Source organism: Cyrtonyx montezumae, unplaced genomic scaffold, assembly GCF_038088225.1.
Source record: "Cyrtonyx montezumae isolate F1298 unplaced genomic scaffold, pur_monq_1.0 scaffold_10, whole genome shotgun sequence".
Lineage (NCBI taxonomy): Eukaryota > Metazoa > Chordata > Aves > Galliformes > Odontophoridae > Cyrtonyx > Cyrtonyx montezumae.
Window position 1 is genome coordinate 36,396,041 of NW_027071826.1, and position 72,089 is coordinate 36,468,129.

The 72,089-nt window shown below is 45.4% G+C and overlaps 1 protein-coding gene across 4 annotated transcripts; it reads right to left on the reverse strand.

Annotated features, from left to right (window-relative positions):
* Window positions 1-7,135: 7,135 nt before the first annotated feature.
* Window positions 7,136-49,948, reverse strand: PRDM11 (PR/SET domain 11). 4 transcript variants are annotated; one of them, XM_065754949.1, is made up of 8 exons: window positions 49,718-49,948; window positions 35,873-35,991; window positions 35,217-35,320; window positions 34,319-34,581; window positions 33,273-33,340; window positions 15,331-15,518; window positions 11,600-12,250; window positions 7,136-10,760 (listed from the first exon to the last, which is right to left on the reverse strand). In XM_065754949.1, the coding sequence occupies exons 2-8, from the start codon at window positions 35,986-35,988 to the stop codon at window positions 8,596-8,598; spliced, it is 3,555 nt and encodes a 1,184-aa protein (XP_065611021.1). In that variant the 5' UTR covers window positions 35,989-35,991; window positions 49,718-49,948; the 3' UTR covers window positions 7,136-8,595. The 4 variants fall into 4 exon arrangements, with proteins under 4 accessions (XP_065611021.1, XP_065611022.1, XP_065611023.1 ...); XM_065754950.1 differs by lacking the exon at window positions 11,600-12,250; XM_065754952.1 differs by lacking the exons at window positions 7,136-10,760; window positions 11,600-12,250; window positions 15,331-15,518 and adding exons at window positions 23,797-24,527; window positions 26,271-26,683.
* Between the last annotated feature and the right edge of the window lie 22,141 nt (window positions 49,949-72,089).

Below are 72,089 nucleotides of genomic sequence, written 5' to 3' on the forward strand. Positions count from 1 at the left end.
AAGAGATTTTGGGGGCAGGAGTGGGAGATATTTACCTCATTGACAGTTTGGGGGCACTCTGTCACCCATCACAGTCAGTGTTAAAGCACAATGAGAAACCACAAAGCGAATCTGGGGGCCGCAAGCTGCTGCCAGCCCCACAAAGAGGGCTGCACCCCCTGTGCCTCCCATGTCCTCCACACTACTTGCCCACCCCACACCATCCCCCCAGAAACTGCAATGGCTGACTGCAGTGCAGGCAAAAAAATTGTTTTTCCCCTTGGATCAAAACAACTTCAAACGAGGGACTTCAGAGAGCTGAAAAACCTAGTTAGTGCAGATGCTGTTCTGCAGGAGCCTTTGATTGCTGGGTATTTTTAGAGCCCCTATAAACGAGCTCTGGCTGTTTGTGTGGCAGCAGTTCTGCACGCAGCAATGTTTCCCTGTGCCTGCTGCCCTGTGCTGCCATGGGGCCAGCCCCACAGCACAGACCCTTTTCCCCAAAAGACCTCCCGTTTCCAGGAAGGAACTGCACCTTTGTTTATTTGCCAAATTAATTTCTGAGAGCCAGCTGCTAACCACAACCATCCCCATAGAGCATGTCCAGGATACTAGCAGAGCTAGGGAAGAGTGTGCTAGGTGTTAATGCTATGACAACCGTCACAGAGGAATTTTTCAATTTCCCTTTCGCTCATATTGACATGAGAATCAGTGGTCCTAAAAACAAAGGGCAAACTTAAGTCCTAGATCAGATACATTTGTACAAGCTTCCTTTCCTCACAGTGACTCAGGTCACACACTTTGCATAAAGGACTCTTGACTCTTCAGACTCTTGGTCTGAAGCTATCACCAAGGAGATAGTCACTGCTGAGAGCAGTGGTCAAGTGTCCACAGCACAAAACCACTTCTAAGAAGTTAATTACAAATCAGTAGTGAATTTTGACTGCTATTCCTACTCTTCACACACCGTTGATCTGCTGAAAGTGAAGCACTGACCTGCTTTGTGTGCTGCCGATTGATGAGCAAAGCCAAAACCCCAGGGATGAGTTTTCCATCACTGACTACCAAGTGCCCAGAAAACCCTGCACCTGCTGAGCTGGAGCTAAGCCCTGGCTGCTGCCAGGTTTTGTTGGGTTTACTTACTGCTCAGAAACAGAGTTTAATCACTGCAGCAAAAGCTGATAGAAAATGGCACGTTATTTGTAATACTTGGATTGCTCCATCACTTCAAGGTAGTCACTAAAAAACCTTTTCTAAATGAACACTAATTTTTTGCTATTTTCATTTCTGTGCCTGGAAATCGCCTTTTGCTTCCTGTCCCCATGGCTGTTGTTTTTGGCTAAAACTGTGGGGCATTCAGTCCTGAAACCAATGCACAACTGTTCTCTCAAAAGCATTTATACTCCTGAGTGCACGCTTTCCCCCAAGGTCCACCTCTCTCCTCAGCTCATGAGCTCACTAAGCCCAAACCTCCTCCAAGGCTAGAATTTGTATTCACTTTCATTTGGGAACAACAAATTTCCCAGCACCAATGTGCTGTAAGCTGAGCAAACATGAGTGGGCACAGCACATCGCCAGTTTAAATCCTCAAAGCAGAAACAAACTCTTATACCATACATATCTGATGGAGACCTCACTGTGGTCTTCCAATACTTGAAGGGAGCTTAGAAGCAGGAGGGGAACGGACACTTGACACAGCTGATAGTGACAGGACAAGGGGGAATGGCTTTAAACTAAAATAGGGAAGATTTAGGTTAGATGTCAGGAAGAAATTCTTTACTCAGAGGGTGGTGAAGCACTGGAACAAGCTGTCCAGAGAAGCTGTGGATGCCCCATCCTTGGAGGCATTTAAGGCTGGGTTGGATAGGGCCCTGGGCAGCCTGAGCTGGTGGGTGGCAATCAGCCCAGAGCAAGGTGTTGAGACTAGATGATGTTTAAGGTCCCTTCCAACCCAAGTCTTCAACAATTCTTTGATTGCATCAGAAGTTTGCCATCAGGCTAAATAACCTGCCTATATCATGTAACACTGGTTATCCACTGGCATCCACTTCCAGAATCAACTGGAAAACTGAAGATCCATACAGACCTTTAAGTTAATCTCCAATCACACTATAAACAATTAGCAACCCAACTTGATAAATTTAAATGCTTTTTTTTTTATTAACAATCATTTTACATTACAAGGATAATATGACAAAAGGAAGTTTCTCGTGTACATACTATGATATATCAACATAGCTCTATTCGTATCCAGTGTCCTAGGTCCTTTCACACAGGTACTATAAAGCATAGTCTGTAAAGTAATAACATTTTAATGTTCTCCAAAAGAGTGATATTAACATATTAATACATACGTAGTAATAGACTTCTAGATATTTTTCTCTCATTGTGTGTGTGTGTGTGTGTGTGTGTATGGTGAATGAGTGAGAGACAGCTTGAAACAGTTCAGCAGGGCTGTGCTTGGGTGGGGGTACAGAGAGGTCTGGGACAAAACTTACTGCTTTCTGGAAGCAAGAAGCAAAAACACATCTCGCCAACAGTCGGAGAGTGAGGATCCCACACCAGCAGAAAGCTCTGCAGCCCTCCCATAGCATCTAGGGCATTACAGCATAGGAGATGCGTTCCCCCACCCGGCACAGCGAGCTTATTTGACGTGAGGTGCAGTGCATCAGAGTCTGTGGCCTAGCAGCAGTGTGCCTGCTTGCCAGGCCTGCACGAGTATCAGTGGCATCCGGAGGAGGGGGCTGGGGTGAGGAGACCCCCCATGAGGTTGGTGAGGAGTGGGGCCGGGAGCTGCCCGCGGCCGAGGCGGGACACGGCTGAGGTGGATTACCAGTTGTGTGGAGGCAAGAAGCCTGGGGGTGTGGAGTTTGGGGGAGTTTGCACAGTGCGAAACCAGTGTAACCGACGGTCAGGATAACGCCCACCCTCCTCCCAGCAGAAGGTGAAAATGACAACGGAGAGAGCAGTGAGGGGCTGCCAGGCCCAGACAGAGCCTGCCAGCCCAGCATGCCTGTCCCCAGCAGCCCGCCGTGCAGCTGGGCCTCTGAGGAGAGGGGCACAGACACAGCATGGCCGACCTGCCACAGCCACTTCTCATTGGCTGCTGGGCTCAGCACAGTGCCCTGCCAGCTCTGATCCTGAGACCGTCCCTCATGCATAACGCATTGGCTTTCCTTGCCCTATTCCAGCTCCATCGCTGCGTTTCTGACCAATAGCCGCATGTGAAACATGGCACAAACATATGGTTGTTCCGTGCTGTGCTAGCGATGGCAGACGGGAAAAGCAGAGCCACGTTTTTGCAACATGGGTATGCTCAGCTGCCAACCACATCCGTGCAGAGACAGAAAAGTGCATATGACGGTGGGATATGTGTCTGTCCAGGTGTGAGCACGCTGGACCTTACAAAGGCTTACTCAGAAGACAAGGATACTCGAGCGTGTTCCCACACTGAGACATTCCCATTAGACAAACCTTACTTGGTTAACATGCCAACAAGGAGCCCCCTGCCCTAACCACAGCAAAGCCTCTCTCTGCAGAGTGCTATATCTTTAAATGTAGGCCTCAGTGTATGGCTAAAACCATTCCAAAGTCCAACATCTTCAGTGTCACGTGCCTTGTGACAGAACACAGGGCCAGCCTTACACAAGGGTGGTTGATTCTATCATCTCTATATTATATCTTTATATCTATTGAAAACATAGAAATATATAAATATATAGGATTTTATTTATAGATATATAAGCATGTGATTTTATCTTCTGTATGGTGTGTATATGTACTGGGATGTGCGTATATACAATATATAGATGGTATGCATATGCACTGTATACATACACTAGCTTACATGCACACACATCATACATGTCTCCAAGGGAGACAGGAATTGCATAGGCATTACTGCATTGAATACAATGGCTGGGGGAGCAACGTACCATTTCTCTGCTTTTAAGAGCTCTTTTGACAGGGCCAAGAGGGGAATCTGCAAAAGCAGAGCGTGTTGCTGCTTATTTGCAAGCCGGCTGTTTCAGTTGTTTTACCTATTGGTCAAACAAACAGCAATACGGATAAGATAAGAAGGAAAGGGGACACCGAAGACCCTGCAGGCCACCTGGTTGAGTTTGTGCTATGAGAAAGAGATAGATGGAGCCTGAATCATGTCTGAGGATTCCTATCAGCAAAAGCTCAACCAGCACGTGGGACACAGCTAGGGTCAGCGCAAGCCCCAGCGCAGAAGACATGTGGGCACCCTGCCCTCCACCGCTCGTCCCGCGGCTTCCGCGTGCTGCTGCTGGTATGGGAAGAGCTTTGGTCTCTTGTTCCATGAGGATTATCCCTGTTGAGTTCAGTCTTGTGGTCGGAGGGCACTGGCTTCTCCAGCCACCGGTGAGCCCTGCAGAGGGACACGTCTGCATGTGCTTCATGGGTTCTGCTTTGCAGCAGGTGATAAGAGTCAAGGAGCCTGAGCAAGAAGTGGGTAGGGGAAACTGGCAACCCAATAGCCCAAAGGCTAGAAATAAAAGCTTTGGGGTCTGGAGAAGTGCGTATTATTCACAGTTAGATGCCCTTGCTAGGAAGGGGGGGGGAGGAGAAGATAAAGAGCTCATCTGAGAAAAAACAAAACCCTCTCTGCTGCTGCAACTGCTCATGACACTGTGAGCAACACATACAAAACAGCTTCCCCTTGGTTCAGAGCAGCAGGAAGGCACTGATTAAAGCTGATGTACCGTAACCTCCCATTTGGGTCGGCCTCTCTCTGCCCTCCCAGTACTCTCCCTGCCTCACAGCCTGGAGCTGGATGCACACAGGGCACCAAAAGGCACCTGCTCTCAGGCAAGGCTGGCCAGGCAGGGCACTGAAAAGCCGAGGGCGCTTTGCATTGTTATTCCTCTCCCCCTCCCGCAGCCTTACTCGTGCCGGCAGTCACGTTTCCATCCACAGGACTATCCATGTGAGTAATAGCTACAGATCTGAGATAGGCGGATAAACCTGGAGGGAAAGCTTGCAAAGCACCTGTGCTTGTCTAGTACAAAGGCTGCATCTATTTTCTGATGGGGGATGATGGGGAGTTGTTTGCATTATTGCTGCTGCACTGAGCACTCATTTCCCCCCATAACCAATGCAAGGGATCTCTGACCTTTCCTGCTCACAGTTATCTCCAATGTCCAGTCATGGGGAAATGCTCTTCCCACGGACACCGCTGCTCACAAATGCATGCAGAGTTATTGCAAAAGAAACAAATGCTTTCCCTTTTCCAGCTGGCTGCCTGGAGCAAAAGCCACCCACTGCTACTGGGAATAAGCACCTGGGTGAAAGATGTCACTGATGAGAATGGGGTTTGCAAAGCAGCCAACAGGAAGGAGTGACAAATGAGAGGAATCATTTCTCAACAAGCCTCCAGTGGCTTCTACCTTGCTGATCAAGGCAGGGCACCTTTTGATCCCCAGCGGCAAAACAACAGAGGTGCTCAGAGTGGAGGCTGCACACAGGCAGTTTAGGTGGCTCAGAACAAGTACTGGGACATTGCCCCTGCTTACAGAGGTGCCTGGAGACTGTTGCCAAATGTCCCTTCCCTCACATAGGCCAGGCCATTTGATTGCCTCCATGAAAAAAAGCCACATGCCAAGGAGCTTTCAGTGCTGCAAACAGAAAGGCAGGTCATTTCTTTTTCTCCCCCACAAAGAGGTACAGAGTTGAGCAAAAACAAAAAGTAAATTAAAAAAACAGAGGAGGGAAACTGCCCTGCCAGCCTCCATAGCACCCAGTGCAGCTCACAGAAAGTCTCTTTTTGTTATCTGTGCTCCTGCTGTCCCAGTTTCTGAGGCATGTGTGCACACCTGAGCAGAAGTACTCTTCCCCCATCTGCCTGTCTCTAAACATCTAAGTTTACCTTGCTCATCTCCAGGCCAGGGACTTATGGAGCAACAATTCTTCCACAGGGACTCACTTTTTGCTTTTTACATCTTCTTAAATCATAACTAATGGGAGGACCTGCCAGCTCCCTGGAAGAAAACAGTCTGGCAAAAAAAAAAACCCAAACAATTAAGGCAATACCATCAGGAAAGCCATAGACATCTTGTACAGAGATCCCTGTGATGTGGCCACACAAAGAGCTGCCTTGCTTACTGTGCCAGAGCATTTCCACTTAACTCTTGCTCCTTTAGATAAATGGGTCAATTTGATCACATAATTTATCAGGAAAGACAGGGAAAAAATGTAAATAAAACACTTTATGCAAATAAAACCATTTTTTTGCTTGCTAGGCGTTCCATACTGATGCCCAGGCACAATGCCCTGGCCTAGCTTGTGACATGCCTGAGGGCTGCAGGAGACAATCCAGGGGCCCTGGCACATTAGCTCTGACTGTCCCAATGAGCCAGAAGTGGGCAGCACATGTCATCTGAGGTACCGCAGGGGGGAAAGGGAGTAAGTGCTATGGATTGCAGCCCACCAGCCTAGCAGGGGCTGTTCTGCCAGGGCAGGGGACGGAAGGGTTCATCCTACGAGCACTCCAAGCAGGCTCCACCTCTCCTCCTCACCACAGGGATAGAGGGGAAGCATTTCCAAAGCTCTGACAAACAGCAGCTGAGTCGTGTCCTTGAGTGTGAGAGCTGATATGGTGGGCAGTGGCTTTGCTGCATACCAGTGTCCACTGTGCAGGTCTACTGAGGGCAAACAGGTTAGTGGGAGGTGAGTGAGATCTAGGTAGAGGTGCGTGTTTTCCCGGGGAAGACAGTGTGTGAACCCTGGCAGTGAAAGTGACTCTGAAAGAGATCGGTTCCAAACATGCTACATCTCCATTGAAAACAAACAAAAAAGTTTAAAAAATAAAATAATATTATATATATATATATATATTTATATAAATGAAAAGCTATCAACTAGCAGCAATGGTTCTAGAGATATCTTAGCACCAAGACCAAGGGCAGGGGGGTAACAGGAGAAAGGACAGGTTCAGTGTTGCTGATACCACCATCATGTTTCCAAACAACACAGCTTGGCACAAAGCTCATCCCTCTGGGAAGTGAGAACTTGTCAGCTCAAGAGACCTTCTGGACAACAACTTCTCACTCCCATGATGGTCTGGTCAGGTTGGTGCTGTCCATGCCACATCAGCGGGGCAAGGCACTAGCATCTGTGGAGTTTTTGCACCGTTTTAGTTTCTTAATTTTTTTTTTTTTTTTTTTTTTGCTTTTCTAACCTGAAATGATATTGTGTGAACGAGTGGAGCTCATTTACTTTAAAAGAATAAAATGACAAAGAACCCCAAGCCCACACAGAACAATCTCCTTTGTGATAGAAGGTGCAAGTCCCCTGTTAACATTTTGGCTGGACTCCGCATCCCTTCAGAAAAGGAAGAAATATTTCACAGGAAGAAGCAGAGCATCCCTTCTTCCTGCTGTCATCAGTCTGCTGTGCTGTGGAACATGTTACCTTGGTCACAAGAGAATACATGAACCTTAACAGGACATCATCACATGTTTATAATCCAAGATAATCTTGCATTGATAGCCCCTGCCACCAAACTGCAGCAGGTTTTTCTTTCAGTTATTCCAAACAAAACAAAACAAAAACCCCACAACAATCTAGGATTATAAAGACAGTATAAATAATGTAAATTAGAATATAATTTTTTAAGCCTTTGAATCTCTGCCCAGAGATGGCTCTTGACTCATTGGCTGTCTAGCTTCCACAGCAGCCCTGGTTTTGAATGAATAGTTGTGTATATATATATATATATATATATATGTATATATATATATATTTCCTACAATATAAAAATATAAATGCAAAAATTTCCCCCTGCCTTCTCTACTTTGCTATTTTATAGTGTGCACATGACATCATGTTATAATATACATATGATAGACTGATACTACGGTTATCGTAAAAGGAGCTGAAAGCCAAGTATTACTCTACAGCCCAAAAGTAGGGAGAACTCAGAAAGGGGTATCACAGTTTAGTGGAGGCATGTGTTTCTGAATCAGAAAAAAACAAAATCCTGGCCCCAGCCTTTCCTTCCTCCCGGAAACCACTGTGAGTGCAGACAGCTCCCACTCCAACAGAGAGAACCAGGTGGAGCTGGAAGATCCAGGGACAACATAAACACACAGGATGCTCTGTCGAAAATCAGAAATCTGACGGTCGTCAACGAAAGGTTCAAATGGCTCAATAAGTGAACTGAACAACGAAAAGAGAGGCAGAGATTGAAACTGAAAACAACAACACAGAAACTGACCCAACAAACTGACAACACACAAATAAAGGAAACCGCCGGGAGGAGGAGGCTGACCAAGACCAGTCATCTAGCTTATAGATCGTTAGGTTCGAACATGTAGAGTATGGCCCCAGCACATGCTTCTAAAGATTGAAATGTTGCCACCTACACTGCAGCTGCCATGGTTGGAGACACCAGTAGACTTCTAAACATTGTCTCAATCTTTAAAATTCTGCTTAGCTTCTATCAGACGCACATCGTCTTAATTTTAAATTTTTCCGTGTGGGTTTTTCCTTAATATATATAATATATATATATACTTTATATAATATATCAAAGTTTAGAGTATAGATTAACAAAAAAATATTCAACAGCTTTCTGATCTGAGGCATTCCTTCCTAAATATCGGGGTAAAACTCAGAGCCATGGTCCACGCTCTGCAACATTGGCTTCTGATCCAGAGATGACATCCTGCTCAGCATTTCAGCTGACAGCGCGTAACTATTGCCCGACTTTTCCTCGAACCAACTATCTAGTGCCCGCTTGCAATCAAAGTTGGCAATGGGCGGCCCATTGACGGCAATTGTCAACAGGTCACTGAGCTGCTCCAGTGTGAGCCGAGAGCGGTTATTTTTGCGCACTCTCTGCAGGGCGTTGCGCCCCTTCTCACAGCAGGCCGATGAGGTGGGAAGGACTTTGAGGATCTGAACTATTTTATTTAAGAGAGGGAATCTCTGTTTGTATTTACAAATGTGACTGAGTAAGTCTTTAAAACCATTTTTGGTATAATAATCCACCTTGAGTTCTCGCCACTCCATCAGCAAACTCCCTTGGGTGTCCATTCCCTCTCTGCAAACCTCTCTGGAAAATGATGGAACTGTCTCCAGGTGTTCAAATATTTGTACCATATCCTCCTTCCCATAGCTCATGAGCTCATCAGTGCTTCTGGGCCAAGCTGCAAGGTCAAATACCTGACAGGCTTTCACAAATGTCCGGCTACGGGAATCGAACCTTTGGGCTAGGATCACCTGGGTCTTCTGGCAGATCTTTTCTCTGATGGACTGGAATTTGGCTTCAGCCACCCGTAGGTTTTTCACAGCAATGCCATTAAAGCTTTCACGGAAGTTTTCCTCAAATTCCTGCAGGTACTCCCCAGGTGAGTCTGCTAGCCGACTGATCTCCTGAATAGCTTCCTCTATTTTATCATCCACTTGAGACACAAGAAGGTACTCCCCTTGGAAGACGTAGGCAAGGCGTGAAAGTACGGCGATCACATCCAGCAGGAAGTAGATAAGTTTAATTGACTGGTAGTCCATCAGGAACTGCAGGAGAGCCAAGGCAATTGCAGAAGCATCTGCCCTTTGGGTCTGGCCACTAACATCTTTGAGATGGGCCACAACCTCAAGGTAATCCTTGATGAGAGCATTGAGCACATTCTGCTCCCCAATTATCCACTTCACTGCTCGAATGTCACCCAAGAACTCAGTCTCCTCACAGAGAGTGGAAGCAGTGACCCTCAACTCACACATGAGTCGGGGTGAGTAACGATAGAAACTGAGCAGCTGTTTCAGATTGTTTTCCAGCTCCTCCAGGCACGGCAGTTCTTTCCCACTGATTGCATCCAAAATCTCCAAATGGGGTCTGTGTACCATAAAGGGCAAGCAGAGAAGCCATGGCAAAGTCTTTCTGATTGTCATGAACAAGTTTGCTCTCAGGCTGGCAGTAATGTTAGCACCATCGACTCCCAAGCCAATAGTTGGCTTCTCATCCTGCAACCGAATTCCCAGGCTGGAAAAGGCCCTGTCTAATGCTTGGAGGTAACTGTCTGTTGTAGAAAAGCCCAGTTCCTGAAGAGACAGGAATTCAGTTGCTGGAGGCCCATCACTGCTTGTGTACTGTACATATACTGCAACTGTGTCAGCAAGCACATCATCACTCTGCCCATCCAAAATGATGCTGAGGAAGGGAGACTGTCGGATGCGTTCAACCAGGTCCTCCCGAAGAGCCCGGGCAATATGGTGGATTAAGATTTGGCAGTCTCCTTCATTCATGTATTGATCCACCACCTTGAGTTCACACTTTCTCAATAGTTCTGCCAGAGGCCGAAAGTCATAGTAGGGCCTGCCCTCCAGTGCCAAGTGGTAGGCTGTATTGAAGAGCAAAGTCATATTTCGGCACATCTCTTCTGTCTTCTCTGGGTGCATTCTGAGCTTGTAAAGCTGCAGGCACTTCTTGTGGAGGTTGCTCTGGCTATGAAGTTTTATTGTGTGTATCTTGAACTGCTTTGAGCCAATGATGAAGGCTGAAGTCCGAGAGGATTGCACTGTGTATTGCCTACAGACATGGCACCACATTTCATTCAATGTTGGGGAGTACCGCAGAAACCAAAACTTTTTAAGCCACTCTTGCTTAAACCGCCGTATTCTCCGTCCCGTTGCAGAAGACATCTTGGAAGGCTCGTCTGTAGCAGCAATCATTTCATTGGAAACAGATTCATCAGCAGAATCCACCTCCTGGTCATCATCCTCCATGATGGTGGGAACAGAGATGATACTTTCTGAAGCTGGAAAAAAAAAAGAGAAGGGGGGGGGGGGAAAGGTATAATAAAGCATTTACCAAGACTGAGTTAGAGAAGCATCCTACAAGAGATGGTAGAATGCTGCCTGATGAGCTGGCCACACCCTGCCCACAACCTCAATGGCTAGAATTTGAATAACAGCTTTTAAGGAAATACAAATCGATGTTTCTCCTTATGAACTTAGTCTCCACCATGCCACAACAGACAGAAAGAAATGATATTACATCCTGGCTACTTGCACAATGCATGGTGTGACCCAAATGTTCCTTTGGTGAAGGCTCCTGCTGCTCAATAGATTGTTCCTGGAAGAAATGAAGCATCTTCAGAAAGGGACACGTTTGTGTTAAGGCAGTGGAGAAAACAGAGTGCTTTCCAATGAGGAACACAGTGGGACATCATTTCATACACAAAGAGCACACATTCCAGTGTTAACCACTGAGTCGTTCAGACTTTCAAGCAGTGTTTCCTGGTAGTATGTAAGACACTGTGGATGAGCTTCCGCTGAAAAAGAATGCATCAAAAATACAGCAAACAAACTGTCTGCAATGGAATGTCTTTTTTATTGGCAGTGCATGATTGATTACAACGGCAACAAATAGAGCAAGTTGTCGTACAGAGTCTTTCCCATACTTCACAGACTTCCACAGTGCCCACAACGTCAGCTGTCCCATTCGTTCACAAAACCTGACAATGAACCTTCCACGGAAACACTTGTTCACCTGAATACTCAGAGCAAAATGCTTTAGATGGGTACACTGCACACAGGCATCTCAAAACTTTCCTTAGGCAGGATTTGGAGAAGGCTGATACTCGGCAAGGCTTACCTGTAGGGTCTGAGAACTCTTGGAGCTCAGGTACCTGGGGTGGTAGTGCAGGTGGCTCAGGTAACTTCCCAGATCTCAGCATGTCTAACTCAGCTTGTAGTTCTCGGATTTTCCTCTTCAGACGGATGCAATTGGGGCAGAAGGAGGTGGTAGGAATTTCGTGAGAGTTGCCTTCTGCAGAGGCCAGTGACAGCTCAGTAGGGCTGTCTGCTTTCAGAGATAGAGGCTCTTCTTCCTCATCTTCAAGGACTCCCACTTCTTTGGCAGAACTGAAAGAGGACCCACGAGGGACCTTCCACTCCTCTTCACTCCGGTTTCTGCTGAGGTTTAGGGAGCCATGCTGCATAGCACTGCCACATCTCTCAAAGATCTCTTCAGCCTGGTATTTAGATGCTGTTCTTACGGAAAGTGGTGTACTTGTTGCTAACTGTTTCTCTTCGAATTTGGCAGACTCCAAAGAAGCCTCCAGGACATCTTTGAAAATGAGGTCAATCTTTTTTTTCTTTGTTTGGGGGTGAGATTCCCCCTCATCGTAGCTGCGTTTGTAGGGGCTCTTCCCTTGCTTTAACGTGGTGAGGTGGAGTGGACCCCTTGTGTCCTCTTGATTTTCTTCATTCTTTTCTGACTTTTCCCTCTGTAACTTTTTGTCTCCTAGAAAGGAAAATGAGTGGTGGGGATTATCACCAGGAACCGACCAGCATCTCTCAATCTAAAACTCAAATGAAAAAAAAAAACCAAAACCAAAAAGGCAGACTGAATCCCTGCAGGTCTGCAGGTTGTGTTACAAGCCAGGGAACTGAAACAACTCAGCGGAAACCAAGGCTCGCAAGAAGAAGAGCTCTACTAATGGGCATGTCTATAAAAACAGAGACAGTCCTGGGTAGCCACAGCAGAGTAGGACCCACACACTTTTAAGAGAAGAGAAACTACAGGCAGCTTGTTTAACCTAGTGGTACAACCAATCTGTGCTGGAAGGAGCCTAGACAGCAGTCACTAATCACAGTGGAACCGAACACCCAGAGCCCAATGCCATTTTGGCTGGCTAGAAGACCTGTGCCTGTTTTGACTTGGTAAAAGGTATCAAATGTACAGCAGTGCAGCAAGAGATTCAGACTGTTTCACGAGAACCCCAGCATCAATGTATGGCATAGCACAAAGATCGCAAACCATTTTACTCTCCTTCAGTTTGGAGGCTGCTCCAGAAATCCAAAGGCAAAGGAGTAAAAATGACTTGCACACTTAAGTCCCAAGGTATGTATTGTCAACTGAGCTATAACGGGTGTCTGCCTTCCAAGGATGGGGCATCTAGCTTGTGCCAGCGAAGTCTAAGAGCATGGCCATTCAGTGATTAAAAAATAATAATAAAAGCAACCTCATACAAATCATTATTTGCTTAAAATAAAGGGAATAGCCAGATTTCCTTACCTGGAAATTCAAAAGACGATAGGTTTGGCTCAATTTCCATCATTCTTCTATCTTGTAAATAACTTCAAGCATTGATGGCTTCCCAAACAAGACGCTGCTTTATGCTGTTTTTGCTTTTGTTTGCTTTTAAAGAATATTCATGCTTTCATAAGAGTTATGGAGCAAAAGCTACTATTCCCCTCTAAGAAGAGAAATTCTAAGAATGCAGAAAAGATGCAAGACTCAAAACAGTTAGAGTAAGGCACCACAAAAATGGCTGGCCTGGATGGCAGGGGTCTTGTACTGGGTTTTGATGCCAGCTGGGAATCTCATCCACTTCTTGAGTGAATTCGTAACAACGGACCTGGTTTGCAACGCATCCTGTTGGGAGATTTTCTATGGGCAGAGCTTTGGGTCTCTGTTCTAACATTTTCCTTGTTATGGACTGTAACAACTATTAGAAGAGGGAGGGATTTAGAGAATGGATCCTTCTTCTTTCTCCATGATTTCTTCCCCTAGCCAACCGAATGATTTGGCCCTATGGGAAAGCTAGAGATCACACAGCGATCCCTTGTATCACTGTTTTTAACTCCATTGATGAGGCTGGTCAGAAACCACCAACAGAGACAAAACCTGGGGACCACGTTACTTTTTTTTGAGTTAGTAAAGCTTGCCACTTCACTTGACAGGCTCAACTGCAGGGAATTTGGAGTCTTTTAAACATAAAGCAGACAAACAGATTTGTATGCCCTTCCCTAATCAACTCCCAGTGCCCACCTGGCTGTGGCTGCAATGCTTCTCCAGCCTAGCAGCAGCCCTGCATAATGCTTGCTTTAAAGAACACCTCTGCACTCCTTCACCAAATGCAGCCCAGAGCCCAGCTGGATAGAAGATAAGCTCCTGGAGATGTCAGGTGTTTCCAAGAGGGCCTTTGCAGCCACCTGAGCTTCCACCTGAGTGTGTGGTAGGATATGGCGAGTCCTCGGGAGTACACAGGCAGATCTCTACATACTCAGAGCAGCTTAGCAGGCTGTGACTTATCACTTCAGCTCATGCAAACCATGACACCATGATTAACTGTTACTAAAGGCAAGTGTGGTAGGACAGGATCCTTGCTTCCAGCCTTGGTGCCCCTCCAGACTACTTCTGCAACACAGCTGTTCTGAGGACACAGTCTGTCTTCTGCAGTACTTTCAGAAAGTATTAAGTCACCTGGACAGCTAACATCTTCGTGGGATGTGTACCTAACCACTCAGTGATTGATAAGATCATTAACACAAAAACACACACTCAGATGTGGGAATTGCCCAAGAACAGCCATCAAGATGTAACACTGCAAGTGCATAAGAACTCCAAGGTGATGGAGGACAACCAGCTTTTTCAGGACAACTTGTCCACCCCATGCTTAACGAGGAGACACCTTTTACCAAGTCAAGGCAGCAACAGCAGCTGTGTAATAATATACATGGGAATCTTAATTAGAAAGTTATATTTAGTGTGGCTGCCCCTCTGAGGCCCTGCTGTTCTGTGGCTAGGCCTGGAAAGAAATGCCCTTAATTAACTTCAGTTCTTAGCATTGTACAGATGAACAGATGCATTAAGAATTTTTGCCTTCCTCTAAAGCTTCCTGTGTTGCTCACATTACATTGACCTAAAGGACCGCTGGGTTTATTCCAGCATGACTATTGCTAAGATAAGATAATGATTTTCATCCAGGGAAGAATCAGGCTGGCAAGTACAAAGCCTCCTGTACTTTGTACAAGCACACTAAGGTTGTGAGACTAAGGAGTCTCTAGCTGATGTCGCGCTGATCCCAAATTATCTTTCTGAAGAAAGAGGAGATAAATTAAGCCAGGAAAATCAACATACAAACATACCAAGGAAATCTCTCTTAGGCATACACACAAAACCAGCCAGAGCTCCCTCACAAGAGCCAGAAAAAGCATCATGGTCAAAGAAAAACCCAGTGCCAGACTGTGGGACCACCAGCTTGGCAATTCCGTCTTGTGACAGAGGAGCTCTGTGTTCCCTGGGAACTGTATGAGGCCCTAGTAGCACAAAGATGATACAACACAGCACAACACGGCACAACACAACATGACACAACACAAATAATTATTTCACGATCTCCAAAACAGTGTTAACATCATTCTTCTTGTACACTCATCCATTGCACAACTGGAGGCTCTTGCCAAGACATGAGCTGCTTGTAGAAACACAACTCTCCCTGCACAGCCTAGGCATCACCTACTTTATCTACTACATCTGGTGCAACAAGGGTGATGGGCAACAGGGACTGGGGAGAGGGCAGAAGAAGAGGGACTCACCTCTTGTTAGATTTCTGTTGATGGTCTCCTGGGACATACTATGCAGCCGCTTCATGTAATCCTCGCTGTACCAGACCCGCAGCTTCTCCCCAGGCCGGATGTCACGACAGGCACGGAAGTAAATCCTCTCACTGTGCTGGAAGGCCATCAGGTTCTGCTCCCTCTCCTCCCGGGAGATGATCACGTACCTGAGTATGAGGTGACAAGGCAGGTATGAAGCACGAACTTCCCTCCTACAGCCCCCCTTGCACCAGGATGATAACCACGATGATACCAGAATGGCCTTAAGAAAGAGCCATCGACACAGCCAGACTGGAAAGCATGGAGTTATAAGTAATGATGTGCAAACTGCCAAAGATACAGGACAACGAGCATGGACACCTAGGGAACACCAATCCAGTGAGTCCATTTCTGTGGGAAAGGGACTACAACAACGTACATCCAACCTGAAGGAGCACCTCTGCCAGTCATAGAGATACAGCCTCTCAGTGGCAGAAGCTTCTTTTTAGTGATGGAAGCAAGGACTTCTGGATTCCCTATCATCACTTCATATCCGAGGCCTCCCTTGTTCTCAGAGACATCCTGAATATGGCAGAGTTTTTCTGCCAGTCTCTTCCCCAGGCATTGTCTTCCTTTCTAAGAGAATACCTATTTCCTTGCTTCTCTCCTCTTGGACAAGCAAAACTGAGATACTCAAGAGAAGGACACACATCCAATGTTCACAATGCTATTTACTGGTAGTCCAAAAGGAGATGAAGGAAGTATCAGTACTGGAAGATTTTTTACTTGGACATTCAATCCTGCAAGTCTGGGGAAATCCTAACTGCCTGAAACAAAGCACTACACTGTGGGATCTCCCAGCAGTGATGACAAAAAGATCTCTTTCTGAGCATGGGATTTGTTTTCCTGATTTAAATCAACAAAGTTTCAGCTCTTTTCTTCTGTGTACCTTGGTAAGACAAACAAGGACAAGCAGGACCTTTCACTCCTTGTTTTCTTGTTAATGGAAATGAAAAGGCTTGGTAATAATGGCTTCAGCTGCTGCCATGTACAGGCTGATAACAATTGCCTGGGACTAGAAGATCTAGCAGGTCTGACTGGTTCACAGCTGAAGTCCATTTCCTCTCTTATGCCACTTGACTCATTTATTTATCGCTTCCTGCTGCAGTGACACTAATGGAGACGAGCACTATGCTGTTACTAGTTCTTGTCCAAAAAGTCCCTTCTAGCTATTGAGTATTTCTTTGGTTGAAGGAAGCTGTCAATTTCTCCTTGAATGCTCTCTCCTTTTTTGGCCACAAGTGTGCATAGACAAAGGCACTAGCCCTTGTGTATGAGACTATACTAACTCACACATAAGGTCATAAGCTCAGTCGAACTTCCTGCAAAACACAGAAAGTGCTCTGGCAGTGTCTCAGACTGCCAAAGGCTCAAGCAGTTCCAGTCGTAATGCTAAACAACTATGCACGTGCCTGAAATCAGTTGTGTTTTTCTCATGTTTGTTATCAGGATGCTCTGCAATCTCCAGCAGTTATTTAAGCAGCCAGCTCAGACACTGTCAAAATAGGCCAAACATTGACTTTTATTAACTTTTTTTTTTTTAAATCACAAAACCAAAGACCACCAGTTTGTACATTTAAGAAGGAACAGGAGCAGTGTGGTGGAAAGGATGTCCTACCATGGTGCTCAGCTGCTGTGCCAGGCTGGCACTTCTGCTGTTTTTCATTACTCTGCTAAAGCTGTGCTGGGCATTCAGATGGCCCTACCACAGTACTTATGAGATGCAGCCATTTGCCACAGTCAGTTTGATGCTCTGCCACATAGGTGATCCTCAAAGACGCTCTCCCCAGCATCAGGAAAATGCCAGGCTGCTTTCTAGTGACAGCCAAGGAGAGACCTTGCAGCTGCTCCACATCTCCCTGCTGCCCACCTCCTGCAGCCCCCACTGCCTGCTGGCAGCGTGCCACACAGCCATGCACTCCAACCTCCTGCCACTGGCACTTGGAAGCCTCACCATGAGAGAGCCCTTAACTGACAGCTGCTGAATAATCTGGCCTTTACTGCATTTCTTCAGTGCTGCTGGCAGCTAAGAACTGGTTTTGAAACAGGAAGGTTTGTATCTGCAGTGTTTTCCTGAGGTAACATGAATGAGGATGAGATCATCCACATAAAAGAACAACTTTCCTGCCAATGCTGCCCAGCCCTGACTTAGCCCCACAGGTTAGGAAGGTTTACGACAAATCCAAATGCCACCTGTCAGGCTAAAATGCTGCACAGTGCTGCTGCACGTCATGGGTTTGAGGTGTTCTTCTGGACAGAGGAAACCAATCCAAAACCCAGAGTCTGCTCAGCAAGACAGGGACACAAGCTGCCTGCTGAGGAGAGTCCCAGCCCAACGCTCACAGCACTGGGGCAAAAAGCCACCTTGGTTCAGACACGCGAGAGAGGCATGGCACTTCTAGGACAGAGAGTGTCATGAGAGAGCCTGAGCCCTACAGAAGCCAGATGGGACCACTGCTAGGGCAGGCCCTGCCACCCAGATCTGCCAGCAGGTCACTTTGTCTGCCCTGAGGCACAGACCTCCCAGCACTGGGATGGACCAAGCTCAGGGCACGGCTTGAGAGTAATGCAGATTCTGCCTAGGCTGCTCAGAAGAAGCCATGACAGTCCTGGCACCACAGGAGAGCAGCTATAAGCTTCTGCTTGCTGCTGCAAAGCTTGGACTAAACCCACGGTTCCTTGCTCCGCAGGATGACTCTTCCTGCAGCCACTCTAGCTCATCACTTTTCTCTAATCCGTGGCTCTCTCAGGAAACCAATTTGCCAAATTTTGGGTTAGTCCAGTGAGCACACTCAAAAAAATCATCCAAGCGTATTCTAGCCAACAGGGCACATTTATCCCCAGCTGCAGCAAGGGAATAGGAACAGCCAGGAGAGATGGTGAAGAGCAGTGGGAGACCCCCCCTACAGTCAGGGGCTCAGGCCTCTAACCCTCTCCCTAGGATTTACACCATGCCTTCCCCTTCCCTTGCCAGCACAGAACACCACCAGGAAAAGGCTGCAGGCCTTTCCAAAATGGAGGTGGGGAGCACCTCTGCAGAGGAAGGTGCTGCAGGAGAGCTGCTAGAGGCCCACAGAGTGCTACCACAACACCCCACCTTGTCTCTCTGATGCTGAGCACTCCTGAGGAGATTCATCAGCTGTGACGGGTACAATCCAGAGCGATTTGATGCACGTTCAGACCAAAATTTGGTGAGAGAAACAAACGACTCAACAGGAGCTGTGTTAAAAGTGTTATATCTTTATTGCAACCTTAACAAAAATATTTTGAGAATTTTTTAGCATGAACAAGGCATGAGGATAGTGGGACTGAGCACAGCAGTTTGCTTTGACACAAGCACTTACTTCAACAGCCAGTTAACATGCCGTGTGCAGGTGTAAGTATCCTTTGCAAGCCAGTACATAAAAGCCACTCCACCGAGGAGTCTACACAGGGCAGGCAATAGGTCTCCAGGTCTAGGCCAATTTGTACCAGTCAAAAGGAAACTGGGGGAGAATGATCTATAATCCCCAACTCTGGGGGGGCTGTACCGACAACCAGAGTTCCTGTGCCAAGACAACAGGCATTTGTGCAGGCAAACTGATGGCAGCAATGATACCAACAACACCCCTAACTCCCCTCAGTGCTGAGCACTGCAAGGAGCCTCCTCCTCTGCTGACTGGAGTGTTCCTGCATGGGATCCCCCCAGACAACGTCAAAGGAGCTAACCGTATCAAGTATATTCATGGGAAAACATCAGAAGGGACCAATTATTATAAAAATATAAAATACTATCTCTGATATATAGCAGCAGCACTGTAATGACTCAGAAAGCCTTTAATACATACCACCATTTTTCAGTTCTCTGTGATTCATATTATTAGATCCACTTCCAGCATTTTGCCCAATGTTCCCTTCAAGTGATCATGTTTGCAGAATACGAACAGTACAAGAGAAGTAAAAGGATGTCCTCACAGCAAGGTAAGTACCCTGCTCTGGCACCAGCACTACAAGGCACTTCCTCTGTACAAAACCAAACTGGGCCACTCCTCACAAGAGAGTTTTCTCTTTACAAGAGCTCTACTTCCTTGAGCAAGGGCCTTTTACCACACCACTAAAAATAAATTACTTGAATTAGAACTACAGAACAATTAAAAAGAAAAAAAGGAAAAGCACATCAGGAATGTCTGACACAGGAGGCATACAGTCACCAGAGGAGCTAGTGCACTATGCTTTCAAAGGACAGGCCAAACAGACTAATGAAGAAGATCCTCCAAGAAGACTTATGACATCTTCCTGCTATCCTGTGCTGCCTATGCTCAATTCCTGCTGAAATGTATACAGCTGTTACGGTTTTATGATTTTTGTTGAATTGTTGATATTCCACATCATGACATCATGTGGTGTATTGGGAGTTGGAGAGTTAATGCTCCAGCTCTGTGGATCGTCAATAGTTCTGGGTGTACCTGTCTCAGAAGAGAAGAACTACATTCCCCAGAGGACTGTGCGATGCTTTGCATTTTTACATATTTCTGCCCAGAGGGAAAGATAAAAACTGTCTGCGGTCATGGGACTCTCTCTTCCCTTCGGGACTGAGCTCGGCAGTGGGTGTTTGCTGCAGCCGTCCACCTTCAGCGTTAGCGTAAGGCCTTCGGTTTATCGGACACACTCTTGCTCATTTTATTTGATCCATTTGCCTCAATTCCAATTATATTATATTATATTGTGTTATTTTCTGCCAGTGCTGAGCTGGATGTTCAAAGGGACAACTCCCTTTACCCATCATGCTACTGATGCCACTTGGAGTAAATAGACTGCACTGATTACACAGCGAGCCGTCCAGGAATCCTGGAGGTGATCATGGACTGGCCTGAAGGTAAAAAGTTTGGAACAACGACAGCAGAGGAGGTGTCACGTGCTAAAGAAGTCCAACCATATAATGAACTACCAGACAACGAAAAGAGATATGCCCTGTTCACAGATGGATCGTGTCGCATTGTGGGTAAGCACCACAGATGGAAATCTGCTGTGTGGAGCCCCACATGACGAGTTGCAGAGGCCACTGAAGGAAAAGGAGAATCAAGTCAGTTTGCAGAGGTAAAGGCTGTCCAGCTGGCCTTAGATATTGCTGAATGAGAGAGGTGGCCAGTGCTTTATCTTTACACTGACTCATGGATGGTGGCAAATGCTTTATGGGGGTGGTTACAGCAGTGGGAACAAAATAGTTGGCAACGGAGGGGTAAACCTATTTGGGCTGCTGAACTGTGGAGAGATATTGCTGCCCGAATAAAGAATATGGTTGTAAAGGTGTGCCATGTAGATGCTCATGTTCCTAAGAGCCGGGCAACTGAAGAACAACAAACTAACCATCAGGTAGATCGAGCTGCCAAAGTTAAGGTGGCTCAAGCAGACTTGGACTGGCAACACAAGAGTGAATTATTTCTAGCTCGGTGGGCCCATGAGAACTCGGGCCATCAAGGAAGAGATGCAACATATAAGTGGGCTAGAGACCGAGGGGTGGACTTAACTATGGATGCTATTGCACGGGTTATACATGACTGTGATACATGTGCCACAATTAAACAAGCCAAGAGGATGAAACCACTTTGGGAGGAAGGGCGATGGCAAAAGTATAAATATGGGGAGGCGTGGCAGGTTCATTATATCACCTTGCCACGATCTCGCAGTGGTAAGCGTTATATGCTCACCATGGTAGAGGCAACTACTGGGTGGCTTGAGACATATGCAGTACCCCATGCTACTGCCCAAAACACCATCTTAGGGCTCGAGAAACAAGTCCTATGGCGACACGGCACTCCAGAAAGAATTGAGTCTGATAATGGGACTCATTTCAAAAATTCTCTTGTAAATACTTGGGCCGAAGATCATGGCATCGAGTGGATTTATCATATCCCCTATCATGTGCCAGCTTCTGGTAAAATTGAAAGGTACAATGGGTTGTTAAAAACAATGTTGAAAGCAATGGGTGGCGGAACACTTAAGCACTGGGAGAAGAATTTGTCAGAAGCCACCTGGTTGGTCAACACTCGAGGATCAATCAATCACGATGGTCCTGCCCAATCCAGCTCTCTACCTACTGTAGAGGGAGATAAGGTCCCTGTAGTACATGTGAAGAACATGTTGGGAAAAGCGGTTTGGGTCCTTCCAGCTTCTGGAGAGGGCAAACCTCTCCATGGAACTGTTTTTGCTCAGGGTCCTGGGTCTACCTGGTGGGTGATGCAGAAGAATGGGGATGTTCAGTGTGTACCACAAGGGAATTTGACGTGGGGAGAGCGCCCTCAGGAATTCTATTAGTATGTATATATGTATGTTGTGTTTATATTTAATGCTTGTTAATCATTGTTTCTTTATGTGTATGTATATATATATATATATTTATATATATATATGAAGCATGATGTAATGATGTTGAATAAGGGGTGGAATGTTATGGTTTTATGATTTTTGTTGTATTGTTGATATTCCACATCATGACATTATGTGGTGTATTGGTAGTTAAAGAGTTAATGCTCCAGCTCTGTGGATCATCAATAGTTCTGTGTGTACCTGTCTCAGAAGAAAAGAACTACATTCCCCAGAGGACTTTGCGATGCTTTGCATTTTTACATATTTCTGCCCAGAGGGAAAGATAAAAACTGTCTGTGGTCACGGGACTCTCTCTTCCCTTTGGGATAGAGCTCAGCAGTGGGTGTTTGTTGCAGCCGTCCGCCTTCAGCGTTAGCGTAAGGCCTTCGGTTTATTGCACACTCTCTCTCTTGCTCATTTTATTTGGTTCATTAGCCTCAATTCCAATTATATTGTATTATATTGTGTTATTTTCCTTTCTGATATCTTATTTAGTAAATTAGCTTTCCTCCTCAGATCGTTGCCACTGTTTTGTTCCTAGGCCCATCTCCCTTCTCCTTTTTCCCTTTTCCCCTTCCCCGGGGTGTGGGCCCGTGGGTCCCCTGCCTCAATTATCACGGTACCAGGTCAAACTGTCCTGCAAACTGGTGACAACAGCTTTCTGGTCAAGCCTATAGCTCACATGCAGAACGATAGTGGGCACTCACACTGGCCTGAATAGTTTTCCACAACCCATCTGTACCCACAATGGGACAGCACAGAGAGCTGTGTGCTAACTGTGTGTAGGTACCACCTGGACCTCTTCCTTGCTGGGGCACGATGTGATAATGGTCCAGGACTTATTCAGAGATGGGGCAGCACAGAAGGTGCAGATGTGTAAATCAAGCAGAGAACAGTCATGCTGTAAAAAGAGCTGCCAAATACATGATCCCCACACCTGAGGAGACATTATTAAAGCCTGCTTCCAGAATTTGGATTGTACATGGAAACATCATGCAGCACTAAAGCAACGAAAATGTTTTAACAGTTCTTTCTTGCATACGTATGGGGATAGAAAGCAGTACAAAGCCAACACGTTCAAAACCTTAAACTATATACCCTGGAATTTAGATGTTAACTTTTCAGAATAAGAGACCACAGCACAGATTCCATCCCAAGTAATACTGAACAAGTCCAAAGCAACTGTACTGAGGTCAACAATGTTACAGTGACACAAACAAACTGTTCTTGAGGGCAGAAAAAAGCCCTGTATCTTCCCTTATTTCTATGCAGTCTCTTACATTCTGTGAAGGGATAGATGGTTCAAAACTGAAGATTACAACATGAGAGAAAATAATATGATATAATTCTGTTTAAGAGCCATCACACTACAGCATAATTGTATTTTAACTTCAATTGTGAAATGTGGATGGAAGTTTGACATAGACTGGAGGAGAAAAAGATTAAATTCCTTTATTTCAATGCATGTGGTACTACAGCATGCAAGCACATGCCAGAGCAGCCCTTCTCAGCAGTCTAATGCCACAAGGAGCTTGGATCTTTTCTCCTGCCATTCTGATGGCAGAAAGATCTCTCAGCATTGTGCTTGATTCCCTTCCCTGCATATGCTCTGCTTTTACGTATCTTTCCCCAAATCTATGCCTAACAGTCACAATAAGCCCTGAATTGCCCATTACTGCTGAGCACAGGATAAAAATAATGAACAAGAAAATTTTAAAGCTGTAAAGGATGCATCCATTAGTTAAGACTCTGCACTGTGCATACGGTAATTTGCAGGAAGATGATGGGAAGGCAGGAGTAGGGTCAGTCTGAGGGCTGATAGCAAAGGGAGTTGTCTAAGACACTGTCACAGTAAATACTGTTTTGCAGGCACAAAGAGAGATCAAGATAATGACTCCTACTGCATCTCTTAGCTTACAAAGCACTTAAAGCATGGGGAAAACAGTAAAACCTTCTAGTCTCTAAGAATAGGAAGACACCCTACATCCCAATCTCTGTAAGGTCTGAAATTCCTCTTTGTCAGTGCAGAAGGACAGCCATACGGTTCAGCTGTTGTAATTCACAGTGCTTTGTTATATATTAGCAGGGGGACAGGTTGGGGTTAGCTGTTAACCTTCCCCACATAGTTCTAATACACATGGAGAGACCATGTGAGCATGCAGCAGCGCTGGACAGGGCAACCTTCTTTATTTTATATGAAGCAGACTAAATATGGTGTTTTCTCTTTCGTGACCTGGTAGTCCGTGCAGGAGCAGTCTGTTTTGGAGGCAGCTGTTTAGGCTCTGCACTGGGCTCAGGGGGTGGTTTGGAGCAACCTGCTTGCAGAAGAGGCCCCCATGTGACACTAGGGTTCTGTGTCCTATGAAAACTCTGGACCCCATCACGGATTTCCGATAGGGTCTGGCACATTTGGCCAACCTGACTGGTGAGATCGGCCATCTTCTGACCAATGACATGCATGCTTTCTGCCATGTCCCTGTGAATAGCCACCAGCTCCTGGCAGAACTGCCTGAACAGGTCTGTTTGTTGTAGGTGGGAATGAAGAAGCTGGCGATCAAAGCTGGAAAGAGGCGGGCTCCTTGTCCGAGGACGTGGGGATCTGCAGGACGACGAGGTGCGTGGTGAAGGATGGTGCAGTTCCTGTCTTTGGCTGACAGCTTCTGAGTGCTCCGACGAGGAAGAGGTGTGGAGGAAGGAGGGCCCGGAGAGATGGCTGATTTCTACACTGGCCCTCTGCAGCGATGAGGAGTGGTGCTCCCGAGAAGTGCCTGGCATCTCCTCATCTTCATCAGCTTAAACAGAAGAGGAAGCATGAATCATTAATGTGAATTCCCTCAGAACTCTGACTTCTGTTTCAAGATATCACAAAGCACGTGAAAAAACTGTTCCCCCCCATCCCTGCAGCCTGTAGCTTGTGGTGAGTAACTCAACATGCACTTGCTGCAATGTTAGCAGCTAGTTGACAAGCCTAGTCACAAGAAGCCTGAAGAACAGGCAAGCTCAGCCAACAGAGAAGGAACCCAAGCTGCCATGGTATCCTGTGTATAACATTACTCATTACTAGAAGATAAGTCAATTTCAGACAGTAGCAATGACTCACTTTCCCCAAAACCACAACTAGCTAGAACACTTCAGTATTTTGGAGAGACAACAGTTCCTGGCCATTAGTCCAGCCCCAAAACATCCCTGACACTGCGCTCATACTATTTCTTACATCCTCATCACCAAGAAGACACTGACATAGAACCCACTGCTCACAAAATCTGTACTGCAAGGCACCTATGTGGCTTGCCACCACCGAGTAAAGTAACCAGACAGACAGGCATAGAAGCAACCAGGCAAGTACTCGATGAAAAATGAAAACCAAAGCAAAATATCACTGGAAATTTCTCATTAGACTGATAAATAGTTAGCGATTTGCCAGTTTGTGTAAGAAACCATGCCAAGCGTAAGAAAAGATGACATTTCTCTTGTTGCAACAGCACTCTACCTGCTTGCTCAAGGTGTGTTAATTTTACCTCTGAAATAGAGCAACTGGCTTCCAAGATAGATGAAAAGAATGACCAAGTATCACTTGTTACTACCTGAAAGATTTTTCTCCTGGCATTCCTACTAACATTGTTAGATCAGATGTAAGGTGTTGTCCTTGCATTCCTACTAACATTGTTGTCAGATGTAAGTTAAGATCTAATGTGGTAGGACAGTGCCATCCACAAAGTACTAATTGCCTTACTTCCAACAAGTTATCCACTCCTTCTCTCCTGTGTATCTCTAAAAGCTCACAGACCAAGAAATTCTACTTCCAAACTAGAAAACCATATGTATGCAACAGGGGAAAGACTCAAAATTCAGTTTGTGGTTCAGCGCTGGAAGGTATCCAAGAGTTGTGGTGTAAGAAGATTTAATTTAGAAAGCAGGGACAGTCGTTTCTTTAAAAAAAATTGTCAAGAAGGGAGCCATCATCATCTACTTTTTTCAGAAGCACTTCCACTGAGCCTTCATACCACTAGTACGAAGCCATTAGTGGCCTGGCTTCATAACATGAATGTTGATGATCACTGAGCTACCTCAAAAAGCCCTCCTGGAAGATAGCTGCAGTGATCCACTAGTGACAGCCAAGGGCTCACAGCCTGAGAGCACTGCTATTTTAAGTGGTACACGTGAGATGAAGAAATCCTAATCCTTCACAAATACTCTTTCACAGACTGGAGACAGTTGCTCTTCAACTACCGTTCTCTGACTTGCAGGATTAGTTCAGGCTTATGACCTGTTAAGAAAGTGGAATCCAATATCTACCCTTAGAAGACAGAATGAAAAAGAACTAGATAATTAGATAAAGATGATCTCAGCTTTCCTTCAATCCATCTCATCACCCCATGATCACCAGAGAAGGCAAGGCTGACTTGAAAAAAACACTGCAGCACAACCTGGCTTGATGGGCAACCCAGCACCTCACGAAACACACAGTGCTCTTCCAGTGTCAAACTGAGATAGGCAAGCATAAGACAAAGAGGTGTTAAGGCAATGATACTTACAGCTTGTTGACGGGCTGTCAACCACATCTAGATCCGCTCTCCGAAAGCTGTGCACATGGTGTGGTGAATGCAGCGTTGACTCAATAGCTCTCTCATGGGCAGTCAGGACGATGGCTGAGGGCCGCCCCTTGCTGCTGGGGCTAGAAAGGGATCTCTGCATGAATGCCAGTTTGTCCTTGGTCCTTCTCTTCATGTCGTCCCATCTGTGTTTAATGTCTTTTACAGACCTGGGGACCTGGCTGACTGATGTGATCTGCCTGGCTATGTCTTCCCAGATCTTGTCCCTGTCAGCATGGGACAGACGCACTGTCTCCCTCCCAAACAGGGTGGCTTCATTTCGGGTCACCTCTGTGACCAGAATGTCCAGTTCTTCCTTGGAAAACTTGGGCTTCCTCTTTCGTTCAGCCATGTTCCTTGAGTTGAACATCCCACAAAGCACAATTGGGTAAAAGGAAATCAGCACAAAGCATCCCCCTCCATCCAACAGCTTGACCAGTGCTGCACTTGGGCAGAGGAGTTTGGTGGGATCCAGCTCCCCCCCCCACCTGCAACAACCTCAGTTTTCTCTCAATCGTATCACAGAAAAGTAACCGCTTTGTTTTTAAGAAGCGACGTTCAAGCTTAAAAAAAAAAACCACCCCAAAACAAACAACAACAAAAAGCAAACACCAAGCGAGACTATTGTGAAAGAGCCTTCCTAGCTTTACAGTTAAAAAAAAAATTTACACTTAGCCTGATGCTGTAGCATACGTATGAGGATTTCAGTACTGCCTCATTATTACTTGCCACAGTTTGTGTACAGGAAAGAAAAAGCAAGAGGACTCTCAATTGAATTCATGAATTACCTTCTAAGACAATGTTATTTGAAAACAGGTTCCTGAAGAAATGTAAAGGTTTGCAACACACCTTACTGTTCTGCCTGGCAGAAAATGCAAGGCAAACTTACACCACCCTTTCTATTAAAACTCACAGAATCTCATGCAGAGGCTACACTAAATTGGATTTGTTTTTAACAGGGTAGAGAGATCTTCCGCAGATTCAAGGGCAATTTCTGTCATTTGTTCTTCCTAAGAAAAAGCCTCTTCTTCAGTACTGGGTACTGAGCTTCCAACATTTGTCTGCTTCGCAGCGAGCTTTTATTTTTACCAGAAAAGGTTGCCATTTCCTATTGTTCTCAAAAGGAATGAGGCCACCCACTTGCTTTTCTTGGTCAGGCTTTGCTGTCATTGCTGCTGAGAGGAGCCTGTGCCTAGCTTCTGGTGCTTTAAGAGAACAATGTGCAGCCCAAGTCCATTGAGAAGAAAAAGCAGCCATTCTGAGAATTAGTAATTTCTTTTATTTGGGGGGGGGGAGGATGGGGTTGAGCAGTGTTAATTTTTCCAGTCACAGGCATAAAAAAATTAAAAATAAATAATCACCTAAGTTTTAGTCCTAAATATTGCCTTTTATTGAGGGCAGGAAGGGGAGAAGAGCAGATCTATTCCCTATAGAAGGAGAAAACAGATTATTATAAACAAAATGGGATCATGGACAGAGGAGTAATACACAGCTTGGGCAATGGAAACCTGTGTATAAGTATGCAGTGCAGCACTGAAGAGATCAAGCAGCCATGGACAAGCGTGGCCATGGAGAAATCTTAGCACATGCCTTCATTTGAATTTCAGCTGAGCAAAATAAGAGGGCAAAATGTGCTTTAGAAAGGGCTGCTTTACATGTCTTCAATCAGTTAAAAGAGAGTATGATTTTTTTTTAATGAGGTCAACTATTTCAGTGTTCATGCAATGCAATTCTTAGAATTTTAAAAGGAAGCTCTCAGAAATCATGGACTTCTGGTTGAGAACACAACAAATTTGAGGTAAAACACTTCAGTGTTAATATAAATCACTCCCAAAAGTTGTTACTACAAACCTAGAAAACTAATGTTTCTCTTTATGGTCCCAAATTAAATAAAAGCAATGATGCTGCTGTTAGTATTACTGTCATTGTAGGGGAAAAAATTCCCACTAGGACAGCTCAGGACCTCCTCTTCCAAGAAATTACAGATAATCCTAAAATTTCGGCTGGATGTCCTGCCTCTCACAGTCAGGCTTTAGCAACCCCAAAATACTTTCTGAGGAGCTGGTACAAGCCAAAGGCCTCAACAGTTTTCCCACTTGCCCCACAATGGTGATGGCCCTACACGAACCTCCTGCCTTTCAGCACTGCCACGGCTCAGTAGAAAAGCAGTGGTGTGGTGCACATGTGTGAAAGGCACGCTTGTAGACTAAGGAAAATCTACTGAAAGGCAAAGCAGCTCCTGTCAGCCATCATCTGTGTTTCTCCTCCATGCCAGAGTTTAATGACTCACTGTTCTGTGATCAGAAGCTACTAACCTTGGTCAAAGCTCAAACAGAAGGAAATAATGCCCAAACTCCAGGACAGATCTTCACTTTGGTGGAACTTCTTTTATTTAAGGACAGAAGGAGCATTTAGGAAAGATGGTAACTAACCAACAGCAAGCCAGCAAAGCTTAGGAAAAGGGAGTTATCCCAGCTGAACACTGCAAGAGGGGGAAAAGACTATGTGAAATACTGAGCAGGGGCACATTTACTGTTTGTTTTTTGCCATAATCAGTAAAACTAGGCTTCATATGTATTCCCTGCAAGTACCCATAGAACTGTTAACACTTCATGCAGGAGAAACAATCCCTCACTGACAAAACTGTTCTGGTGAAAAGGAGTAACAATATTTTGTGAAAGTGTCCCTTGGTAAAGAAGAGCCTGTAGAAAATAATTCACTCAGTTGCTCAGACCCTTCTAATGAGATCAGGAAATCTGTGCTCTCTACTCTGCTGAATCCATGGCTGCTGTCACCAGCACAGCTGCACCAATGGGGAATTTTCACCCCTTTTTGCTCTGCCCAGACAGGGTAACCCATCAAATGCAATCAGCACAACCTGGGGAAGACTCAGCTATTTGGATTTCAGGGCTTCCCCTCATTTGGTGCAGCAGGACTTTGGTCAAAACTATTTAAGACAATGCAAGTACTGCAATAGCAAACTAGCCACACAAAGAGTTCTAGCTACTTTTAATCGTGAATTCAATTAATGTTAGCTTCCCAGTGGGAATATTAACCTTCTCCTCCTAAAAACGCAGACAGTATTACTGCCTTCCCTCAGTAATCTTTGTCCCTTCGTGCACTTCCCCTAGCATGTAAGTTATCACCAAATTCAGTCACTGTTAGCAGCAGGCACCTCTATGGGGCTGTGAATTTACACCTCAGCCCAAGTCAATCCAAAAGTGCAAGACTGTACAACTAACAAACCAAAAGTGAAATTGTAAAGTGCATGAACAGCAGGCACTTGATCACTCTACAAAAAACATTAAACAATACTACTTTTTTTTGGCCTCTAAGAAGAAAGCACATAATTTCTTCAGAGCCCTGGGAAAAGAAGTCCACAGCAATTACATCCTGCAGTGCTTTAGGATCCATTTGCACTGCATTAACTTTCAGACTCTAACACTTAAGAACCTTCTATCAAGTAGAGAAAATTAAGAGAGAACAGTATATGAACCTCAACAAACTGACTCATGTATAGGCTTTTGTTCCTCCTGAACACAGACAGCCACAGTGACCTCAATATGTGTAAGTACACACATGTATACAAAACACGTGTTTTTTGAAGAGGTTTTGTAAAATCAAGAGAGCAGCTCATTGTCTAAGAATCTATTGATCCAAGCTGGCTCTGTTTTGAGCAGGCTAATGTAGATCAACATGCAAATGCCTCCGTTACATGGAGGTGGAGGAAGATAAACAAAACAACCTTGTTCTCCACGGCCTTTCCATCACTGTGTTTGGACAAAGAGATGAAGTCTTGCACTAACCTTTTCACAGGGGCTGAGAGAGAGGATGAATTTGAACTGTGCCAGAAACCTGAGAACTGAGATAGTCACATGTAAGAATGGTGTCACGGTGTTATCCGTGACAGTGACCCAAGGGAAAGAAAGAAGGGATTGAGGAGAGGAAAAAAAGAAAAAAAAACTGCGTCAGTGGCCACGCGGCCGCCCGAGCAGAGCCGCTCCGAGGGGAGGGGGATACAGCGGGAGGAGATGGGTCTACAAGAAAACAACGGCACGATCTGAGAAGGAACGGTAACTTTACTAAATCTAATAAAATTGAACAATTGAGATAAAATTTCCAAACTAAAAGCCGCGAGCTTACGTTAAGGAGGAACTGCAGGGGAAGCACACGTGCTGAACCTCCACGGCAGCCCAGAGCAACGCGCCCAGACCGAGCGCCGCCTGCATCCGGTGCGGAGCTCCGCCCCTCTGCTGCTCCCACAGCATTAACTCCTTCACTGCTGCGTGATGCTCTGATGTGGAATGCCAGCATCAAAACCACAACAAATGGAGAGACTATATATATACCAAAATCACCCTGGAAACTCCATATGAGGCACAGCACTCCAACAATTCGTTTAGGGGCTACCAGTTGGCAGATGCTTCCTGTCCTGGACATCAGCCTGGGCAAAGTGATACAAATACAGGGGTGAGTATTCCCTGGATTTTCTTTTCTTAGTGTCTTTCAGTTTCTAATCAGATTTTTTTTTTTTCCTGAAGTAATATACCCATCAACCAAGTAACAGAATTTCCTCAAAAGCAACCAGGAGGAACAGCTGGTGGTTCATGTCCAAGAAAGCAATAATTCTGTCTGAGGTTTGCCACCATTTGTGGTGTTTGGTCATTGAGTCCCCAGAAACAAAACAACAGAGGAAGAGGTTTACACGCAACCCTGCAGCTCAAAGCCATGGAGTTTTGTATAGTAGTAGAAATGGCAGTGCTTTACACTAGACAAAGGATTATTCTAGTGCCAGTGGCCAGATTAGAACATGCTCTTAGCATCAGGAGCCTCTCAACTGACAGACTGAAGAGGGAAAGGGCAAAAGGACGTTACCACTGCCACACCATCTGCTATGCTTCGTACTCCTTCCCTCCTTCCACTGCCCTTGGTGAACTTAAAACAGCAAGTGCTGTGGAGTACAAACTGTTCTCAGAGGGAACATGAAAATGGACTCAGATGTGGTAGTCAAACAACAAAAACAATAGCCAGATCTACAAGAAGAGAGAGGAGTCAGACCAAGCTCCCCTCCCCGTGCCATACCCACCTACCCAGAGGGTGAGTAGATCTGCTTTGCAAAGCACTCCATCTGTGAGTGATGGCAAAGAGCATCATCTGAAAAACAAAAAGAGCGCTGTCTACAGCGTCCTGCAAGTACAATTTCTGTGGGTAATCTCCGTGACACATAACGTCTTTGAACAGGATATCAAGGGCATCTCTATTTGAAAGCTGGTAACATGCAAAAGCAATGATTTTTGAGGACCGGTATCTTCACTTGTACTGTCAGTCAGACTCGAAGTAATACTGCTATTAGAAGCATTTTTCAAGAGTAAAACCAGAAAGATCATTAAGGTTGGTATAGCCTGCACATGTCCTCCAACACACACTCCTCTAGAAGAGTTGCACACACCCTCTTAGCTCCCCCTACCCTTTTCACAACTTCAACCTCCTTGCTTTCCAATGCTGTAAAAAAATGGCCCACATCACACTCATGTTAAGACATAATCATGGCAAATACATGTTTAAACAAGAACATTCTGTTCTTTGGTGCTGGGACCATGAGTAGTGCTCATATAAATCCAGATATCCAACTGATAGTGGTGGTACTAGAAAGAACAGTCAAACAATTTTTGCTTTCCAAAGTTGCTTTCCCCAGTTTCACTGTCATCCAGACCACATAAAGTGATATAATCAAATAAGAAAAATCTCACTGATTTCTGAAGTACATTCTTTAATTCAAGATACATTTCTCCTTACCTAACCGACCCCCATACAACTGCTTCTTTTTGGAGTGACAACTCTAGTCTCAGCACAGGACTAAGGGTTTAACTCATCCAGTAGCAAACTGTAACGGCTGCAGCACTTACAGAAAAATCAGACCACCTGCTAAACCTCACAAGCATACCCGTCAGAACAGCTGCTACCAGTGCACAGATTCAAATGGAGCAAGAATTGGTGCAACCAGCTTTCATCAGCTACATTGATCTTGCATCTATCTTTCATGCCCATAATGACTGACAACTGAAATTCTCAGGCATCTGGGCCAACAAACGAGTTAACTCCCACACTAACTTAATCTTGTAAAAAAATGCCTTCTTGAAAACAGCTGTTTCCAAAATTCAATGCCTGAAAGCAGGATTGGTCCAAACGTAGGATGGGCCACAGTATGCAACAACGTCCCAGTCCGGTGACTCACCACATGCACAAGGACACTTCAGAGCTTTGCCTCTGTCTCAAGAGGCTGCAGAAGTGACCTACACATGCAGGTATTTGAAACACTGCATTGTTTTGCATTGTTTTTCAGACATTTTCTCTTACTGCTGCAGTCAACAAATCAGAGCCAGCTGCACTCTTGTTTCAATAGTGTTATTTGGGCTCTGCTTTCTCACGTCCCTGGACCAGCAGAGGGAGCAGAAGCACACTCGTGATTCCTGCATTAGGAGCTGTAGCAACTCGCTCCATGTTTCTCATAACACTACCAATGATTAGTCACCACAGACAACTGTTCCAAGTGAAGCTCAGAATGGGAAAAAAAAAGTACCTCTTTCAATGTCTGTCAAACAGGAAATGACAAAAACTCCAAACAGAATAAATTACTTCGAGGATTATGCAAAGCATTTTGCAAATATTTGAACGCAAAGTAAGGGGAAAAAAAATGGAGTAAGGTCTGCCAGCATTTGTAAGGGTGGATAAATAGGCTTGTCTTTACACATCCTCTACACACACCTTTGTTTTAGTTCCTGTCATTGAAACTGACTCCAAACTGAAAGACCATAAGCAAAGTCTCTGTGGAAGTGGCAGTGTTGTTCCAGTTTGTTTTTCTGTCACACAAATCAAGGAGTGTTTGATAGCATCTCTCTGGAACACAAAGCCCCAGAAAGGTAGAGAGAAAAGAACTGGACTCACCTCATCCAGTTTGCTTTGGTTTCATCTGTCCCATCGATGGATTTGTAGCGGTTGTTCTTGTCAACTATCTGCAGAACAGAATAGATGCAGCACATAAACTGTCTGGTTCCAACAGGAGGAAGTCTTTGACTTTCAGATCTGCTTCACTTTCAGCCTCAATTCAGATCGTGAAACGATGCCATGAATCTAAATTTGCCTAGTCCTATGATCTGCTGCACTGGATACTTGTGTGGAAGCTACTATGAACTAAGAGACTTCTTTCCATTACAAATATCAGTAACATGGCACTATGGATGCAGCTGACAAAACGGTTTAGTCCTCAGATAGAAAAGATTCACCTCCTCTTCAGGGCAGAGCTGACATACATGTTTATTTTACAGACAGAAGAGTGTGAGCAGCGTTTTTTCCCCACCTCAAATTCAAGTCCCACATCTTATTTCCAAAAATAATTAGTCCCTGTCTCTAGAGATATATGTGATATCTCTAACTCACAGGCTAACAGAGGTCCGTAGTACTACAGTAAAAAAGATGGTGTTTGGTGCATGCAGATCAGTTTCTGACAGATGGGAGGGCTGCATCTACTCTTTCCTGCCCCCTTGGGCCTTGCTCATGCCGAATGGGAGGGATGCTGGAGGCTCAAGAGAGAGTTCTGCAAACTTGTCATGTGGCCTTTCCTCTATACTCAAACTTATGATAAGAGTGAAGGTCATACCAGATGAAGCCTTGAGATTGAGTGGGGATGGAAGAACACAGCAAGAAGGAGAGAAGAAGCCATATCTGCTTCCTACAGCTGTTGTCATGACATTAGTAGTATGACATCTGATCTCCTTTTGCTTATCTATACCTGATGCCAAAAATCATTATGGCAGGTTGATCTTTGCCTATTGCCCCACATGGGTCAGCACAGGAGCTTCAGGGAAGGAGGATGGCTAAGTTGTGGCTCAATGAGCCACTAAGTCCAAGCTCTATGAGCCACTAAGTCCCAGCTCTGAGCCAGAAAGTCACCCCTTTTTTTTTTTTTTTTGTTAAAGAGACAGCTCACTTACCAGCCACGAGAAGAATCCTGCAGACTTGTCCTGGCTAGAGATCTGCCCCTCGTACGGCCCGAAGATATGACCTTTGGGGATCACCTCGTTCATGCAGCGCACGTCGTTCTCCCCACTGGGCTCTTTCACCACCTCTATGCCAGGAGGGATGGTCAGTGCTGCCCGGTCAGGGATGCCAACAGGCACTGGTGTGTCAGAGACAAACACAGGGGGGCCGTGGTTGGGGCATTCATCCACAAAGTACTCCTGGCAGGACTCACAGACTGCAGGAGGGAAGGGAACAGGGGTTAGGTCGGGCAGACGCAGTGTCCACTCTGGCTTGTGCAATACATGGTACTGAGGTCAGCTCACCTCAGCTTTGCATTCTACCCACAGCTCAGCCAAGGTCACAGTGGCAGGAGGGGATGGACCCCTACTTCAGAGCTGTAATCCCAGTCACCACATAGACTCGCCACATGTTCCATCATATCCCCCTCAGCAATTGCTCTGCCCCAGCTCATACCTGTCCATCCCAAACCTGCATGCCCTAACAAAAAAACAACTCTTTCCTCAGACAAGCACCAAAGGTAAATGCTTTACCATTAATGGTTCCATGTACAGTGAAAACCATTCACTGTCTGCAAAGACAGAGCAGGAAAGCTCTCGCTGATCACACACCAGAGGGGAATGAAAAACAATGTCCCTGAAGAAAAATACTCTTATGCTATGTGGTTCATCCTGCTTTAGAAACAGGAGATGGCATCCCTAATCAAACACGTCTTCTTCACAGAGCGGGCACATTTGTCCCTGGCTTTTTACTCCTCTGCTTCCTGCCCCAAGACAACAGGCTGCCAATTAGGGAAGCGTGAACTCTTCAAAAACAGAGGCACTACTGTTCTCGCACTAACAATACACTTACACCAGAAATCCACTTGCTGGAAACTCTTCGTCATGATCAAATCACGTTTCCCTTTTAGTTTCTTGGGTTCCACATCCATGGACTGTGGATCAGGCCTTCCAGAACTGGGGAGAAAACAACAGAAAGACAACTTTCATCTAACAAAACCTGGGAAACCAAAGAGAGGAAAAGAGAAAACAAGGCTATGGGGGATGAATAATTCTCAGTCCTTACACCTGCAGCAGAGAAGTTATTCCAATTGTCACCTAAGATGACAAAAGCCAATACTTGAGATGCCCTATGGCTGAAGACTACAGGAGTTTGTGGTTTCAGCTAGAACACTTTCACGAATGACATGCAGCTGACCCATCCTACCCACTAGATATCAGTAGAGACTCCCACCACAGAAAGGCTGATTTGATCCACTACAGCCCCAGAATGCATTGTCCAAACACAAGGCATGGCTCTTCAAACAAGCCAGCACTACAAGGCTGGATGTGACCTAGAGCATGCAGCAGGCACATGCCTAGCACATGAGAGAGTGACCATCCCTGCCATGCACCTGAAGGAAGCTGTCACTAGTCAGAGTTTTAGGAATTTTGTGAGGTTCAAATATATCCCAAGAGGAGGAAGACAGAACAGGGGAGAGCCCATCTTACTAAAGCTCAGCTGCCTACCAAGGCTGTCCATACTCCTGGTCCCGGTGTGGAGAACAGGCCTCAGTTTTTATTGTTACCATCTCTCCTAAGGAAGCCTGGGTCTGGTTCAAGCAGTCCTTCAAGTTTTCACTCATGTTCTGAAAAAGAAAGAAGGGGGGGGGGGAAAGTGAGCAGCCAGGAAATCACAACTTTCCCCCTCCAGATGAGGATCCAAACAGCAGGCTTCCCCACAGCACCAAGAACAGCCATCAGGCCAACACCAAGGCATCTTCATGAACACATAGGTAGAAAATCCTTCCTGCTGCAAGAAGGAAACAGCAGGTCAGTCGCAGGTCAGGTGAAGAATGTGAGACACCGTGGAGCAACCTGAGGCACAGGGAATGCAAAGTATGCCCTACAGAAAATGTTACACACGGAATTTAAGACTTACGGATGGTTGTGTTACTGAAATGCTGAGCATGACTATTTTGGAGCAAGTCTTTGCAGACAGACTGCCAAGAAGAGGAATTCAAATGGCGAGGTGAATCAGGCCCTGTCTACAAATCTAACATAAGCCAGTCTCCTTTTGGGAGCAGAGAAAGTTATCACAGCTCTGAAGACAGGTGTACTCTGGATACCTCTGACAGGTAATAAACAGCCCACTACAGGACCCCAAAGTGATTGCATAGGTCATGTTCTCAGTCTTCCCATCCCTTGCAATGAATGAAGCTGAGTGATCACCATCATCCTTGTAGAACACAGGCTGCTGTAGCAAAAATGCTTTTCCCTTAGCTCTCCAGAAGAGATAGGAACCTCTTAATTATGTAAGGCAGAAAGCTTCAAACTGTTAGTCCCCCACACTTCTTGCCACAGGGTGCTGCTAAAGAGAAAATACCGATATGGAAGGTGATAAAATTCAGAATTAGCTTAGCTAAGATTTTTTTGCAGGGCCCATAGAAATCAGAGCATCACAGCTTGAGACAAGGAGTAAGGCTGAGTGAGAGCTGCTTGTCTCCTCATTCCATTCATCTTAAGACCTCCACCAAAGCACATGAACTGGCTGTTCTCAGGCCTGATACCAAATTGGACAGCTTTGCAGCTGTTCCTCAGAAGTCCCTAAGACCCCCCTTTTTCTCCTTTTGCTGCGCATGTGCAGCATCCAAAGGAGGGACTGCAGCAACTGAGCTGCCACCTTCTGTCAACAAAACCAGTGGAAGAGCCCATCTTCATTATGACTTGGCTCTGGATACTCTTAAAAGTTGTGTTCAGGGGCCACAAATCCCTGAAGACAGGAATTCTCTCATGCCACACGTTTGTGAAGGACTGAGACCATGGAAATCTGGTCTGCGCTTGCACAAGAAGGAAGTCTACTCCCAGCTTTTGCAGTTCTTCTCTGTGCCAGGGGAATAAATGATTAATTTTTCCAGTCCAACTTCTCACATGCCAACTGGTTGGCACAGACTGCTGGTTGGCATGTGAGAAGTTGGACTGGAAAAATTAATCATTTATTCCTTTATCACACATGTATCAAGGGAGCACCAGTTAACATTCATACAGTACTCTGAAAGCAACACCTCAAGGAAAGCATAACCAGAGAGATGCAAACACATGCACTTTTAAGAGACCATTTTACGTGATGTCCAACACAAGATATATTTTCTTTTAGAATTACTATACACAGTCAGAAGAAAAACAGTGAGCACGCCTCAGCTTTTCAGCAGGGTGAGCTCCTCACCTGCATCCTCCAGAACAGGAACCAGGCCTTATGGTTCTGTTTCCACTGGAGCTACAGGCAGAGGCTACTTTCCTCGAGGAAAAGCAACAATCTTCCTGAGAAGTCTGCAGAAAAGCAGCAGCTGTGTGTGTGGAGTGCTGCTTAAAGAACAAAAAGATATGGATGCTGCCCCACAGCTGGTAACTGTGGGGGCTGTGCTGGCATGGGAAAGGCAGATGATGGCAGTGGTGTAGACCTTCTGCAGTGAACACTGTTGGAATAAAAGCTTGGAGGACAGGGCATCTGGAACTTATATGCCCACAAAGCCCGAGGCTCTTAAAGTAGGAAGAGCTGCAGACATATGTCCCTGTAAACAGACAATGGCTTCCTCTTCCTCAAGGGATTCCTGCATTATAAAGCAAGAGGGACCCCAGGGCTGTGCAGTCTGACCTCCTGCACAGTACAGGCTGGGGCACTTCCTGGAGTAAATTCCTGGTTAAACTACAGCATACCTCCAAGATGAGCAGGGAAAAAAAAAATAAATCTAGTGTTGGTTTTATAATTGGAGGTTCCCATTCCACTGTACAGCATACTTTTCACGCTTTCATTCTCATGGTCCTCCCTGAACTCACTCCACCTTATCAGCTACATTCCTGACAGCAGTTTTCCTGCACAGGCTGAAGCAGTACCTTGCACTGAGACACAGCCCTCCCTGCTCAAGATTTACATCTTTGTGTCCAAGACCACAAAAATAAACAAAATTAACTTTGGGTTTTTCTCCAGGACACCAATAAACTTGTTGATTAACATTGAATCAAAAAAATGAATCACTGCAGATAGTGCTAGAGATGCACCTGAACAAGCATAGTCCTCTTCTTGTCGTGCTGTCACCCTGCAACCTTTCATTTAGCTGAGTTTTCACTTATCCAGTGTGACATGGTGGATCATTCTAGCCAGTTATTCCAACAACCCACGGTACAATTTCCACACGCTAAAGACATAAGGCATACCAAAGCTTTTACCTTTACTGAGCAAAACCACAGCAATGTCTCACACACACATACATTCACACACACACCACACTGTGTTTGAAAATACCTATTCTCCAAAAACCTGTACAGATATATCATTACAATTGATGTCCTCTTTAATGACAACCAAAACCCTATCATTATATTGTTTTACAGGTGTCTTGCTCCAACAACAGGAAGCCTACATCAGATAGAAGGTAACCTAATATCCCATTCTGGCCAAGTAAATTTGGTATTAGCTTGCTTATTTATGATTTCATCGCTAGCACAGAACATTTTTTTCAGTCTAACTCATTATGAATATATTAAAACAAAAAAGTGTTTAGCATTTATGGCCCACAGAGAACTGCTCAGACAGCATTTCAACATCCCTTAATTCAAGCTAGCCAAAACAGCTAACTTAAAAATGTTCTGCTTCAGTAGCCCTTGTTGTTCAGTTACTTCCCAAGCTACTGTTACAACAGAGAGCGTTACACTGCTGCAGTAACTGGGTGAGTTAATTGGGTGATAATACTCATTCTCGGGGGAAGAAATAGTTCCCATTTTCTCCAGTTCTTGGTGCATGTAGATGATCCTAAACTCAAGACTCTTCTAGTTCCTGATGCATGTAAAGCTATTTTTATTTTTTCTTAATTTTACTGTCTATTGTTTCCTCCTTCTTGCCCTTTTCCCCTAGTTTTCCACAACTAGAAGATTCTAAGCCACACTCTACACGCATTTCACATCCTTCCTCCACTTCATTATTTGGGCAGTCATTTTAGCTGTTTGTGTTTTTATACCTAAAGATGAAGTTCCCCTGAAGACTTCAGATAACAGAGAAGCAGCACGTGAGCATAAGCAGAGCAAGCTGCTTTGGTTAGCTGCTGAAGCCATTCCCAGGGCACACACACCCCTGTGGCCACCAAGATACTCAGTTCCCCTGATGCCAGCGTGCACGCAGCCTACTGCAAAATCCCAGTAGCATGTCATGGAGATCAATCCCTAGGTCTGAAGACTACTGTGAGGATCCACGTGCTGTTAGCACATAGCAGCAACCCTTCTGGCCAGAAAAGGTAGTCATGGTAAGAGGCACAACATCACTCGAGGGACACCTGCCTAGCTGCTGCAAATCCCAACAGGCACAAGCAGTGCCACATTGTCTCACCCATTCTCGTTACAAAGAAGGCAAGAATCTGTATCGTTGTTACACAACATACCTCCAGTGGCATTATCATGTCGCCAACAATGAAGGAAACAGAAAACACAAGCGCATCTGACACGTTAATCTCAAACGCATGGAAAAAAAAAATCCAAATGGGTTCTGGCATGAACAAACCTGTTAATTCCTGTCCTCAAGAATGCCGCCTCTATCACTGCCCCTCTTGTAGTTATTAGTTAACAGCCACAGACTCTTATCTGTATGGATCAGGCTCCAAAACAGAGCTTTAATTTTGCATTTCACTGGCACGTTTCCCAGATTTGGACATTCTTGCATGTGAAATAGCCATATAGGAATCCATCCCCTCCTTAGTACACAGCTTATCCCTTCTATTTCTCACTGCTGGCCTTCTAGAGGTCAATGTCTCTTCTTCTAAGGTCTTGCACAGCTTGTAGAATATTCTGAAGAGCAGGCCCGTGCGTTAAGATGGACTTTAATTCATACTCTTTCTACAGTTGCATATTATCAGAAATAGTAATCCAGAACACTCAGCTACTGATGAGCCAAGACAGGAAATAAAGCACTGCATTCAAGGCTCTGAGCTGCCCCCCAACAGATACCAACAACCCATGGAGACTCCTCTAGATGCATCCACTTAACAAGGTCTCTGGTCATGCCAACCATTTCAGGGAACTTGAAGTATCAGCTGGCCACACAGCCCATGGCCACAGCCAGAACGCCCCAAGAGATCCCACCAAATGACAGTGAGAAGCAGACTGTTCTGAGGAGGACCCTGTCTACAGGGTGCCTAACCCCTCACTATGATGGGGAGATGAGTTCCTGGTCAGCCATTATCACAGACTTAATGTTCCTCTACCAAAGTACAATGTGTGAAGCTGTTCTGTGGCATGGCAAAGCAGTGCTCCAAAATAGTTATAAAATGGTGGCCTGCCCCCTGCTTGCTTCAGGGCCAGCTGGTGAGTGCTGGGCTCTTCCCTCACAGCTGCAAAGTAGGGCTGAATGCAATCTTGTGTGGTGGGATGCAAGCAACAACACTCACAAATTCAAACTTCACTAATAAAAATTATAGGGCAGGGGTGATGCTGGATTTGAGCAGTGTGGGCTGAAAACAGGACATGGTTTTATCACTGCCACTGCAATCAGTAGCCATAAACTCAGCAAAAGCGTGAGAATTTCTTTCAGTTTTGAATTCCTGAAACACTGAGTAAGATCAGGACAACAAAATAACAGGAAACACCACCAGTTTTGCTAGAGTTTTCAGAAGAAGTTTTGAGAACATCCTTTAAAACCACGGGATTTAAACCTGTTTTACAGCAGGGAAGGCTGTGAGCTGTAAGGGTTTCAACGAGCAGCTCAAGACCAGCAATTGAGATAACAACACTGGGTGCTGTGACACTGATTTCCCAGCGTTATTCTCGCTGCAGGGAGCCAGGGAACACAGAAATTCCTGATCTCCTCCTTTCATTTCAAGTAGTTGCAAGATACTTTCTCACTCCTGTTTTTCCATGGTTTGTTAGCAAAACATACTACAGAAACCTGCCACAATCTACCTCAGGATAGACCTATTTCAGAGGAGGAAGACAAAAAAGAACTTCTGAACTAATCCTTGAATTAGTCTCAATTAGTTTATCTTACTGAACTTCATGGTGACTTCTAGTCAAAGAGGAGAATGCACTGCTGAATTTACAGTATTTGACACCAAATTATATATTACAGTCAGTCCAGAGCATTTGTTGACTTAAGAGTATAAAGCATTATGGATCAACAGAAGGCTCTGCAAACTGGATGACTTGGTGCAACTTCTATACATTAAGTGTTGCATAAGGATACATTTGCTCAGCAGGATGCTGACAAAGTAAAGCTCCCATGCAAATCAAGCATCTGAAACAGTGCAGCGTGCTGTGGAGCAAAGACAGCTGCTCACTGCAACTAGAAGAATTTGCAAGACTTGTGTGTTTTTTTTTTTTGTTGTTTTTTTTTTTAAAGACATTAAAAATAACTCTTAAACTGGAAACTTCTCATTTTTGGTATTTGGATCTCAGCACGGATCTCCCAGATTCGTAGTTTAAGGGCAGGAGAGAGAATTAGGTCAACCTGACTGATCCCTTGCAAGTCACATGCCCTTACCTTTCGCCTATAAAGCCTATACAAAATCTCTGAGTCTAGCAAGGAAGGGGAAGAGAAGCCAAGAGAACTTCATTTCAATTGCTAATTGCTGTCACTGACAAGTTATGCATGAATCTCTTCAGTTTTGGGCACCAGTCAGCAGTTATTTTAAAGTGCCCTACAACCCTGTGGAATTGACTGAAGCACTCACACACTGAGAGGCTGCTTTAAGCAAATGTAAAGAATTACTTTTCGGACTTAATGGCCGTAAGAAACCTCACCATCTTTGGTCAGGACAGCCAGTTGCACTCCTCTGCCTTTGGCTTCCTCAACATAAATACACACCTACATGCATGAAGTTAAACAGGAACAAAAATCCAGTACTAAAACAAGATGCCATTCCACCAGCATTTTTCTCCCCAAGGGCAGAACAAGAACTCCATCAAGTGACAGACGTAAGTGCTGTTCCTTAAGGCACTACAGAAAGGTGTTTGGATGGTGACAGCACTGCTGAACAGAAATATACAGAACTGAGCCCTGGATATATCCCCATGCAGTACCTTTGCAGCTTTCCAGCATGTTGATCCTTCTGTGTCACTGTTCCAATTTTTCCTACATTATTTTAACACACTGGCATCAGAAAGCTACGCTGATGTAAGGTTGAATCTGTAATAAACATGAAGACTACAGACATAAAACTTTCTCCTTGACCCTACTCGTTACATTTCAGTCAGTGTCCACACTCACAGCAGACTTTTTCTGCTATAACTTGGCACAGAAAGCTTCAGAGAGCTGCCTGTTCATTCTGACCTCTATGCTCTTGTAAGTGACAGTCTCATAGATTAGGTTCAGGCCACCCCCCTCCAAGTTCATAAAACCATTTTCACAACTGGAGTTATCTCAGCAGATCCATCTACCAAAACTAATTGCATAGCTGTCCTGTCCCCGCAAACAGTTACAGCTCACCAAACACATCTCAGCAACACATTTCACCAATACATCACTGAATAGGTGCCACACAGAACTGGCTTCTCTCTCACCCTCACTTGAAAGGAAGGGTCATCAAGTCTACTTCTTTAAAAATGCAGGCTCTGCATATCATATTGCAGAGACTCTTCTGTAATGATCAAGCTCTAGCTTAAAATAGCTCGATTATATGCTCCCCTCATCTAACATGGCAATGCCAAAGACTTGATCTTTCAGTGGTGAAAAACCACTTTCTACACTCAATCCGCATGCAGCTGATTTGTTCATGTGTTAATACCGTCCTTTAGCTCAGAGCATCCTTGACCCTCCTCACTGCTTACACTACCACATCAGTTTACTTACTGGATGCTGACTCCCTGTCAGTCACTACCTTTAGCTCCTAAGCCACATGTATTTCACTGGTTTACTTCAGCAATAGATATTAATTGGGTTCTCAAACAGTGAGTTAACTGTCATGTAAAATCTAAGTATATCACACCTACATAACTTTCTTTAAATCAACTGTAAGGTTCACAAGGAACAGAATACTGTTTGAGAAGTATAAGACACTTTCCATAACACTGAGATTCAAGCAGTAATCACTCTAAGTTTATGCAGGCCTGATGGTGTGCCGTCCAAACCATCATTTCCTTGGCCAACCCCACAGTCATTTTCAGGACTGTCCCAACAAGATCACTCTTCCAGCCTCTTGGGACTTCCTGTGATACATAGAGAAAAAGGAATATCAACAAGCTCCAGATACTCTCTCATTAATCTAATGCTTTCTTTGCTACAGAGGAATGTGCTCAGATGACCTTCTACTACTCTCACCTGTGGAAAGACAAGAAGCCTCAAACGGGACCACAGCTCTATGCTGGGAGAGGGAACAGACCCCCATAAGAGGTCCATCAACATTCCACAAGGCACACAGAGGAAACCTAAGCCACTCTGCCAGGCTCTGGCAGCCTGGGACCCTGCTGGAGGTCAGCTGCTCCAGCCAGCTCATGCCCTCTGTGGGCTGGCTACGCTGGTGCTTCACTACATTTAACACTAGAGGTAAAAAGGGAAAGGGAAGGGAAGGTGTGGGGGTGGGCAGGAAGCAAACCCCAGACGCTGCTTTCTAAATAGCAGATGTGGCTATTCTGGCTAGCATACTTCCACTTTAATTTCTAACCCACAGAGATGGGAAATGATTCATGAAAAATCAACAGGATAAAATTAGCTGGAAGGCAGAGAGATAATTCGTGCAACCCAACCGTCACGGGCTGAAGTGCCAGCACTACCAGTGCTGCCTGGCATTTCAGCCTCCGGTGCCCTTCAGTGACTGGCATCAGGCCAGCGATCAGCCTCACATATACTTCCTTAGTGTCTAAATTATCCCCTCCGTAGAGTGCATGCATCTTACAGTTACACAGCCTTTCACTTAACACCTCTAGAGAAGTTCAAGGTTGTTGTTTTTTTTCCCCCTGCTACCTGCAGTACTCTGGTACTGGTGAATGTTTTGTGGTGGTGGATGGGATAGACGGGCAGCATGGAAAGGCTGGCACACACGTGGTCAAGCAGTGCACGAAATTCAAACTGCCCAACCAAGTCCATAAGCTCAGCATGCTTCACCAGAGTGCCCTTTTCCTGCACAAAGCCAGAAAGGCACTCAGCAGCAACACCCAAGAACAGCTCTGTCTTTATATATACCGTTATTTGAAAAACTTCTCCTAAATTTTATCATATAAAAGCACAAACCACAAATTCATCCTTGATACAGCCACATGACACTGGATTTTTTGAGCAGAGTGCATTACCAACAAAACACACCAGCTCGTTACCCTGAAGGCAGGTGGGACACCCTCAGTTCTCCATCCATCCTCAGGCCTTACAGGGGGACCCCTTCCCAGCATCCCAACACCAGGCTTCGGAACCAGGTGTCAAAGCCTCTGAAGCAGACCACACTGACCCCTCCAGGCAAGCAGTCAATGAGAACAGCCATTCACTGGGACAGATGGGTGCAGAAGCAACATCAACACGAAAACTTGGTGCCGTTTGTTCAGTTGGTGCCTGTTCATTTCTGTTGAATGACAACACAATAGCTCCTCCGTGTCTGTCATAGATGTTTTGCAACACCTGAGCTATAGGACAAGGCAAGCGGCTCCTTTTTTCCTACAGATTCTACCTTCCCTCCTCCCTTCTCCTACACCCCCCAAGTCATGTGGGTGGAAGATGAGAAAGTAGGAGTAAATCATACTTTCAACTGTTTCTGAAGTTCCAACAAACTAGCTCACTCCTTGAAAAGCACTAAGGAACACAGCAGGCAGAATGAGAACAAATCAACTGTTCTACAAAGGCAGGGAAAGCAAATGCAAGAACCGTATTTCTTTCTTTTTGTTTGTACCCTCTTGCAGGCTATTAGGGAGATAAGATCTCACAGCACAACAGACATTATTCAGGGCTGGTAAATCTGTCTGCAGGTTAGGGGCTCATATTACACGGCTTGGCCAAGCATGGGTCACCCCGACCCCTTTTCTTGGTGCAGGCAGGAGTCCAGATACTCCTGGTGTCAGATCTGCCAAGAAATCAGATATCCCTGTGCTGAATTCACCACCACCATCACTTGATCTGCACATTCCCTTCCATACAGAGAGGGGTGTTCAAACCCCACATACCCTAATGCAGCAAAAAACTTTCCATCACAGGCTAAGCACCTCTGGTCCATCCCTTCAACACCCCCTCATCAAACGCGTCTTCGACGTAAAGGTGTTGGGTTGCACAGAAACAGCTAATCCTTTACGCTGCGGGCATTTCTAAAACACTGGTTTAGTGGAAGCACAGAGGAACTCATTCAGCTCCAGGCCAAGAATAAGAGGGAGCAAACTGCAAGTCAGGGAGACTACAAAAATTCACTCACTACCCCCAAGAGAACTCAAGGGCAACATTTCAACACTTGACTGCAGCATGAGACTTGGTTAAAGAGAAACAGAACTGACAGCTAAGTCCATCAGACCTGAGGAGCACGTTAGCCTCTGATTTAGTTGGTGCTAGCTCTCAACACATCTAGGAGATGCACGCAGTAAGTGGATCCACCTTTCTGGAGGTGCTGTCATTGCAATGGCAACACAGTGCTGGTTGGCAAGGTCCTGCAAGAAGCCAGGTCCTGTTGCACCCATCAGCCAGTCCTTCTCTACACACCATAGGAGAAATTTGTTAAGGAACAAAGCAACTTATCTATATGCTGTACACATGAAACTTTTCTGTGCAATCATAAAGGGAGTTAAAAAAATAAAACCAGTAACAGAGAAGTTTCTATTCTTCAGAAGCTGACTGACCTCATTATGGGCTCAGAAAACCCAAAAACAAACACTGCACGCCTAGACGAGTACATGACAACTCCAGAATGTATTTTATTGTTCACAAAAGTATGTCATCAGTAGTGATTCTTCCTTCAGATAGTTTCCAAGTGTTTTCATTAATTCCCACTGAATGGAGGAAAAGACTGGACTCTGCAAACTGTGGCATGTTTAACATCTGCAGTAGTCTTTCCAAACAACATGTTTGGAAAATTGGAGAATTTAAGGAAAGCAGGAGACCACATGAAGTGCTCTCCAGCAGCTTTGGAAAGAAAAAAACATGAGAACAAAAACCTACCAAAGACCCTGAAGTACAGCGACACGGGGATGCCGAGGGTTATCTGAATGAAAGGTGTGAAGAGCATTGTACTAGGAGAGAAAAAGTAACCCCGGGCAAAAATTAAGATGTCCTTCAAGGATGATGGTACATACAACCCAACTGTTCAGCTTTACAATCGTAGGACTGCAGTTTAGTCCACTCAGCTTATTAATATATAGTTTATAAACAACACATTTTCAAAATAAAGCGTCATTGTACTGAGAGGGATTGCACTGGACAAATGTTTCAAGTTTGGAAACAGTTGATGTCCCAGACCATTGTTAGCTCCAATTACTGGCCTTCAACGTGATACGTATGAAAACAGAGGTCAGTGGGTGCCAGCACATGCTGCATGTCCACAGCACTCTGACTCGCACTCCTAAGGGCTGGGCAGAGCTCACCTGGGACGTGCATACACACGGGATCCTGGAGCATGGTAGGATGCTGCTGGCAGTCCTGAGCTCAGCCTTGTCACTGACGCTTATTTCTGTCCCTACATCAGTGAACCCTTCCTGCAGCACCACGAGACCTGGCTTCTGACAGAGGCACTGAAATTTGGAAATCCTTTCTCCATCAGCCTCAGCCATGTCTTTTCTAAAATTTATCCTCCATTCTAACATTGCACCAGCCTAAATTCCTTCACTAATAATTCTTACTATCACATACTAAATGTATTTCTCAGGGATAATGCAAAATTACAGAACAGCTACCAGCACACAAGACATGGTGAGCTCTACATGCTACCAAACTAGATTTTCTGCATAAATAATGGATGTAAAACTACCCTGGCTGAAAAGCCAAAGCCTAAGGAGAGAAGGATGGGGGCAGAGAAATGAAACAGTTTGTCAGCATGCCCAAATGGGATGACTTCGCTTATAATACCCTCCTGATGGGCCCCTCACTGATGACTGTTTGTGACTGAGGGACTGTGCCGAAATGCTGTTCTGCAGTATGCATTCCTGATTCCTCTCTGGAGGCTGCCAGTTCCTACAGATTGCAGTTTAAACCTTAAATTATACGTATAATGTTTTTACCTTCTGACAGCAGAGAAGCTGTTCTGGGAATGAAAGGCTGGAGCACTGCCTCTCTGTGCTGTGGGCAGAGGAGCCCTTTGAACAACAGCTCCCAGGTATGTGGGCTATCCCTCTCACAAGCACAGCACTGACCAGGAAACATAACGGCAAAGGCTTACGTGTCATCTGACTTGATGAAATACTGCAGAAGTCACAAAAACAAGAGTGACTCCTCAAGGAGCACCAGGCTTCTCTCAGCAGCTGCACATGTGGACTGCCCTCCACCAGCACAGCCCTGCCTTGGGAGGCCTCGGCCCTGGGGCTCACAAAGGAGGCATCTCTAGTTTACACCAGAAAGCCGCAACCCAAACTGAGAAATAAAGACAATTTTTTGCTTTTTTGTCCTCTTATGAAAACTTGCTTTTCAAAGATCTCAGATACGCATTCTCGATGCTAAAGAAGTGTCAGAAAAGTCCACCACCCCTCATGCTACAGGGAACAAGTCATTGTCTCTCAGCTATCCAGCCTGGAATCCCCAGACCAAGCTCTAGCAGCCACTCTCTTCACTCTGGATCTCGGTGTTACTACTTGGTTACCAACCAAAAGCTCCAGTCATTTTGTCTTTGAGACAATGTTTAGTTTCTCCATGCAAATCTTCACACCGATGCCAACACCACATCAGCAACAACCACTTCAAAAACACAACTCTGATGAACCAGAGGCATGTTCTGGTGGCCAAGGAGACATTTTAAAATCAAGTTATTCCTCCCAGCAACTGGCAAAACTCACAATGAGAAGGAATTCCCCATAAGCTGGCTCAGTAAAGTGCTGCGCTTTGCACTTGGTGTGCCAGGTCAAACTCCAACATCTCCTGCTGCTACCTCAAATCCCCTGCCTGTGAACCCAGCCAGCCCCAAGCCTGCTTGGCCAGCACAGCCCCTCTGCAGTCAAAAGGGCTATCCTGATGCAGTATCTCTCATGACAGCATCCCCTGTGAGGAGCAGATACACACCATACTTCCTCCTCTGATCACAATCTGCACTCAACAATAAAAATGAGCCGTCCTTATTGGGGATGCACTTGTATTGCTGGGTTTATACACAATGCATTAGAAAGGTTATAGTCATTTCCCTTTCCACTTTTGTTGCTTATAGAACTCACCACTGCACAAAGGGAAATTTAGGGGTTTGAAACCGGGACCAGGTGGCCTCACTGGGACCTTTAGCCCCAGAAGCAGCATACAGCACCTGGAGCTAGGCCTTGCTACCTGCAGCACAGAAAACAATGCCCAGGCTGGCCTTGCCTGCTCTGTATTTCCTGGTGCTAGAGAAAGACATTAATTGTGGGGAAGAGGAAGCAGTGCCAAGCCAACAGCTTTGCCCATGGGCACCAGCAAGGCCATGTGAACACAGCTGGGGATCTGACAGAGGGAGCAGAGCTGGCATCCCTCTGGGACACACAGTGGATGGAGAAGTGAGTTTCCTTGCAGCCTCTGAACATCGGGTGCTTCTGGAGTGTTTGTGGAGAAGCCAAGAACATTTATTAACTGAAAAATAGAGGAAGCAGTGCCTGAAACAGACACGCAGCTCAGAACAGGTGAAGTTTTTAATGCAAGTAAACAAACTAGTCGAGGTGGGCAGCGCAATGACAACTTTTCCACTTCCCACTGCACAGGACCCAGGCAAAGCCGTGCCAGGTTAAAGACGGGACAGACGGACCTTCCGCAAGCACAGAACGCGGCCAGGGCGTGCGGCGCACACGACCGGGGCTGGAAACCATCCTCAAACTTCCAGCCCTGCCCTTGCCCCGCGCCGCGGAGAACTTCCAGCCCCACCCGCGGGTCGCTCCGCCCGACCCAGCCGGGCCCCGGCTCCCGCGCCCCCGGGGAGCGCCCCGCGCCGCCCCGCCCCCGCCGCCCATTGGCCGCCGGCTCCGTCACTCGCGGGCCCCGCTCCCCGCCGCGGGGGGGAGGGCGGGCGCAGCCGCCGCCGCGGTGCGGGCGGGAGAAGCGCGGCGGGGCCGGGCCGGTCGCCTCCAGCCGGGGGAGGGCGAGAGGGGGCACCACCCGACCGCGGGGCGCCGCGGGCAGCCCCGTCCCGTAGCCCTCCGGGGCGACCCCCGGGCGGGGCCCTCGTGCCGCCCGGCCCCCTCGCCTCCTCCCTCTCTTCCCCCACCCCCCCCGCCCGCTCTCCGCAGCCATTTTCGTGGCCACCTTGGCTACCAGCGGGGCTGACTCACCTCGGCGCTGCGGGCGCGGGGGGCCCGCCTCGGCGTCCGGGGACCCGCTCCCGCCCGGGGGGGCCCGGCTGGCTGCGCGCTGCCTCCCCGCCGCCCCGCCGGCCCCGCTCGCTAGTCGCAGGCGAGGACGGGTCCCGGGGCCGGGCCGGGCTCGGCGGAGGCGGCGGCGGCTCCCTCCCTCCCGGCCGTGACCACCATCTTATTAGCACAGGAAATGACATGGAGAACGGAAGAGAGGGGCGTTCGGGGGCCGAGCCCGGGGACCCCCCGAACCGGGGGGAGGCGCCGCCGGCCCGCCCGGCCCGGCCCGCTGGGGCTCCCCGGGGCCGCCGCGCTCCCGCCTTCCTGCAACTGCCCGCCCGGTGCTGGCGCCCGCGGGGAAGCGGGAGGAGGGAGGGGAAAAAAAATAATCAACGCCGCCACAGAACCCGCACAAAGCAGAAAAACAACACCAGCGAAATCCAAACCGCCCCCGGTTCCCACCTCCTGCTCCGGAGCCAGCGAGTCCCGCGCGGAGCCCGCGGCGATCTGCGGCCGCCCCGCCGAGCCGCAAGGGCTCGGAGTGGGGGGGGGGGCTTTTAAGCACTGAAGAGGCTCCCGGGCAGGGCGAGGGGGGAGCCCGCGGCCCAGGGGCTCGGCCCGGCCCGGCTCGGAGGGGCTGCCCCGCGCCGCCCTCCCGCAGCGGCCACCGCTGGCACCTGCCGCCGGGCAGGGCTGCGGGAGCCGCGGGGAGCCGGGCCCCGGGCTCCTCCGCCGGCCCCGACGCGAGTCGGAGCGGCCCCCGGCGGGCGGTGGGTGCCCCCGCGCCCTGCTGTCATCGCGTCCCGCGGGGGACGCGAGGTTCGGTGCTCGCAGAGCTTCGCCGCTGTCAGCCCACCGCCCCGTAATGCAGCAGCCCGGCAGACAGCAGTGCCACCCCGAGCTCTGCCGTGAAGCCCGGGGCTGCCTGCCGGCTGACGAAAAGTAGGCGCAATTTAATGAACGGAGGAAGCGCGTCTCAGCAATAAAACAAATTCTGAGTAAAACCATCTGCAAGCATTAGGCTTGAAACAATGCAAAATGCTTAGCTGCCCTGCCAAAAGAGGCGCAGTGGGGGGTAAAGAAGGGGGTAGATAAATGGCCATAAATTTTGAGTTCCTTTGGTTGACAATGGGCTTGGATGCAAGCAAGGCTGCGGTGACAGGGTGCGGGCTCTGGTGCTGGGAGCTGCTTCTTTCTGCAGCCCTGAGAAACACCCTCCTCGGAAATCCCAAGGAGTAACTTTAGTTTGCCATCCTGAGGTGCACATTTTAAGCAAAAAAAAAGTAAGGGTATGGAACAGCAAAGCACAGTGCAAAACCAAGGCCCACTTCTGCCATCGCTGAGCTGCTCCTGCTGCTGTCACAGGGGGTCAGGGGTGGCAGAAGCTCACTTAAAAATGCCACATGAAGATCGTTCTCCAGACCCCCAAGCTGCAGCGTGCTGTTTATTCCCCATTTCTAACCTCTCCAGGGAGGATTCCTTCGCAGAGGGTAAATGTGCTCTGTAATTGTACCCCTCAGCAGTAACCGCAGATAGATGGACGCTGAGGCACTTGCACTTGCCCGGGACAGGCGTACCATGAGCTGTCAGCACCTTCTGGCTCCTCAGAAATATTAGAGATCCGAGCAGAGCTGCCTTGGTTTGCAGTTTCTGTGTGCTGAAATGTGTGAGAACACTCCACTGGCAGCCGGTCTGACAATGGGCTTGTAAGTATGATTGATGAATGAACTGTGAGAAAAAAATAATAATTAAAAACACAATAAAAATCATGGAAGTAATACAAATGTGCACTGAATGCCAAGTTAATTTGAAGTAATAGTTTTGTCATAGCTGCTGTAGTCTGGGGCTGTAAGAGCAGGCTCAAAGGGACGCGTGAACCTTTTATTTGCAAAGAAAATTAAATATTTAAGTACAATATAAATAACAGCTATTATGTCTCTTTGCAAACATGGGCAATTGGGAGGGAGACTTATTGTCTTAATGTGAGCCCTACATCTTTAATAGTCAGGCAATAAAAACCCAGCAAAGATGTTCTGGTGTCTTTTCTGTTGAGAAACACAAGGAAAACAGCACAAACTTGCCACATCTTTACAAAAGTATTACCCTTCAGACTCAGAAAGGCACCCCTTCTTCAGCAAATCACTTCCTCCCTTATTAAGAAGCCAAAGGATTAATTTTTCCTTCGAGCGCTTTGGCACTTCTTGCTGCAGTTGCTCGAGTTCAGCCTCACTCCATCAGCACAGCCATTCCCTTCCAGCTGCTGCTGCTGCACTCGCAGAAAATAATGTTAAAAAGGCACTGCCAGTTAGGAATGAGGTAATGAGGTGTCCATTTTCCAGTGTTAGACTGTCAGATCTGTTCCTCCATGAACTGCTGGATGCTCTCCCAGAGAGACAAAAGGGTTCCTTTACCAACACTGAGCTTTTGGCCAATGGCATTAAAAATACTGTGTGCAGAAGTGGATGAAACAGAATCCAGCTTGCCAACAACTGTGCTCCAGTGGCTGTAGGAGCCTGTGATGCTGTAGGCTGAGGGAGCCTTGTATTTTTTTTCTCATCTCAGTGTACAAGCCATTCGCCATTAAAGGCAGAAGAGTATGGATGTGTTGGCAATGAAGTGCTCTCCAAGGGTTTTGTGGAAGTCACTGGGTTAAACTCGATGAACAGGCCACAAGAAAGCCAAAAAACACTGCTGAGTTCAATAGCAAAGCAAGTGAGTGGTGGGCAAGATTAGCACTCTCCAACTTTTTTACTTCTCTGTCCCCGGGCAGATGTGCCAGGGTCTGTGAGCCCACCTTCAGGGCCTACCAGAGCCTGCTCACCTGGTGGCTGTGTAACAGAAGGGGATAGGTGAGTGCTACCAGCAGCAGGGAGGAGGTGGTGGGTCCCTCAGATTGGCCTCGGCATCTGTGTTCCCACCACAGGCTGTAGGACTTCCTGCTCTGCCCAGCTCAGAGGTGCTGACAGGGCTGTTTGCAGGCTATCAGCAGGAGCACTGAGGTGGATGGGGTTAAAGTAATTCAAACACACGCACTAAAAAGCTACTTAGCTATAGAATCATAGAATCGTGGAATCCTTAGCATTGGAAGGGACCTTTAAAGGTCGTCTAGTCCAGCTGCCCTGCAATGAACAGGGACATGCATAGCTAGATCAGGTTGCCCAGGGCTTGATCCAGCCTCGCCTTGAAAGTATCCAGGGAAGGGGCATAGTATCGGTGTGTACATGCAGACTGCATTTATCCAGATCAGCAGTGGGACCTGGTCTCAGCACAGTCTTAGAATAGGGCTGCAGGGATTGTATCAGGAGCAAGTGCTAAACCATGGCCAGAGTCCCAGTGAGGAGGTGACCTGCCCAAGACCAGTCCTGGAACCTTTAGGCTAGGTGAGGAACATGCAAATAGTGCATTTTTCAAAATTGATGGTGTTGTATTCTTAATGAATGATCAAAATCACTTTACTGTATGCAGTGTTCTCTCTGTAGCACCCCAGAGACTGATGAGTGAGGAATGTCTGCTCACAAGCTCATAAAAACTCAGTGTTGTTTCTGGGCATCCGTGTCATATTTCAGCAGTCCATAGGAATGTCCATTTCTGCATATCACAAGCAGTTACTCAGTCTGAGCCAGAGAACTTCTGTTCATTACTTAAAAAAACAGTGTAGGAAAGGCATCAAGTTCTGATCTGGAGGAATCAAGAGACAAAGAATTTATCCCCCTCTGCACTCCCTCTCCTCACTATGAACATGAGCGTTGATTCTTTGTATGGCTTTGAGTGCATCTACATTCTAGCAAATGGTTCTTATGATACTTTCTTTCCATTATTCTTTGATACAGTCTTAGTACTTTCTTCTTGGGAAGATATTATCAAGGCAACACAAAGTGTTTCTTTCTGGATATGTAAGTTCATTTCTTCACACCTCTGACTGGAAGACGTTTTCAGTAGCCTTTACTGATCTCCAGGTTTTGCTGTGAGCACTTCTCAGTTTTCCAGTTTCCCCTTTAAAGCGCAGTTAGGGTCCACCTAGCCCAAAATACTTATGGTTACAAATAACTTCTTTGCTTTCAGGGTCAGCTTAGCATATTGTCATGTCATTACTCTGAGTACTCCCAGTGATCTATCTATCCTTTCATTCTCTTCAGAGCCTGTTGCCCAGGGTATGATCCACTACCCTGTGGGGATAGGCTCTGCCCACACCCCTGGCACTGCAATGCCCTCAAGACCCCTCTTTTGTGAATGGGCCTATGCTTGTTAAATCAAGGACTCCCAGATCACATGGCACAACACTGCCTCTTCCCTAGCTTGCTAATCGCTTGTGAATTTTATCAGCAGTAATTTTATATTTAACTATCTGGTCACTGGTTAAAATGCTAAATTGGTTAGATGTAAATACCCCTCCTTTAAGAGCCCATCTTCAAAACAGAGAGGGGCAGCTCCGCTCTAACTGCATCGGAACAGGACAGCACTGCTCAGGAAGCTCCCACAGGTTGAGACATGCAGCCAACCCAAATGCCTCCTGCATGCATCATTTATTAATACTTCATTTTACTGGGAGGTGGCTGGAGTGTTGCGCTTCCACAATTGTTAAGACAGCACATTATAAGCAGCAGCCTATGCCACAGTTGTATTAGTTGTATGCTATCTCTAACAAGATACTTTGTTAAAGGAATTAATTCACTGGATCACCAGAGTACTAACACAAATCATTCCAGCAAACTTTTGCAGACGAGGCCTCCACGGTTCTCTGCTGCCCAAATGTATTATATTACCAGCACTACATCATGAGAACATGATCCATAAACTTCAGGATTCTCTCGTCCAAATTAGAGATGTGTAGATCAAATTTAGCTTTGAATTAAAGTTTTATTTATAAGAAGCATTTGTCTATGTCAAATAAATATTTCTGTGCAGTTTTGAAGTCCTCGAGGAAAAAATAAAAAGATTTTTACAGCAAGTAATTTCAAACTATTTCATGTAGTTCTAATGCATTACAGTCTGAAGATAATTCTAAGTGGAAACTAATTATAAACAAAAAGGAAAATGACCATCCAGATCTTACTGTTTGTAATGAGAGGAAAATTGGATATAATTATAAACCTTTCATTTTTGCTGATCTCAGCTGCTGATAATAGCATAATGAAGATAATGAAATTGCTTTTTAAAAAATGTTTGCTTAAAGGGCAAGACATTGCCCTTATCTAGAGTACTGAAGAGTGTAAGGGGAAAATAGCCTCGATTTTGTATTAAACTCTGGATCTGAAAACAAACAAACAAAAAAACTGTGGCACAGAACCACAGTTTTGCCCTCATGCATGGCACTTGGTATTTTCCTTAAAGGTTCTGATGACATGGGTTTCTCAGCTTTCATTTTAAAAATAGTGCTTTCTTGTCCTCTGACTAGGAGGTGGCAGAAAGCCCAAGCTAATGCACAAAATATTTAAAGTTTCCCAAGCCAGAAGTAATTAAAAGGCAATCGCCTTTTTGTACTTTAAATATCATCATTTTAAAGCTCATTCTGGCTGTGTAGCTGTTGGCTGTATTCTGTCTGATCCCTCCGTGCTCCCAGCACTCCTGCAGTGTGTTTGGGATGAAAACCACCTTCTATTTGTTATTTGCAGGTGCAGCACTGGGAGCTTCTTACAGTCTCTAAATTGTACATTAATACTGCTACTATTAATGACTATGATGTGTGGTATTTTAAAGCCAAAGAACTGACATTCTCTGAAGAAAGAGCACTAATAGTACAAATCCTGTTTAAGAGGAGGAGCTTCATTAATGTCCCACTGGGCTGAAAATCATGTTTTTGTAGACATCTAGGTGTTGCACTGCAAGGGATTTCAAAAAACACCTGAACATTTTTTTCTCTTTTTCTTTACCCTCCTTATCTTAGAGCATGAGCTTCATCCTTAAGGTGCATTTCAAACTGTATTGGGAAGACTGGTTTGAGAATTTAAAATCAAAATATCCAGCCTGGTTTTGGCTTTTGCAAAAAGCAGATGTAGTCATATTATAGCTTCTGTTGCTATGCACCTGGGATGGAGCTGGTGAAGAACTCAGATACTATAGATGAGATTCGGTCATGTTGTGCTGCCAGAGGAGGCTTTGGGCTGGGTTCCACTGTGGTATGGAAAAGTATCTCCCTCTCTCATGGTTAATGTACAGAGCTTAGAACAACTTCTGTGGGAGACATCTCTGTCTATTCCTAAGCATTTCCTTCTTGTTTGTTGCCTTTGTTTCTGGCTGGTTTGCGGTGCCATTTTCAACCATGTTTTCTCCTTTCCAGCCTCCTGTTTGACAGCAATCTTACAGACACAGTTTTTCATTCTGTACTTCCTCATTGATTTTTTTTAATTATTTGATAAAATGAGAAAATTTGAGAGTTTCCCATGGAACACAGAGATTTCTTTTGAGAGTAAAGTTCTTTCCCTCCCTTTCGATTTTCAGAAATCTGAGGCTATGCACATTTCTTAATTTGGAAGATTAAAAATGAAAACAAAGGATATCAGAAAATTAGGCATTTGTTTTTACAGACCAAGATTAAAAATGTTTTTGTTTAGGGCTGCTATAGCAATTTCATTACCATTTCCCTCCGGGCTGCTTGGTTACTATCACTACTGAGAGGCAAAGCGGAAAGGAGGAAATGAAATGTTAAAAGATGAGTCCACTCACTTTATGCTCCATTAGGAACACATTAAATAGCAAGCAGCCACAATCATGTTTGGTAAATATATATATTTTAAAAGTGAATAATAAAGGATATTAGGATATTTCAGGGCAAACTGAGCTTTCTTCAAGCTTCCTGAAGAGCATGCAGGCAGAACTGCAGCCTCAGCATGGACGTGCCTGTGCTGCAGTTGCAGCACTAGGACCAGCCAAGCAGAGAGCCCTCAGCTTTTACATATACTACATCATAAATTGTATAGTTTTCTTTGCTACTTTTTACTCCTGGAAAAGTGTTTCAGAAGACCGCTTTATCCAGAGAAATATGGATCCATGATGGCCTTGGCTTTATCATTATTACTATTACTATTATTATTATGAACCATCCATGATACTCTTTAAGCTAAAGGAGGGGAGATTCAGATTAGATATCAGGCACAAGTTTTTCTGAGAGAGTGTTGAGGCACAGGCTGCCAAGAGAGCTGTGGATGCCCCAACCCTGGAGACATTCAAGGCCAGGTTGGATGGGGCCCTGGACAGCCTGAGCTGGTGGGTAGCAGCCCTGCCAATGGCAGGGGCTTGAGACTGGATAGGCTTGGAGGTCCCTTCCAACCCAAGCCTTTCTACGATTCTATGGTTTTCTGTACAACTATATTTTGGTTGTAGCTCTGTTGTTACACAGTTTCTCCAGCAAGGGGCAGGGAAGATCTTCATCTGAAGCCTGAAACCACCTCACTATAGGACATTTTTTGCAAATCTACTTCTTCAAGTCCAGCTTCCGCACGTTTCTGCATGCCTTGGCCACCTTGAAGGGCTGAATCAAATAAATGCTCAAGATGCAGGCTGCTGATGTTTCCCCCATGGTATCGTTTACACCAGTTTGGGTCAGGAGGACATTCAGAGATAGATATATTTGGAAGAGATAGGCAAATTATGTATTTGCTTATCATTACTGTTAATACATATCAAATCTCTACCAGTATTTGTAATAGCATAATGTCACATCCTGTTAGTGTGTCTTGCAACACAATCTCACAGATGCTCATACTACAGTATGACACATTTTTCTGTACTCTGAGCAACCAGCCAACCTCTGCAGCCTCAAAGAAGCCACAATCTAGGGCTACCAGTGAACACTGTGAAAGCCCTGAGTGATGCTTTCCCCTTCTTAGTGCCCTCCACAGAGGTGCACAGCATATGAGTGATTGCAGCTGTGGGTTTATGGAGGAACTGCAAGGTCCCAGTATCTCTCCGCTGCACTGTCAGAAGCCCTAACTGCTGTGCCTGGTTTGTTGATGTAGGGTCAATAAACAGTGCTCACAACAAGAGAATAAGGAGCAGTGTGTCTTACTGAGCTGCAGCTCCCTGAGACTCAGATCGGTTCTCACAGACAAGTGGGAAGCATTTCTTGCTCTGCTACAGCCTCTAAAAAAGAGAGTTTTGTGGTGTTTGCTGAGGATCATGTGTTGGGAACCAGCTCTGCTTCACGTTTAGTAACCGCCTGCATTTAATCTTCCTGTCAAAAGCTGACAAAGCTTTTTCCTGGGGCCTGTGTTTACCTGTCTGCCTGGAGAAACTGATGCAGTGAGTAGATAAGTCAGCTTTTATGCCCAGAAGGAAGCAGGGAGTCTGCAGGCAAAGGGGAAAAAGCTGAAAATGAGCAAGTATTGAAAGAAATAGCAGGTGTTCAAACACCCGAAGGAAAGCAATGTGTCTTTGCCTGTACCTCACACACAAATGCTCACAGATGATTCCTCATACATTTCCCAGTGCCTGAGTAACTCGAGATTTCCACTCCTCTGTACAAGTGTGTTAGTGTACCTCTATGTGCAGTCTTTTCAAGTGCCCAGGTCCTCCTCCATTAGCCAAAGCTGCTCCCAGCACCGTGGAAAAATAAAGGAAGGGTCATCTTCTCTCTCATGTCTTAATGTCTGACCTCAGTGCCAGAATCCCTATTACCCACAGATACAACACACAGGCTTTACCAAGTGACAGAGAACTCAAGGTCCACCTGCTCACTGTGCCCTTCCTGGGATGCAGCCTGCACTTCCACTGCTCAGCTGTGTGCTGTTTGGGAAGATCTACCTTACCCAAATTCAGCACCCAGGAATATCTTGAAAACAAGAAGAGCTTTTCTGAAGACCTGCTCTTGCAGAAAAATCACTGGCTTTTTAGCTGCCCATATTGCCAGTAAGCACAGGTCAGGTCAGCATCTCACACAGTGGTATGCAGGATGATCCAGCCAGGGCATAAGCTCAAAAGGACCACATCTGCATATCAAAGTCTACATTCTCCTTCTGGCCTTAGCAGCACTTGGCAACCCATAGCTGTTGCTCTGTCTGTGCTTGTGTTCCCGCAGCGCTGCTCAGAAATGAGATGTTCCTGGGTGCAGCCTTATCTCTGTCACTGTAACAAAATTTACCCATGCAAATATGCCCTGCCACCCACACCTCGACAATGATTGTTTTGGTATCAGCATTACTCTAAGTACATGCTCTGAAACTCCCACTGGTTAATTTTGCACTCACCACATCCTGTGTTGTATTGTTCATTGCTTTGTTTAGAATTTGGTTTTGGTTAGGAGTTTTACAGGTGCCTTTGTTGTCCTGCTCACGCTTCACAAGAGCTAACAAGGTTGCAGCCAATCTTCCCAAATTTTATTAAACGTTGGCATTAACTCTCTGGAGAAGCCTTCATGGAGCTTTTAGAAACCTCTGGCTGTCCTGACTTAGGAATAATGCTAGAAAATGATATTCAACAGCTTTTGTTGTTAACATAAAATAATGTAGAGTCACTTATTAATCTCACAGAATTCTAATATGCTCCTTAATTTCTGTAAGAAAACTGAGGATAAAGATTTAGCAGGTACTGCTGTCATCTTTTTTCCCAACTGCAGGAATATAAGATATACAGAAGACAACCTCATATGATAAAAGATCTATAACAATTTCAGGATTTCCTTTGTTCTCAGAACATTTTCATTCCATTATCCACCTCAGTACTGTTGAGTCATAGATTTGCCAGTGATCCTTCTAGCTCCCACTACAGCCTGTTCTTCCCCTCTTTGGGGTGCATTTGCAGGAGCACTCACAGGCAGCCTATACACTTGTTATTCAAATTGCCTGTCTGCAGAGCTCTCCTCAATTTGGATATTTTTCAAAGAACAAATATTTTTAGTTACTGAAAAACTATGGTAACTTTTGTAATATGTAGGGAAGATTTGTTTGCAGCCAGTTTTTCTTTTAATTACTTTATCTTGGAGGCATGGTCTGCTTCTACAATGTCAGGTAAGGACTGTAGTCTGTATGACCACTACAAAGTTACTCTGGTTTTGCTTATATCTAATATATTGGTATAATCTGATGGCACAGGAACTACTGCTTGCTTGGCTGAACCCAGCCGTGCCCATCAGCACAAGCTGGGAATGTGGAGGAATGAGTCACAGCCATATCACAGACTGAGTGATATGGTCAAAACCACAGGGAAACTTTGCAGCAAGATTTCTCCCATGTAGCCCAAATCCACAATCTTGGGCTGCATAAACATCCTCCTCAACACGCTCCCGTGTGGGCACATATACATACATGTGGGACCCACACTGCCCAGCCTCTGAGGGAACCAGAGACATGCAGTGATGTCCCAGGACTCATGTTTCAGTAACTAAATAAAATTCTCTTTTCTGCATTTTCTCCTCCTGTCAGTACAAAGCCTAGTGAGCACAGTGAAGTCCTGGGTGGCTGGCTTCATTACAGCACTAAAATGTGGGACGGTTATTATCTTGGAAGAGAGGGGGAGGCCTAGAGAAGGTATCTGAATTATTCAGCTCTCTATAATGGGAAGAGAGCTGCTCTTTTCTGCTTCACAGGCATCTACCGGAATATGATCTGATTAAAATGGAACCAAATTTTGGCCTTTACAGTTTTTGGCTCTCTGTGGAACAGAGGCTTGGAGAAGCTTTACAAAAGCTTTGCTAGAACAGGAGCAGAGCATCATCTGCTGGTTTAACTTTCTGCCTCGGGTCTGCAGGCCCATGGGCTGTTCCCATGGGACCCAGGAAAGGAACAAAAGGAAAACTGAGCCAAGGCCCTACCTGAGGTCTCTGTGATACTACCTGTCTGCCCATGTGGCTGAAGAAACTTGGCATCCCCCACAGAATACTGGTGGAAAGCTACAAAGCACTGCATTGAAAACAGGGGAAAATGTGCCCTTCTTGGTAGCTTTAAACACGAGAGGAGCCAGACTGTTGGGTGACCCCTTCTCAGCGGCAGAGGGAAGACTGTCTTTGTAGGACGAGACCTGCTTTCAAGGGCGGTAAGGAGATGTGGAAGCAGCCCACAGAGATTAGAATACCATACCCAACAGCATGTGTTAGGTTTTGCATGCAGCTGAAGTGAGAGGTAGAAGCAAAATAACTTTTCTTGACCTGGAATTGTCTCATGACAATAGATCTTCTTGGAAATACAGACATCCCTTTGACTCATTGTTCGAGATCTGTCTTGAGGGGTTCAAAGAAGCACAGGAGATTTATCCACATTTAAACTGCTGCATGAGAGAAGCATGGCCACATTCCTAGCTACCTTTGAAAATGTCAGCCTTGGTTCATCCAAGAAATACCAGCATGAACCTTCCTCAAGGTTCACATACTTCAGAGATCACATGCTCCTTCTGCAGGATCTTATGGTGTTGCACACGAGCAGGCAAGTCCATGGAATCTCTGGCTGGACACAACAGCACTCCAGTCAGGAATTACAGGCAAGGAAGATTTAGGAAGCAGCACATGGGCTCTGAGTGTGTGCTATGAGATAGCACCACAGGGATAAGGTGGGAAGCCAAATTTCAGTAAGACTAAAAAAGTGAAAAAGTGTTAGAAAAAAAAGAAACTGGAAGAGAGACTCTTTCCCTGTCTCAGGGAAATGGCCCAGAAGAGACCAACTAGGGATGTTTAATTCTCACTCCCTGAAACAGGAGGATTGTACACTGATGCAGTAGGCTTCCCGTGGGGTAGATAGATAATTTTTCCACTCCCTGCCAACACTTGCAATATAATAGATGCTGGCCCTTAAACCAGCAACCTGCCACTCTTTCCTAAGGGCAGGCTAGGGAACAGGGCACTTACCTTGTGTGCATCAGTGATCTTGTCTTCTTTCCTGATGCCTGGGGGCCAAAAGAGAAAAGAGAAGCAAAATCAACTAGAAACAAAAACAAAATAAAAAAACCACCCTACAGACCAAAAGCAGTCCTATCTTCAAGCATAACATAGTAAAAGTACTCAGAAGCTCTTAGAGATTCATTATACCAAAGATGAGTTATTATTCTCCTGGAAGTTGATACCAGAGCCATGTGATACAATATTCACTTTCTGCTAGTCATCATTCTTCAGTTTAGAAACTTGAGGACTACAATCAGAGAAAGAAACAATGTGTACTGACCAACTGCATATCCTCAGGCACAAACCATGATGCATGGAGGCAAAACCACCTGAAAAGAAATGATGGGCTGAAAATTGCTCAGCCCAACATTCAGCCAGAGTGCAGTTATTCTTAAGCTGAGAGATGTATGCAACATCCATGTTTTATCCATCTGCTTTGGGTTAAGATATAATGGCACAGACCTAGATCAGGACACCAGAGTCTTGTCTCCCTTTTCTGGATTAAGCTGAAAGTACACTGGAGGCAGCAGCTGCTGGGAAAACCTAAGAACATCACTGATTGGCACAAATGTCCTCCAAACCTTGAATAATCAAATGAGCACAGGAGTGAGCACTCAATGGAAAGATGTCTTCTACAGTACCTTCCAAATGATTAAATCACTGCAGTGAAAGGTTTTCTCTGGCAGAGTCTCTGCAGCTTTGGTTTTTGTTGTTCTAAATTCGCCCTCTTCTATCTCTGGCTGTTTTTGTCCCCAGTAAGAACTGCAGGAAATGAAGCTAATACTTCATTTTTATCTGCCAGCCTGTTGTTCCACAGATTAGCATGTGAGAAAATAAACGTGACTGTATCCTGACCTGCCTGCCAAAAAATCTGACCCTCTCCCTCTACAAATGCACACACTTCTTGACTTGCTTCTTTGAGGAAGAGCATGTGCAAAGTCAGATGAGACCAGAAAAGAGAATGAGTTCATAAGGAAGGATATTCCCATATTCCCATTTCACCACTGGCTTTTAATAAATAAATATAGCAATTAATAATTAATAGACCTAAACTTGAAGCCCTTACTCCAGGCAAAATTCTCCTTCAATGAAGGCTTTGCTCAAGCAAAATGTAGGTCAGAAATGCAGATCTGGCATGAAGTAGCTGTTAATAAATAATAATGGTGGGCTGACCCACCCCTCCCAGAAGAAACATTAACTGGAAGGGCCACGTGGGTAGTAGAAGTCTGTCTTATTCTGCTGGATCTTCTTCAAAGCTGGGGAAAGCAGGAAGCTAACACACAGTCTGAGTCTCCCCAGTGAAAAAGCACTGATAAATACAGCTACAGAATGGCATTACAAGGCTTCACAAACCCCACTTTGTACAGGGCAAAAAGATGACCTACAGAATTTCTACAGTGAAAGAAATCATAATATCACTGGGCTCACCACTAATCCCATGTAGAAGAATAATACACAAACTATCCAGAGGGATTTTTTCTTTTGCTCGCTACCTAAAAGCACAGCTAGCAGCTTCAGACAAAATATCACACAAGTATTAGGTACACCTGGATCTTCCCATAACTGAAATCAAAGCTCTAAACTGTAATGATTTGACTCAGTAGATTGTGAGGATACTTTGCTATAATGCAATGGAAAGCACAGCAATAATAATGAGGTAGCAAAGTTGTAGGCTGCAGCAAGCGAGGATAAGCCCAAATGCAGCAGCTGTAGACACAGAAACAAAGGGAACAAGCTTCTTACACTTAGAAGGCCCCAGGTAGGCCCTTACCTTCCCTGCCAACCTTTAAACGAGGTCTGGGAAGGAATGGATCCTGGCTGCATCCCTTCCAGTCACTCAGGTACACTGCATGCACTGGATATTCCTCAGTTTCCTAGCTAAATTGTCATCCAAGAAATCTGTTCTTCTGTCTGGCTTTCATTCTCTCATCTTTCCTAACACCTACACAGTGTTTCTCCACAAGCTCTCCAGCCATGCTGAGTCTCCTCTTCAGCCCTGACTGTGCTTCACACTCCCTGCTACAGACTCCTTTTGCATCATTTAAAGTTCCCATCTCCATCCTTATCTCCAGAACTCCTGTCTGTCCCACTCATCAGTAGCTATCGTGTAATGGGCTGTCTCTTCTTGCTGTTGATACCAGCCTAACCTCTGCTTGTCTGCTTCTTGAATTGTATACACAATTGCTTTCCTGAGCTAAGCCAGGAGCCTTTACTTCCTTCAGACATTCCATTACAAATCATATTCCTGCTCTTTGGAAAGACAGTAAATGAACAGAAAGACCAAACAATACACTGATGACAAAGCTGTCTCTTTAAGTTATGAAGATCAAAGGGAACTTGAAGCAACTTCATGTAGGATCTGACTGGTAAATGGCAACAAAATAAATTAAATGTCTTTTTCATTAATTTTTGTAAAGGCTCAATGCAGGAAGGCTCTTCAACTGCTTGTACAGTATAAAAACTTCCATGTTACCTCTGTCAGCTAGGGAAAATAGCAATGCATCACTGCAGACAGTTCAAAAAAGGACTTTCTGACCTCTTTCAGAAAAGCTGGCTGTGGCAGGGCATGAGAGAAGGAGGACAGAGTAATGCACTGAAACACGCCTGTGACATACAAACCAAGACACATAGGGTCAGCCAGGTCTGGGGACCCAGCTTTGTCCTGAGAACAACAGACAAGTACCTTTAATCAGCAGATGACAGGAGACAATATGCAACAGCAATATCTTTTCCTCCAGCAGAGTGACTCATTCAGCCGTGGCTGCCAGCTGGGGCTCATTAATTGCTTTAGATATTGAGGAGGCAGACTGATTTGTGATTTGCTGAGAAAATATTAATTTCATAAAAAGATAATTGTAGAAAGGAAATTCATTTCGTGAAATGAGTGTTTTGAAAAGGTGGCAGCTCCAGTGCTGGGGCAAGTGGATAATGCAAGGAAGCCCTGGGTGTTAGAGGACAGCAAGCAGTTAAACACACACTCCTGGCTGAGCTGTGCTTATGAACTGAGCAGCCTGTGAATCACTCACCCTGATATTTCATCTCCTTGACATATCCACTGCCATACAAACATAGCCTCCAACACCACTATTCCCTGGACTGCACCAGAGATGGGTTGGCTTTATGGCAAGGACAGGCAGAGCCATGGCAGCGAACCTTCTGGAGTGAAGTGGCATGGCCCTAGTCCAGGCAAGTGCCCTCTGACATAGAAACATAGATAATCCTGAGTTGGAAGGAACCTGTAGGGGTCATTGTGTCCAACTCCTGGCTCTACAAATGGGCCTTCTTCTGTGCACATGGCCTCCACCATAGCTAGGTATCAGCAAGTCCCACCTGTGCCACCAGCTGCAGGGATGGGCGCTACCTGACAGCCAACTGCTGGCCAGAGGCCTGTAGTGGACAGAGAAGAGATGAGAGAAGGAGGAAAGCCCTCTAACAGGATGACAGCAGTCCCTGCTATGAAACCAGGCATCTATACCCCCTTCAATTGTGGCTGAGACATTATTTTCTTTCCACGGCACAGTACCTCCATTTAGCATCAGGACACAGCCAGGGTGTTTGCCTACAGGCAGAGGCTAAGAAGGATCCTTGGGGACATTAAGACCTCTGATAAGAACCTCTGTGCAATCTGGTAGGTGTTCAGAACCCCCCTTTCCTGTGTGAGGCCATGAGGCATTTCTACAGAAAGCAGAGGAGAGCAGAGGATGCAGCCAGATAAAACAAAGATAGGCAGGGAAGATGCTAACACAAAATGTAAGCATGAAGACTTCTGTCATCTGGCTTTGAAGTATCTCACAGATTAGTTCTGGATAGACTTGCTTTCCCTTATTCTTCTACCTTTTATCCTTCTACCTCTTATTACAGTGATGTTTCAATGTACAATGAGGCTGGACACTGTAGCAAGAATAACCCTCATCTAGAGAGCTTTGTACCAAGGACTCAGGGATGACAGGGAGCGAGGTGGCCTCTGCTTACACAGCAGGTGAAACCACCGTGTCCTACAGCAGATTCCAGACTTCCAAATCTCACTGTAGTGCCTCTCAACCTTTGTGTCACACATGATCCACTTGAGTTTCCTTAGTAAAAATATTCCTGCATATGGGAGACAGAGACTGCGAAAACGAAGAGGAGCTGATTCAGATTCAAATGTCCCTGCAGAACAATTGGTGCTATTTATAAAAAAAAATGCACTTGCTGCAGTGTATAATTAGAAGCTTTGCCTTCCACACACAAATTGGAGATAATGACTCTGAAAGAAAGCAAAAGGAATCCAGACTGAACAATTTCTGCCCTGAAACACACTTGCTAAAAATTTGTTCAGCTTTTTCCTGAAGACTGCTTTGGAGCCTGTGCATTTGTGCCCCAGCTAAGTGGCTGGTAGGCCATGGGCATGGAAGCATCACAATGCGTGGAAGCTGATTTTAATTAAATCTGACAGGTAGCAAAGCTCTTGGAATCCTGACACCCTCTGCGTTGCGGTGTAGGCATATAGCAGTACATCCAGGGGCTAAGATCCTGAGAGCAGATGAGGGACTGCCAGCTGCACTGATTTGCCAGGTGAACTCTGCTTACAAAGCATAAATTCGTAGTGATTAAATTATTTCTATATATACAGAGCTGTTCAAAACTAATCAAGTAATGCTTTAAACACAGTGAAGGGAATATTCACAATTTCCCTTCAAGTGCAACTCTTCTTTTGCTCCTATTTTGGAGAGAAGTGCTATTGATTAGTAAAAGTGTCTAGTCTGGAGGTCACACAAATGGCCAGAAGTAGCAATTGAAATAGAAAACAGGAAACTTCTTTTTCACTCTGCCTGTTACTATCCCATTTGTTTTGTCATTCATTTTAATAGGATGAGAGGTAATGGCCTGAAGTTGCACCAGGGGACGTTCAGGTTGGGTATTAGGAAAAATTTATTGTCTGAAAGAATGGTGAGGCACTGAAACAGGCTGCCCAGGGAGGTGGTGGAGTCACTGTCCCTGGAGGTGTTCAAGAAATATGTACATGTGGTACTTAGGGACAGGGTTTAGTGGACAGTATTGATAGCATGTGGATGGTTTTACTAGATTATCTTAGAAGTCTTTTCCAATCTTGATGATTCTATGAGTCTGTGATTTTCCTCCTTTGTGAAATGTAAATAATAAAAGCTACCACAGGAATAACATGGGTTTTTGGTGATGGAATGGTCTGAAAGGCCACAGGGAAAACATTTCCCTCCTCATGCTCAGCTTTGCATTGGCTCCCCTTCTTTACTGACAACAGGCTCTCTTGTCCTGCAGAAACATGTTGTTTTCATTTCTGACTTAATGGGTGCCAGAAATTCCTGCCAGCCACAGGGCTGCCCAAGCATCCTTTGATGAGAGATGGGAGAATCATTTCTGCACGCCAGATGCACAGCACCAGGTTGGGCCTTTCTGCTAACCCGTTTTCCTCCCCAGCTCTCCCTAACAATGCACAGAGCAAGGCAGTAGCTCTCTGTCCCAGTAGCTCTCTCTGACATCAGAATATGCACCACTGCTGGGGACACATGTTCACTCCTGATCCCTCAGCTGTTGCTGCAGCACCGCAGTAAATACACTTATCACAAGATTCTTAATGTGCTGCACCTCCAGCAGGGGACCTTTCTTCACATGTTCATTTGGCCAGAGGGAAGATAGGGCTGGGGTGTCACTTGTAACTTTCAGTGTGATTTTATTTGTTTGGCTGAGTGTGGATAATTCCTTTGGCAGATGGTGATCAATGGGACCTGCTTGCAGCTGGGCCCCCTAATGCAGCTCACTTTCCAAAGAAATGCAGTAATGGAGCAGAACAGGCTATAATGAAACTCCGAAGGACCCCAAAGTAGAGCTTTCTTTTTCTTTCCCTTTAATTGCAAGGCTAATGTTCCACATAAATATCTAGCAGCTGGTTGTTTGTATTTCATTTTGAAAGCCTGGCTAAAAACACAAGAGAGAGTACAGCTGGGAGTCAAAAAAGCTTTCAGAGGAGATAAGGCACTTTACAACCAGCACTTCATGGGAGGGGCATTCCGACAGCAACATGATTTTAAGAGATTAAGTGCACAGAGTATAAAGTTCTTCCAGAATCTAAACATTTATTGAAGATAGGTATCAGAAGGAGCTAAAGGTGAGTGCTGGTGGTTTGTGATGCTCCACACAGGGAGAAATTAGCCAGGCAGTCCTAAATGAAAAGAAAACATAAAGCTCTGAAATGAGTTGGGTGGTAATTGCTTAATGCCAAAAGGACAGAGTGCAGAGTTCTTCCCTTCAACAACGTTATTATTCATAATTAACTGTTAGCTCTAATCTGCACACATAACTGCTCTGGGTACAGAATCACCCTATGGGAAGCTACCAGAAACAAACATTTTAAAGAGAATATGAACACAAGCTAGCCCATGAACTGCAGGACACTGCTTATGTAGACACTTCCTATAATTCCTCAGGCAGACATAGGAATAAATATCTCATCTGTATCTGACAGGCAGCCACATTTGTACAATTATAGATTTGCTCATCTCAGGCTCTAGGGTTTAGAAACTCCTACCTCCAGGAAGGTGACACTCAATGGAAGTGGTGTGTTAACCCTCAGATGTGATCTGGAAAGCTACAGAAGTTGAAGTAAGCCATCTCAAAGAGAGATGATTTTCATGGAAATTGTCGAGTAGAAGATAACCTGATGATCTGGCCATGCTGTGAGTAGCAGACAGTGATGAACTCTGTGTCGCATCTGCAGTGCATGTGCAGGTCTGCTGGGAATTGATACAAATAGAGATGTTATGGCTACAAAATTAAACCAGAAAGAAATGTAAAAGTAATAGAAAGTAAATTTAATTCAGGGGAGTAGTATGGATTGCTTGCTAAGAAAGCCTTCCCCCACTGAAGCTCAGAGATCAGGTTTTAGGAAGGGTTCAGCTACTACAGATGAGGACCTGTTCAGGAAGGTGGGTGCAATAACAGAGGAACTCAGTCTTGATGCAAGACCCAGTTTTTATTATCTTAATCAATAACACAGAATACTGAACCTGAGATGAGGTGATAATGTTCCTAGTGTCTTACCTTAGCCTAAGTAATGTAAAAAGTATGTCTTCTGACACTTGCCAGGCAGCTGGCTTGTTTGACCTTTTTCTTGTGGAACGTACTGACTCATCTGTGTCTCTCACCTTCAGCGTTTGTCCATCACCTAGATTCCATTTAGCTTAACAAAGCAAAGGTGCCATAAAATGTCTGTTGCTGTTTCTCATTCACACTAGGCTACTTGTTACATTCATACAATGTTCTTCTGTGCCTCACGGTTATAAACATTTTCCTCTATAATAGGAGGCTACAGTCTGCTGCTTTTAGGCCTCCTGAAAGATCTATCCAAAATAGATATTCTTATGTATTTTTCTGACCTGGCACATTAAACCCAGGCTTATCATTTATTGGCAGGATTTTATTTCCTTTTGAATCTGTGAAACACTGAAAATCATATATTTATTTCTTCTTTTTTTTGAAATGCTTGCCAAATGGGGTCTGTGAACACATCAGCATGGATGATCTCATCATGGACAGTCTCTAACTGTGCCGACTCATGACTTTCAAATACTTGCTCTGTGGGAATGTGGGTGTACAACTGTTTTTCTTCCCAGGAAAGCATGATACCCACATCCTTCAACAAGTCTCTCCCCTCTCTACCCTTCAGTATTTTGGGATAGCTGTGAGAATGTGCCCTACAAAAATCAATGCATGAGATTTTCCCTATGGATGCTTTCCTTTATGTGCTTTCTTCAAATATTCATGGGAAATAAAAGGGACCTGGAAAGGCAGGACAGGGAATTCACTCATGGGAAAATGTCATCTCAGAGTTACTGTAGCTTTTCACTGCTCTTCTCTGCTGTGGTCTGCCCTGCTCACTTACGAATTTAGGCACTTTTGAAATACACACCAGGACTAAAAGTAGTGCTGCCAGGCACAAGCAATAAATTCTTTCATTTCCAGATTGCAGTTCCCAGTCTTGATGAGATGTGACAGTTGTTTTGATCAGATAATCGTTTGCTGTCTCTGAAGCAAGAGGGAAGGCATCACTGTAATAGAGGATGAGTGCTTGGAACACTAAAATCATGTCAGCATGGACACAACAGATGGGACAAGAAAGGTGTTTTCTTCAGGGTCCCTTTACGATGATTGAAAAAATTCCTTGAAGAGGAAGAAGTTCTACCGAATTGGGGATAGAAAACTTCCAGTCAAGGGAGCTTCAAGGGAAAAATGGTATAACTTGTGGCAGCAATCCATTTTCTGTGCTTGATACACTTCAACAAAAGCTGCAGAGGACCTCCCATTAAAGCCCCTCTTTGAATCCTCTCATGCTCTCTTTTGTAAGGTTTTCTCAGTTTCTTGGCTAATACAGTATTTTATGACCTTTCTTCCTCTCTCCAGCTATGCAAATCTTTGAAGGATTATCAAGAGCTTATGAAAGAAAGAAATCTTCCCTGAGGAAAGTGAGGCATCATCTTTCAGTCAGGCAAGAAGTGGTTTGCCATTTAGTTGACAAAAAAGCAGTTTCACAGGTAATCTCTTTGTCAGGCAGTTTCGATTGAGATGGCAGGTCTTGTAGAAGTTTCCAGACATGCTGAGCCATCTAGAGTGGGTGGATAGATATCAGCAAGTCTGTCTCAAAGGGGAACAGGACAGAACACACTGAGAAGGTCATAAATTAAGATGACAATCTGCTGTGCCAGACTTCACTCGAGTTGGGCTCATGTACATCTTGAGGTCACTACAGCACAGGTGGTTCAGAGCTCATGAAGTTTCAAAGTAGTGCTGGGTTTTCAAATGTTCAAATATGAGGCTTACAGAGTATCCAGAGACACCAATGCCTTTTGATCTCCTCAACTTAGAAGTAACAGGTATGTAGGGAGCAGCCATATCCTGGCTGTGAATGTGGCAGGAATTAACCCATGAAGGATTCTGCACAAGTCTGTACAGCCACTATGAAGCCTCTGATTGTGTAATTCCTTCATTTCAGGAGTTGTTATGAAGCGATTTAAAAAATAATAAATCAGTCCTGACATACAAAGAGTAACATTCTGACCTTTCTGAAGTCTAAGAGATTTGGGCTTTTTAATGCAGAGGCTATGCAGTTTGGTGTGAATTATAGTTAGTTTTTAACACTTCAATCTCTAGCTAGTCTGACAAGGTCTTTTGCATGTACCATCCTGATGCCATAGTGCCCTTTTAATTTCACATCCTTTTGTTCTGTTTTTTCCCCCCACAGTAAGCAAATCAAGTCTCCCACCCTGTGGGCTCTGTGGCAGGGCTACACAGTACCTCAGGCTGCTGTGATTCTCCTAATACACGAGGGTTATTCTTCCTGGCTGCCTATCTGAGCCAGGCTCTTTTTTTTCTGCTCCATCAGAAAGCAATCACTGGGGAGGCAGAGAAACATCCCTAAACAGGGCACATTACTGTTAAGCAATTATCTACGCACAGAGCTGCAGCCTACTGAAAGAAAACCTCTATTTTTCATTCCCAGAAGCTGAGTGAAATTGCTTGAGCCAATTAAAATACATGGTGCTAGTCTTGTCCAGCTTGAGCTCCTACACATGCATGATCAAATGTTGAATTTTTGCCTGATGGGTGTTATGCTTCATTACAGCCCTTTTCCAGAGATGAAGTGGCTGAGCCTGGATGTACCCAGCTATGACCTAAGTTAGAAGCTGATCTCTGAGTTTTAAGCGGACTTGGACAGGGCTCCATCTTTCAGGCATTTTTTCCAGAGGAGGTGGAGTCCATTCACACATCCAAAAGAAAAGCTTTATTCTCTCAGTCCTGAATTCTCCTGTGACTGTGGATTTTCATTTTACCCACTAAGCATTTTCATTTTACTTTATCGTCAGAGCAAAAGCAGACCAGTCTAACAGCATTGCCAGGGCACGTAACTCTGGGGCTCGTCTTCTTCCCAAGTTCCAATGGGCAGGGATGTAAAGATGGAAGTCTTCAGAAGTTCAACATGGAGAGGTGGGCAAGGCACATCCCCGTTGTCAGTTCCAGTGAGCACATAAGAGCTGCTTGAAAATGGAGCTTTCATGCATGGTAAGAAGTCCAAGAATGTATGGATATATGCCTCCAACATTTAAGGATAGGTAGCTGAGCAGCTTGAAAATAAAAACTCTTTTTATCTGATGACCATGAACGTACCTGAGAAGCAGCAAAACCTGCATTTCCCCCATGCTTTGGCCTGTGTTGGTGTGAATTCCACCTTCACTGAAAATCCTTGCAAGGTCATGAGGGATAGGCCTGCTTGAAGGCCTTTTAGCCTCTGATTTTTCCTTTGAGCAACCTCCTGGGCTTTGACTGGATTCAAGGGTTCTTAAGAACAGGGGGCTCCTCCTCCAGATCCCTTTCCTGGGGGCTATGACGTAGTCGGTTGTGCCAAGCAGCCCCAGACAGACTGCACTGAGCAATTCTGAAACCTCTCTGTGAAACAAGTGGCCTGTGGCATAGAAATACTGAAATCTGATCTCTAAGAATTTTCTCTCCTGGCTGGTTTTCCAAATCTCAATGCCATTC

What these genes read in the sequence shown, in the direction of transcription:
- PRDM11 (XM_065754949.1), bottom strand. Translation starts at nt 35,988, where the DNA reads ATGAGTGAAAACTTGAAGGACTGCTTGAACCAGACCCAGGCTTCCTTA. An exon ending in ACCAAAGCAAACTGGATGAG is followed by an intron (nt 15,519 to 33,272) that starts GTGAGTCCAGTT and finishes CCTCATACTCAG; the next exon opens with GTACGTGATCATCTCCCGGG. An exon ending in AGAGTTCTCAGACCCTACAG is followed by an intron (nt 10,761 to 11,599) that starts GTAAGCCTTGCC and finishes TTTTTTTTCCAG; the next exon opens with CTTCAGAAAGTATCATCTCT.